The sequence below is a fragment of the Ochotona curzoniae genome, unplaced genomic scaffold, assembly GCF_017591425.1.
Source record: "Ochotona curzoniae isolate NIBS_2020 unplaced genomic scaffold, NIBS_Ocur_1.0 contig_64, whole genome shotgun sequence".
Taxonomy (NCBI): Eukaryota; Metazoa; Chordata; class Mammalia; order Lagomorpha; family Ochotonidae; genus Ochotona; species Ochotona curzoniae.
The window spans coordinates 10,423,934-10,496,022 of record NW_024466502.1 but is presented as its reverse complement, the minus strand read 5'-3'; the positions used below and the strand labels follow the sequence as shown (position 1 = coordinate 10,496,022).

Genomic DNA, 72,089 nt, shown 5'->3' with positions numbered 1-72,089 from the left:
GCATGAAACATAATGATGAATTGCAAGATGTTAAAATACTACCTCCCCAGAACTGGCCCGTGGTCATTGGTCCCACCTCAGGTGAAGGATAGGCTCCGAATATCTTCATTTCTTAGAATACTGCACGTACCTAATTTCCACGTAAGTCAAAAAGAAACACACAACTTCCATGTCCAGCTTCCAAGCACAAGTGGAAAAAAAAGAAAAAGTTGCTGCTGCTATTTCAAAAGCTAACTGCTAATAAAATACTTTCAGATTCACATTTGCTGTGATAAAAAAAAATCTGCTTTTGAAATAAAGATCCCCAGCAGACCTATTCAGCAACACACAAGCTTGTCCTTTAGTACAGAACATACTGTACCCTACTCAGAAAATGATTTAAGAGGGAGACAATTAAAGCACATAACTGTTAAGACACATTCAAAAATATCTATGTCATATCACTAAAAAAGAGAATGAAGGCTTGTGAGTTCTTTAAATATTTATAGTTATATGATGAAGAAATGGGGAAAAAAAGCACGTAAAGTCAAACAGTTTCACGTCCGACATTAAAACAGTCAGTGAGCAGTGTTTGGTCACAAACAACCTGCACTTGGGCTACAATTTCAGTTTCTTTGATAGAATGTTCGTTACAAATATTTTAAATGAGTCAATATTTCAAACTGGAACTTTCGCCATTTGTGCCCTATTGATTCTTCTCAGACAGCTAACGACTAAAAAGGAATACAGAGGAAAGGACATTGGGACATTTTTGTTTCCGGCTGGTTTAATTCAAGGTAATTCAAATTGATGTGGGTCATGCTTCGGACCCTGCACCTGGAACAAGAAGAATAACAATTGCGTTGATGAGTTAAGTATGTTGTTTGTCATAATTCTATAATGTTGAATGTCAGCTTACTCATAAGATTGCACAACCTTTTAAATACCTTCATACCATTTTGGGTTAAGCAATAGAACACATCCTTTTTTTCCACTTCCCTTCCCAGAAAAAAAAAAGTGAAAAAAAAAATCCTCATTGCCACCTCCATTTCCTCATGTCTGGTCTACTCCTCATTTTAGAACATGATTATGTAATGTTTAAGATATGAAGAAAGAATACAGAATTAAAAGTGCCCACGTGCCTTCCTCCCAGGGTGACCCATGATAGATTCATAATACAAGTAAAACTCCTGTGAATGCTCCTTGATTACAAAATGTTCCCTCCTGGATTTTTACAATAAACACTCAAGCATCTCTTCCTCATCATTTTATTATGTATGTGTCTTCAAACCGCATGGAACATGGCTTGGCAGTTTTAAACTTTATATAGAATAGATATTCTTGCTTTCCTTACCCACATTTTGTGTGCCAGAATCATTCAGGCATATAGGTTATGCTTACTCATTTTCACTACTGTATAGCATTGCACTGTTTGATTCCCCTATGACTTACACACTGATTGGTGGCTATCAAGAAATACTCACTCACTATTGTAATTACCATTCGGTGAGCTCCAGTTTTTTTATGCCTGGCTTTCTCCAACACTCAAACTGTTTATTTTCCTCTTTTTTTTTTTTTCCTGGTCTGCTATTTCATTGTGAGTTAATTTGCTTTTTTCTGGTTATAGTAGTTATCCCAATTTTTCAAAACATTTTAAAAAGTATATTAGCCATTGCACATGTTGAAGGGGTACAGTGTGATATTTCCATACATAGGTGTACTGATAAATCAGGGTAATTAATTTTCCCCTCTGTGTGTCATTATTTTATAATTGCAGCCTAGGAGCTCCTCTCTTCTGCTTGCTCAGAAAATATAATAGTTTCTTGTTAACTATAGTCATTGTACAGTCTGTTTAATACTGAGAACGTATTCCTTTTACCTGCTTATGACTTGGTTGGTGCCTGTTACTCACCCCTCTCTATCCATTCCAGATTCTATTAATGAGTAGTTTATGTTCATAACGAGATATCACCTCACCCAAGGTAGAATGGCTGTTAATAAAAAGAAAACAAAGTAAAGTGCTGACAGGGACGTGGAGAAAGGGGAACTCTCAAACACGATTGGTGGGAATGTAAATCAGCGTAGCCACTCTGGAGGATTGCTTGCAGAATTCTTTAAAAACTAGAAACCCAACTTCCATGTGATCCACAACCCTACTACCAGCGACAGAGCCAAGAAAATCTCTTGTTTAATACGTTTTGGTCATTTTTTCTGCAAATAAATAGATTTGGGGGGATTTTTAGAAAACTATTATTATACTCAAACTTACTGAGCCATTTTTATGGCTTAATAAAGTCTTCCACATTCCAAGGCAAAAGTGCGGAACCTTTTCTCTGCCAAGGGCCATTGGATATTTATAATGTCATTCTCAGGTCACGCAAAATTATCAACTTAGAAATTAGCCAGCTATAGTTACCTTGGCAGGGCCAGATCAAACAATTTCATGGATGGTATATAGCCCACGGGCTAGGTGTCCTTTACCCCAGCAATTTTACAAAGACACCTTTATTTATTTCCTTCTACAGAATTTTGCTTTTTCAAAGTAGTACACTGAGAATAATTTTTTGTGCATTTAGTGGGAACTAAAATTCATTTTTGTTTTCCTCTGAAGTTAGCAAAGTGACTCAGAACCATTTATCAAATAGTGTGATTTCCACCCATTGATCTGCAATGTTCTAAGATACGAATCAATTCTCCATAGAAGAACAGAACACTTCCTGCTGCTTCCTTCCGCAAGGAAGCTTCAATCTCCGTTTATTCGAAGTGGATCCTTTAGCATTTCTTGCTGGAAGAGTCAGTGAGCGGTCATCTGCTTTATAACGACAGGAGTGTTTTATCTGTTCTTGAATGACAGAGTGGGTCACTTTGCTAAAGGTCTATCCTGCAAACACTGCTTCGTCTTCCGGTGCCTGTGCTCACAGCATTGGGCATAAGGAAAGTTAATTCACCTTGCTCCTTTGCACATAAATCAGCCTTGCCTTCTGTAACTTTATGACTCTTCATATCGATGTTCTGCAGTTCTAAAGTAATCTTGCCAGATGAGGACTGTTAAAGCTTATCTTGTTTGGAGTGCTATATGTTTTCACACTTAAATTTCTTTTTTAAAAACCTAAAATATTTTCAATAGTCCATATAATATTTTTTCTTCATTGAACCCTTTGCTTCTTCCTGTGTAACTTCTATTAGCTGTATTTTCTAAGCCTCATAATTTCTTTTTTTCATATTCACATCTTCTTGTCTCTCTGTGATTCATTTTATATAATTTCATCTATTACATTTTACATTTCACTAATTTTTTCTTCATTTGTATCTGTTATTGTATATCTCATTAAGTCCCAAGTTGCAAATTCTGTGGCTATTTAAGTGACATTATTTCAAAGTTATCATAGATGGTATATTTATTGCCTAATTTAAATCTTGTATAGGTTCCTGCATACAGGATAATAGGACAGATGAGTAAAACTATCTATTGATTTTCTTAATGACTATATCTTTCTCATTGTTTCAAAATATTTTTTCACAAAAAGTGTTCAGTAGAAGTAGAAACTCTCATTAGTATTTCATCTCCTTCAACATTTTTTTAAAATTTATTTTTATTGGAAAGGCAGATATACAGAGAGGAGAGACAGAGAGGAAGATCTTCCGAGTGATAGTTCACTCACCAAGTAGCTACAACAGCTGGAGCTGAGCCAATCAGAAGCCAGGAGCCAGGAGCTTCTTCCAGGTCTCCCATGTGGGTGCAGTGTCCCAAGGCACATTCAAGGTGAGGACTTTAGCTACTGAGCTATCGTACTGGGCCCTCCTCTCCTTCAACATTTTAAACATTTATTCTAAAGTCTCTGAGAGGTTTCTCTATTTATAGTCTTTGCCATGCAGGTCAGTTTTCTCAATGCTCTGAGTTGTTCCTGCTCACTCTGGGCACCATCGCCTGCCAGGACACCTCTGTGCTCTGCACTCAGGGAAGTCCTTTCCCACCCAGCACACAGGGCACAGGCAACAATTCCAAATTACTTAGCAAGCTGATGGTTCGGATTTTCTAGGTCACTGACACAATAGATCCTGTACAGGTGCTCCAAGAACACAGAACTTGGGCAAGACAAGAGTCCTGGCATGCGGGAAGAGAATCTGAAACAGTTCATTGGCTTGAGTTTGCTTTTCAGATTTCCTTTCTGGGAGATCCTGTTGCACCTTTCTATTAGTAGGAGCCATACCAACAGCATAGGCAACAGTTAAAAGCTGAGAGAGGAGACTGTCCCATATGCTTGAACACACAATGTACCAAGACATACTGTAAGCAGAAGTCCTCCTTCCCCTCCCCCTCCCCCGCCTTTCTATAACCTGGACACTCCACGAATGTGTGCTATAAAACTCTGGCAGACCAATTCTCAGGGGACAGTTTCTTCAGGAAATATTCTCTCCCACTGTCTTCTCTATTTGTTGCGAATCAATCTTTTCCAGCAAACAGAGTGCTGTGCTTGCTCACACAGGATCTGGCCCCGCACTAGGCAGAGGATGCAGAGGATTTAGATGGGCTACTCAGCAGTTAGATCATGTCCCTGTCGGAATAAAAAATGAAGCAGAGTCCTCAGGAGTGGACAAAGAGCTTGTTTCCTCCCACAGGTTGACTTCAGCAACATTTAGTATATTAAGGAGAACATACTGGACAGGATTAAAAACTCCATTCCTCCAATGGGCTTATCGCCTTATTATGACATCGTGCTAGGCAGGATTACTGCTTTCAGCCCTCTGACATTGAAATCTTCCTTATAGAATTTCTTCATTCAAGATCCAATATTCCCCAAAATATTGAGGATGTCTGATAAAATCTCTAAACTGGATCAAATCTTCCTCTCTCTATTCGCATATGACACGGTGTCTATTCTCTTTTTAACATTTACCCCTATCTGTCTTTTATGGAGAGATTATAGCTTTGTTTCTCCCACCAGACTGTAAATGTTTACTATTAACCAATACATACCTTATCAGAGATAGGCAACAAACGTCTCAAGTGAGGGTGCGATGAAAATGAACTACCGAGAGATTTTTAGGCAAATGTCACTTTTTGCTACTCCACTTTGTATTTCTCTTTAAAACCCTTACTAATTTTTGTCACTAAGCCAAATAGGAACTACAGCTTCAACTTCATTTACAATTTTGAAGAGGAAATCTCCAGATGACACCTTCCTTGACAAAGGGAAGAGGAACTGAAGGCCACAAAGGATGGAGGAAGGAAGGGAGGCTTAAGGTCACAGAATGAAAGGAAATCTCACTTTATAATCTCCACAGGATGCTCAAGTGCCGATCTCTCCTGCTGCATGGCAGCCATGAAGTATGTCACGGAAGGTCAGCCAACACCACAACAACAGGAGAGGCAGGTGCGATACAATTACAGTCAAGATGCTCAGTGGGTCTATTTCAATTTTCTCCTATTGCCTTCTTCCAAACAAATAACAGAAAATTGATGGCAATTTTCAAGCAGTTACAGACTCGGTATTTACACAATAGAGTAGCATCCATTTAAATATCTTCCATACTTATTTCCAATTAGCTGACACTCACAAGTTGCTGTTCAGTTATTCAGAGCATGAAATAATACAGAGCACTCACCCCTTCTTACTGGCTCAGGGCTGAGTCCATGACAGTTTTGAAAGACACAAAAGCTATGTTTCACATTTCTTTTGTCACCAAATTCAAAAGCAAAATCGCTCCCTCTTTTGAGTCACTGATTAAACAAATAAAAGAATGCGCAGAGTTCTGCATATTCTCCAAGCACCATTCCTGGCAGTAAGCGCAGAATGATAAGAAGCGGCAGGCATGGGCCTGACCTCATGGAGCATACCCTCCCTTGGCAGAGAGTGTTATCAATTAAGCAATTTCATGGGTAAATATACACTTCACAGATTTCCAAGGAAGTCTGTGGAAAGCAGGTCAGACTCTACCACAAGCAAAAATGAGTCCTTTTCCTGACTTAGAAAGTTTCCCTTGCAAAAGCTTGTGCACTGAGATTTGAATGCTGAGTCCGTGATATATAAGGAAATGGGGAAAGAAGATGTTCTAGGCACAGGAAACAGTACTCACACACAGGCTTTGCTACCTGAGAAAAGATGTTAAGCAACAATGAGGGAAAAAACAGCTTTAGCAGCCAATCACTGTATCACCACTCTGCAAAATTATCTCAAAAATCAAGATCATGTGCTTTGCGCAGTATTCCATCCAATAAAAGTTATTTAGCTGCTTGGGAAACTGAAAAATAAAGACTGTTTGAAGGAGCTGGGTGATAACTATACGTTTTAAATCAACCAGGGCCTCCGAAGGAGAATGTGAGTAGCTGAATGTGGTCTGCAAATGCTAAGCTTAACACAGCCTCCTTCTGGCTCTGCCATCCTAAGTCCGGAGGAGTCGCCATGCCCATTCTTCCTGCATTCTCTTTATCGTCAAGCGAGGGTTGGGTGGGCCGGGGGGATTCAGAAAGGGTTTCATTACCAGTTTTCCTCAGTTAGATCTGCTGTCACTGGACCCACTGACTAAGCTAAGAGCACAATCCGACACATTTTGCTTTTGGATCATAAGATAGAACCAAGAGGATGGGGAAAAAGTTATCAGAAAAGAGAAGTGGTGATTATCACACACCTGACAGCTTGTGTCTTAAAATTTCCAGTTTGTTTCACTGACTCAGAAGCACCTTGAGACTGTTATTCAATGCCCCGTTTCACCTGCCGGGCGGCATGCTCTGGTCCCCGCCTTGGCAGGGTCGACAGCTAATCTCTTCCCGCAATCCCAACACGCAGCATTAACACAGCAGTTATTAATTCACCTTTCATTGAAATCGGTTTTCTTTTTCTTTGCTACACTGCCTCCAACACCTTAGACTACCATATTTGGATTTTTAGCATAATAATGTTAGATAAGCGGTCAAATCCCCACCTCTTCAGCTGGCCTTAGTATGTGAAATAGAGAAAACTACAAAACCAAAGGTGGATTACATAATTTCCAGTTCTATGACATGTATTAAAGTTTCAGACCTAAGGGTTCAGCATGGTAGCCTAGTGGCTAAAGTCCTTGCCTTCCATGCATTAGGATTTCATGTGGGCACTGGTTCTAGCCCCAGTGGCCCCGCTTCCCATCCAGCTCCCTGCTTGTTGTCTGGGAAAGCAGTCAAGGATGGCCCAAAGCCCTGAGACCCTGTGCCCACATGGAAGACCTGGAAGAAGCTCCTGGCTCCTGGCTTCAGATTGGCACAGCTCCAGCCTTTGTGGCCACTTGGAGAGTGAATCATCAGATGGAAGATCTTCCTTCTCTGTCTCTCCTCCTCTCTGTAAATCTGCCTTTCCAATAAAAATAAATAAATCTTAAAAAAAATGTTTCAGACATAAGATAAATAATTCACACAAATAAGAAAGACACTCAAGAACACAGTTTGTGGTTCTCCTTTTACAGCAGATAAAACGACAGGTTTCATTAACTCGTGATATAAGAAGTCCTCTGAAAGCACTTTGGCCACTCACTGCCTAGATGGTAACAGTCTATAGATGAAAAAATTTGTGTTTAGTGTTCCAAACTAGGGACTTTCTTGATCAAATATATTCCTTTCAGAAAGTAATCTCTGCAACTTCAAACTACCACCCAGTGATTCAGGAACTTCATGTCCCTCACATATTTACACAATATCGGATAGAGGCTCCAGAAAAAGGAATGCTAAATTATTTTTCCTTACTACCTGTCAACTAGATCCTAGGGGACAAAGTAAATGTTGAATTATGTTTATACTTCTAGTTTAAGTACACTTCAAAACTATTATGGAAAACAGAATGAAAAGAAACATTTATTTTGGTGCAAAACTTAAGAAATTCATGCATAGAATTTTCACAGAAAACATTTTCTATGACTTCCTAAAAGACTTCTCAAATGTACAGATTTCAGTTTTCTTTTTGCAATAGTTTAAATTTAATTTTCCTGGAATTTTTTGAGGTACCCTAGTGTGCTTACATCTGTATGCTCAATACAGGAATGCAGCCTCTCTCAATTTTTCAATTTGTAAGATGGAAAAAAAATATCCATCCTTCTATAGAATAGCTTTGTGGTTCAATTAGCCTTAAGGAATCATAAATTATCCTGGGAGTTGATGAAGAAGTATAAAACACAAGAGATTGTTTTTCATGCCTTCTAACAAGGAGCTATAGCCACTTGCCGTCCTCTGGGACATCCCAGCCTTGGATTAGGGGGTCTAGGTTTCCAACAACACGAAGAACATGACCTGTGATGGACTGGTGACCGTCACTGGTGCGCAGATGCAAATAACAAAGCCTCCAGATACTCAGAAGTTCAGAGTACCAGTACTGAGTGTTCAGCACCAGACACAGTGTCTTGTCACTAAGACATACTCTAAGGATTTTCTCCCCAGGATTCACAAGCTTGTTTTGCTTTGTTTTTGTTTATGATAACTGTAAGAAACTATTAATCTTCAGCAGAATCTCCACTTCCATCTTCCAGATGACAGAACAAAAGCACTGAGATGGCAGTGATTTATCTGGCGCAACAAGGACGGGGAGGGATAGAAGTGAAACTCAGCCTCACTCTTGACCTAATGTGTATGGAGAAGCAGAGAGATATTTTGAGCTAAATTTTATTCTTCTCACATATCATAAGCTAACTAATCTTTGCCAGAGATGATGGTTTTGTTTTAGTCTTGTTTAAGTGGCTGGTGCTGAGGCATAGCAAGTAAACCACTGCCGGTAGCATCTGCAGCCCTTGTGGGTGCTGGCTTGACCCAGGCTGCTCCACTTCTGATTCAGCTCCCTGTTAATGCTCTTACAAAGCAGAAGAAGCTGGCTCAACTTCTTGCACCCTTGCACCCACATGGGAGACCCAGGGAGAAACTCTTGAGTCCTGGCTTTGACTTGGCATAGCCCCACCTGTTACAGCCAGTTTGTGACTGAACTAGTGCAAAGAAGATAATTCTAGTTTTTTCTCTCTCTCTTTCTCTCTCTCTCTCTCTTTCTCTCTCTATCTCTCTGTAACTTAGTTTTTCAATTACATAAATATTTTTAAAAACAAAACCTTGCTTTAAAATGTTGGAAAATAACAGCCATGTATTTAAATCCTCCTCAGTAGCTATATTCATTTTGAAACAATCACACGAAATTACAAAAGTTTCTACAGACACTGTTTTGACCTGAATAGCCAAGAAGTCTCTCACTATATATAACTATCAAATTAATCTTTGAAAGCTTTCTCTGAAATTTAGAAATGAATTCTTGTTTTATGTTCCTGCAACATTTTATCTTCTTTTAAAAATGTAATGCATTGCTTTCCAACAAGTTTCTTTGTCATTAGATTATACTAGACACTGTAGTACGGCTTCTACCAAATGACTCAGGTCAAATAACAATAATAAGAACACATCTTAAATGAAAAAGGTAATCTTCTGAGTACATTTAAACCATAGCAAAGGCTTTGATTTGCCTGAGTAAGGGTGCATTGCAGGTGAATTTAGATGTGTCTGAGAACTTTCCAGCAGGTTTTCAGCCACAACTGTATTGCTTCTTGGGTCCAAATGTCCCTTACAGTCCTTTTACTCATTTCTTAGAGTCTTATATTTACTGTATGTATTATGTGTATATTATGTGCAGTTTTTGAGTGTGTCCAGTAAAAGAAAGGAGAAAGGTATATGCACTTCATGTTTCCAGAAGTGATACTCTCTTTAGCTTTACTTTTATTTTCCTGTGGTAAAAGATGCAGAGCATAACATTTGCTGATAACCACTTCAAGCATAAAGTTCACTGGCATTAGGTACATTAATAGCCTGTGCAGCCATTGCCGCCATCCATCCATCCATCCATCCATCCATCCATCCATCTGCAGGACTGATCATCACTCCAAATAGAATCACTCTGCACATTGACCATGGCTCACCCCAGCTGCCTCCCCCAATACCCAGCGATTTGCTACTTGGATTATATGACTATTCTAATGTTTAATATGAATGGAATCCTACAGTATGTGTCCATTTACGATGTGTTTACTTAGAACATTTCCAGAACCCATGTGTGGGTCAGCAGCATGGTCAGAATCCCCTTTTCATGGATAAACACTGCCCTTTGGAGATACATACTACAGTCTATTCATTCATGATCTTTTGATAGAAAGTTGAGTTTCCCTACCTGCCTTTTAACAAGATAGTACTGAAAGCTATGGTGAGCTGATAGGGTAGAATTGTGCATCACCCATGCTCCTTCTCTTGGACTACTAAACATAGCAGAACAGAGAGAACTTGGTTCTTAGGATGCAAGTCCCCATAGCCTGAAACAACCTCAGGAAGATTATTTTTAGGAAGTCTAGGAGAGGCTATTTTATAACTTACACAGTCAGAAGGAAGACTGGTGCTTTCCTACGTCAATCACCTTCCAGTATGGATTTACTCACAACGTCAGCTGACACTTTTTAAATGCCCATAAGGAAAACAGAGGCACTAACATTGTGAGTCTGCACATCCCCGCCGCTCTGGGCCTCATCAGTCCCTGTCAGAGCACAGCCCTGCTCTGGCTGCACCAGCACTGGCACCAGTCAACCAAACCTACAGGGAAAAGGAAAAATGAGAAGACTCTTGGCATGCTTGTGTTTGTGAATGGTTTTACACCAATTTAGATATTGTCAAGAGACACGAGTTAGTGTACCAAGTCCAAGAGTTAAGGGTACCAGTGTGACTCACTGATAGAAATCCTGACACTCCAAAGGCAAGCATGGATTTTTCTGCCTGCTGCTGTGAGCTCTTATCCTCCAGAAGGGAGGGACTGGTGTGCACAGAACTTCTTTTAGGTATCCCCATACCCTTGCTCAAAATGAAACTCCACAAATATTATTTGACTTCTGTTATTATTCCTGGAAAGTAAGTAACTCAATTTCCTTCCCAACATTTAAATGTTACCATCTCACTGCCATCCAAGTTTAAGGCTTATGGCTTCCATGTAAGATATTAAATATTTTAGGGTAGGAGACTTCAACCTGTTATATTTCTGTGGGGTTGAGCTTTTTAGACTCTGAAACTGGTTCCCTCTGTGTCAATTCTGTTTCTGATAAACATTAAACATGGAGTTCTGAAAGACTGGGTGATCACGAGAGCAAAACCCTCATTTATACCAAAATCTGAAGACTTAAACTAATGAAGGAAAGCCTTGGCCCAATTCTAAGCACAAATGTTGGATAAAGCACATTAAATATCATTACATCAAAGCCAAGATTAGAGAACAGGACAGAGATCAATGGCTACAGAAATGAAAGAAATTCAAGCTTGCAGTGGAATTGGGAACTGCAGTTGAGGTTGTCCAGAGAACCCCAGAATCCCAGTATAAAGTCAAGGTCTGGGTAACAGAGGAAAAGTTTGGATCTTAACATATGCATGGTTCCCACATATCCAACTCTAGACAGGAAGACACACAGCTGGATGATGGCCAGGGACTTCAAGGAGCTGCCGATCCACAACTAGAAGGTAGCTGAGATCTATTTAATCCAGATCCTTCTCAAAAATAACTGGATGGTAAACTTTAGATTTAGTTGGTGCCTGAAAATTCAGAATCTTAATTAAGAAATGATATTTTTGTTTCAAAAAAGTGATTGATTGATTGATTGATTGATTGATTGACTGATTGATTAAAAAGGCAGAGTTACAGAGATTTTCCATTGGCTGGTTCTTTCCCCAGATGGCCCCAATGACCAAGGTTGGGCCTGATGAAAGCCAAGCTTCAGGGTCTCCCACAAGAGTGGTAGGGAATCAAGGACTCTTCTATTGCTTTCAAAGGCCGTTAACAAGGAGTTGGATAGGAAGTGGAGCAGCTGGCCAGGCATAGGCACCCTTGGGGTTCCTGGAAGCAAAGTCACTTTTACGACTTGTTTGCAGCATTTATATTTTTTACATGAGGATTAACTGATAAAAACAGAGGTTAAAATCAAGTTTTGAATTATTTCTGGTGCATATGAGATAAATCATCATATTCACAGTGGCAATGCATGCTATAACAGTTATAACTTCTAAATATGACCACTGATACTCCAGATTGGATTTCTTATGAACACTTACAGGAATGTCTCTCTCTAAAATGATATTCACAGGGCTAAGCAAGTTGGGCTCAGGCAAAACTGGTTAATAGCCAATCAAACTATTCTTTATCAATAAAATAAGTAAAGGCAACTTTATGTTGTTGGCAGAATTCATTGCCCAAACCTTTTATTCCACTGCCAGTAGCTCTGATTGGGTGATCCTACAGTGAACCTACAGTGAAATGAAGCTGTAAGAATTCTTAGGAAGCATAGCATCAGGCTGGTCCATGACCAATGGCTCAACAATAATCGTGACTGAGGCTCTGTTAGATGGGAATAATGCAATACTGATTAAGTGCCCAAGAGTTTGCTTTGTTAACCACCATTTTTCACATGTAGCCACTTCTATCATCTCCACATACTAAATCAAATGCTTCTTATGGAAGCAGCTCTACTTTCTCTTCCACACGTTAAATGGAAACTTCTTTAATATCTTATAATAATAATATACTTGAGCTATTATGGAACATATAGTAGAACTTGTGCCATATTATTTAGACCTTTATATCATATATATATATATATTTTTTAAAGATTTATTTTATTTTTATTGGAAAGGCGGATACACAGAGAGGAGAGACAGACAGGAAGATCTTCCGTCCGATGATTCACTCCCCAGGCGGCCGCAACGGCTGGAGCTGAGCCAATCCGAAGCCAGGAGCCTCTTCCGGGTCTCCCACGCGGGTGCAGGGTCCCAAAGCTTTGGGCCATCTTCGACTGCTTTCCCGGGCCACAGGCAGGGAGCTGGATGGGAAGCGGGGCTACCGGGATTAGAACCGGCACCCATATGGGATCCCAGCCGTGCAAGGCGAGGACCTTAACCACTGCGCCACCGCGCCAGGCCCATATATCTTATATATTTTTGAGATGAAGAAACAGAGATGCTATGAATCTATGTAAATGTCTTCAGATCACATATTTAGAAGGTGAAAGTGGGCATTTGAACTCAAGTGTGTCTAACTCTATTATTATGGGTGTGTTTTTTATCCAGTGTAACATTCCTTCCAAAGTAAATGCCAAATACTGGAAACAGAGAAGCACACTGATAATACTCTTACTTTAATGCTAAGAAGATACACTTGTACTTCCATGACATATATCCAATGTGATGCTAACCTGTTAAGAGGAGGAGAACTAGCACAGAGAACTCTTGGATTGCACTACCAGTATAATTGGTTTGTAACTAGTGATGTGATTAGGGGCAAGTCTCCCAAACGCAAACTCAAATTTTATTCACTTAAAAAATGTGCCAACCTTTGAGCTCCTCAACATATAAGCTACTGAGTAACTCTGAATGCAGAACTTAGAGCACATTATACTGACAATATCATAGCTTCTCTGGATCAATCTTTGTTATAAGGAGCATCTCTTTTTACTTTCAAAACCGTCCAAATTTTGGTGATTAAGTATATGGCCTAAGTATATGGTTTGCAAAATGAATAAAAATTTAAACCTAAGGATTCAGCACGATGCCCCAGTAGCTAAAATCCTTGCCTTGCATGCACTGGGATCCCATACGGATTCCGGTTTGTGATACAGCTGCACTGCTTCCCATCCAGCTCCCTGCGTGTGGGCTGAGGAAACAGCAGAAGATGGCCTTGGGACCCTGCACCCACATAGGAGACCAGAAGAAGCTCCTGGCTCCTGGCTTCGGATTGTCTCAGCTCCAGCTGTTACGGCCACTTGGGGAGTGAAACAGTGATGGAGGATCATCATCTCTGTATCCCCTTCTCTCTGTAAATCTACTTTTCCAATAAAAATAACTAGATCTTTACTTAAAAATTAAACATGAGCTAGAGATGAAAGCAATCTTACAAAATTTTATGTAAATTCTGACTCAGAAGTCCTGATTTTCTCACAGTAGATAGGACAATAAGGACTCTACTGTATTCACAGAAACTGCACATGTTTTCAGGAACAAGCCAGGTACTATCTTAAAGGGGAACAAGATGAGCTCAGTAATTTTCAGTCTCTCCAGGAGACATCCAGAGAACTGTTGTTGCATAAGAACCACTCGCATGATAAACTGAAGCAAAGCATCTCCTTCTGCATTTGTTGACCAGATACAGCAAATACTCAAATCCTCCTGGACTGTCCTTTCTTCAAGAGAGCTGGAACCAGGATCCCTGCCTGGGTCGGGGAGAGGTGCATCTCAGGCCCCACACTGCATGACCTGGCACTTGTCTTGGGCTTTTGTGCTGCATGCTGTTATTAAAAATGCACGAGGAACCAAATTCCCATTTTTACACACACACAAAAAAAGGACAAATTGTCTCTTCCAGAGAGTCCGGCAGGACCCTCTAACAAACACCGTCATGCATCTCCAGAAGCCATTGTCATCAGCTATATGCAATTAGGTGCTGAGTGCTTGGACATAATTTATAATCAGCGGTAAAATAATGACAGTAGGATACAGTTCACTTCCAATATAAATGTAAAGAAAATGTAGAACTCTTTCCAACAGAATAACTTTGTCTTCTGATTTTTAACTAATAGAAACTCGCTGATGTTAAATTAAAAGAAGACTTCATGTAAGCTTGGGTGGAGGAGGGATCTCATGTGTCAAAAATTAGAAAATGCAACTGTGCTTCCTCACACAGAGGAACTGTCTCAGCCTTGAAGTGAACTACCACCTCTGAAACATCGCTGCTCTCCTCTGCCTAAGAATCTGCTTCATCCTTGGAGATTTTTCTGTAGACTTTCCCAGCATAGCTTTTTCTTACTTTCTAGTTCAAACACTCCTAACTCTGGATTTCTAGGAGAAAATAAATCTGACCAGTTTAAGAGCAAAACATGATATGCCAATCATTAGAACAGTGAGTTGACCAGAGAACGCATGGGCTACAAACCGGTGTCCTCTGGAGCCTGCCAACAACCCGCAAAGGAACCTACACTTGGCTATCAATAGTTGCATGCGTTTTTACTCTTGGTCTTTGCATCAGGAACATGTGTTTTCTATTTTTCTCAAACACATTCGGAAATAAGCTGGGCATATGGGTACCCAGAAGCATCATGTTCTGAGTAGGTTGTAGTGCCATTTTAGCATACTCAACCATGTTTCTAAAACTTCTATATGGAAGCAGATTAGATTGCATAATTCATGAGGGTCATGCCAAGGGCCGCATTGTGGGAACACATGGGGAAGAGGAATTTAAGCTAAATTCTGGATATGAGGTAGATAATCATTGTCATTATACTCAGCAGAAAGATTCAGGATCAGCATTAACATTACAAATTATTTTTACTTGAAAAAATATAGGATTGTTATGTTGATCTTTTTCAACCTAGTAGAAAATCAGAATCATCAAGAGGCTTTTATGTATTAAAATCATACCCAACCGTCCTTTCTCAAATTGTTAATTGATCAGAGTGGTGTGTGTGCGTGGGGGCTGGGGAGGGGTATGCATTATCCACCCCCTACACACACACATACAGGCATACACACAGCGAGACGAAATGTGAAGGTCACAGAAATGAACTCCAATGTGGAACACAGAGCCCATTAAAACCTCTTTGTGGAAAGCTTAACGTTTCTTGTAGTGATCTTGACTCTTAGGTATTTAACAACACAGAGCATTGTAATTTACACTTTTAAACTTTTCTCACTGTTCTTTATGTTAGTTGCATTTATAAAAAGCACTTTAGTCCTTTCTGGAACCCAATGGATAAAAGAAAGGAGTCGTTATCCCGAAGGCTGGCAGTGATCTGCTGACTGCACACCCTCTGCTCTTCTCTCTAGAGGAGTTAGGGTATGAGAAGTGTGACACAGTCATTTCTACCCACAGCTGACTCACTGAGCCAGGGCGCAACCTCAGACCGGGCTTCCGCTCTGCCTGAGACCCAGAAGAAGCATCACTGGGCTGGAGACAGCCTCTTGTCCCAACACAGACTACTGAACACTTCAAAATTCTACAACTTCAATATAAAAATGTTCATCCTGTTCTTACCCTCATCGTACCATAAATTGTCTATTTAGCTCTTTTCTCTCTTGGTATGCAGTTTCAATCTTGGAGTGATGGCTGTTCCTGTAATTATGTTGGCAGATAAATATTTCCTGGACAATCTGCATATCTTGTACAATCTTTTTCATTAGAAACATTAGTTTGTAGGAAAAAATGACAAAAATATTTTAAAACAAATACCAGTCTCCAACAAAATATTGTTAAGGCAGCACGCATTAGGGAATAGTTTTAACCTTGTAGGCATCTAGGCACAAAAACAAAAATAGACTGGCTGCATCTGACATGTCTCCTCAACTTCTCTCATTTAAATGAGGATCGTGATTAGCTTCCCATCAGAGTCACTGCACTTTGACTAAACCAACAAGATCTTTTTTCAACTAGTGCAGCCATTTGAGTGTGATTAATTATTCATTAAGTAGTTAATATTTTGTGAGGCTGCATGAGAAGCATTAACTAGGATAATAATAAAAGATGACATGCTGCTCTGTTAAGGAGGGAAACGGATTTTTGGATAAATATTGTCATCGACAGAGCACCTGGATACGAGCCTGCCGTGGGTGAGCTGTTCTGTCCTTCAGAGGCACCACTAAACCTGGGCTGAACACGGGATGAGAAACGGAGAATCTGAAGGAATCAGGTGAGAGGTGCAGCTTCAAATTTTGGAAAATATGCTGCAATCTTGTCATCATCAGAGAATATTTGAATCAAGTTTAAGAAGCTAGTAACTGGTGTGAAGGCCAAGCGCTGGTAAAAGAGAAATGAACGTTCACGGCCTCTTTGCTCAGCCTCTGGAGAAGACTGGCTGGTAAGACAGAGGTTACTGAGGATCACCCTTGGGGTCACAGTGACCTAGTCAACGCCACTGCCAGGAAAAAAATATGTTCATATGCCTAGTGTAGCTTAACTTTTTAAAGATTTATCTACTTTTTAAAAAGATACTTTTTAATGGAAAGTCAGATATACAGAGAGGAAGAGAGTCAGAAAGGAAGAATTTCTGTCTTATGATTAACTCTCCAAGTGGCCGTAACGGCCGGAGCTGAGCTGATCTGCAGCCAGGAGCATCCTCAAAGTCTCCAACACAGGTGAGGGTCCCAAGGCCCTAGACCGTCCTCGACTGCTTTCCCAGGCCACAAGTAAGGAGTTTGATGGCAGGTGGGGCCGCCATGATACGAACTGGGGCCCCTATGGGATCCTGGCATGTACAAGGTGAGGACATTAGCCACTAGGCTACTGCACCAGGCCCTAAAAGTTATCTATTTTTACTGGACAATCAGATCCACAGAGAGAAGGAGAGACACAAAGACCCTCCTCCATTGGTTCATTCCCCAAGTGGTCACAATGATCAGAGTAGCTAAACTTTCTAAAACTATTTTAATATTATTAGAGGTGCCAGCCCTATGGCTTGAAATAAGTATCATTGTCAGCATGCTGGCATCCCATGTGGATGTTGTTTTGTATCCTGGCTGCTCCACTCGTGGTCCAGCTCCCTGCTAATGCACTTGGAAAGGCAGTGCAGGATGGCTCAAGTGTTGAGATCCTGGCTCCCACACTGAGCTCCTGGCTCCTGGATCCGGAATGACTCAGCTGTGGTCGGCGTGGCCAATTTTGGGAATGAACTAGCATATGGAAGATCTTTCTTTTTCTGCCTTCTCCCTCTTGCTCTGTAAATCTGTTTTTCAAATAAATAAAATCTTAAATATTAAAACAGAGCATTAGAAAAACTATTGCACTCATATTTACTCAGAAAGTACATGTACCTAATAAACTTCTGAATTTTATTAGCAGTACTTGCCATTGCTTCTATACTTTTACATTTGGCACATCTGTGGGGAGTTTTTTTCTTGTCCCAACTCTTCAATAATCTGTACCTTATTATTTCTTAAAGGGTTTTTATTGAAAAGATTTTTATCTGCAGCAAGGTACAAAAAGGTATCTAGAGAAAATACTTTTACTTACCAAAAGACTATCTATATGTTATTGATCTAGTAATAGTTATGCATTGAAATTCCATTTGCTTTTACATAATGATGTCAATAACAGCTATTATAATAAACAAACGAAACAAGTGAGAACCGTTTTCCTACTTGTCTTCCACTTTCCTGCTCCTCGCGTTCTGCTCTTACTTGAGAACGTTCGACTCTGTCCTTCTTTAAGGCCCTCGAGCCGAACCAGCTTCTGAAAGCAAGCCTTTGCGGATGCTCACTTTCCAAATGATTCACGAGTTTTGAACAATGCTTTAATCTTAATTGCAATCTGTACTACTTCTTCATTATTTTCTATGTTTTTATGCCTTTTAAGATCTTGCTTCTGGCTTCTGGTCCACCTCTCTCCCCAGGCGATCACAGAGAACGTGAGGGAATTAGGGAATCAAGTGAGTCTCAGTTTGGAGCACTCCTTCCCAGCTTACCTGTCCTGTCCTTGGTCTGCTTTCTCCAAAACCAGGTTCTCTATGAACTCCCTTCAGCTTACCCTTTTGGGTTTTCTGCTTCTGAACTCCTGGAAGAAATTCCTGTCCAGACCATCTATCATCACGTCCTAGGAAAGTGTTTGTTTTCAATTTTACTTGTTTTTTAGTTACATGTTAATGCTTCCCTTCATAATTTTACATTTTCTTACACTAGTCTCTCTTTCAAGTATGGCTATTATTACATAGATGTACACATATAATTTTGGCTGCTTGATGTCTGTCATTCATAAAACACAAATGATTTTGGCTAATTGCCCATTGTTATATCCCCAAAGCCTAAAGAAATTTACATAGCATGTACTCATGAAGTATTATCTGTAAAATACCACGCTGTACGTGAGTAGAAGCAAAGTAGTTGCAAATACAAATACTGATTTTTTTTAACTATTATTTTTGCCTAGAGTCCCTCACATGTTTTCTAACAGTTGGAACGGATTGCAGAATGCAGAAAACCTAACTCAGACTCTAAGGACAGCAGCTGTTTACTTAGCTCTAAATTCAAAGGCAGGCACAGTCAGCACTGGTTTGGCAACCTCATGCTGCCTCACTCCTGTTACACTTCCCCAGATCCTCTCAGGTGCATGGGTTTTGCCCATTCCAATGACAAGAACCACGTCAGGCATACGGCCTGTTGGTGAAGAAGCCATCTGGGATGCTTGCATCCCACACTGGAGAGCCTGAATCACAGTCCCAGCTTCACTCCTGATTTCAGTGTCTGACAAACATGTGTGGTGAGAGGGAGCAGATGGCAGCTCAAGTTCCCGGGTCCTAGACTTCTTACATGAGAGGCTCAGATCAGATTCCAAACTTACAGCTTCGGCCTGCTACACATACATGGGGAATAAAACAAAGTTGGGAGCGCTCTCTCTCCTCCTCCTTCCTCTTCCTCTTCTTACTCTGCTGGGAATTCTCTCTTTCCTCTCTCTTTCTCTCTCTTTCCTCTCCTCCTCCTTTCTCTCATTCCTTTCCTCCTTCATCTCCTTCTCCTTCCCACCCCGGTTTCTTTGCCTCTCAAATAATTAAGAAACTAAATGAAAAATAAATATCACATGTCTCTTTCTGTACCAGCCATGGGTACAGGGAAAACCATTGCTCTTAATTGCTAATTCTGATTCATCCCAGGTTTTTGGCACAAATAAAGTGAAAATGCTGGGTATGCCAACAACTTCGTGTCTGCACTTCTGCTACTTAGTGAAATGAACCACACTAAAGCTCTGTTTCCCCCGGAACTCATAACTTCTTAAGATTCTTCAGGCCTTTCCCTTTTGTCTCCCTATATTTTAATCATTAAGCCGTTGCTTTCAAAATCTTGTTCTGCTTAAAGTTGCCTATAGAAACATTTATTTTTTCAACTGATGGATTTTTCTTTCATTGACTCATTTCATACATTCTAACATTCTTCCTCTAATTCTTTTCATTTCAGAAGGATTCAGACATACTGTCCCTTCAAATGAAGAACCACTTCAATTGGCTCCTCTTCATATACACATCTCTTTATTGACTCCGTTAGGAGTCGCAGAGGCTAGGACCATGCCTTTTGCTCCTTGATCGCTGCCATCAGCATTGCCTAGGCACAAAAACATACTGAGGTGGCCTTCCCTTCCAACACGAACCAGAGACAAGAAGGTCTGAACAAAGTGCAGTGGGAATCAGGGCGCTACAGCCAAGAAGCAGGGGCAGATCATAAACGTTCTTTCATGCCTCCTTCACATCTGTTTCTTTACATATTTGTTTCTTACTGGCATCAAGAACAAATCCCAGTACAAAGTGTTTTTCCCACCTCATTCCACCTTTTCCAACATCTTTCACACAAGGAAATAAAGGAGCTGGGTTTCCATGGTAACACAATGTGACAATTGAGGGGATCTGGATAAAGGTGAGATAACTCCCTTTCAGATCCAGCAGGAGAGCAGACATGAAGTTTTTTTTTTTTTTTCTCCCAGCAATGTATTTTTTGAAAGTGCAGGGACCCTGCAGTGTGAGTGTACAGTGTTAAGTTTTCAGCACCATAAAGATTAATAGTTCTTGGGGAAAATTCAATTTCAACTGATTTTGTTTCTATTTTGACTTCCCTACAGAGAAATGAACAGACATAGTTTTTACAACTAAAACGACTCTTTGAACAGAGCACAAGAATGAATATGATTAAGGATTCAAAAAATAAGATGTCTATCTCCCACCCAAATCTTCAAATTCTCCTTACAGCCACTAATCTTTCAATCAACTTTTCACATTCCCTCACAAAGCAGAGTTCTCCCATCTAAAGAAGAGGTGGGAAACCCGTTCCTACCTGTTGCTTCTTTCACCTCCTGCTCGTTGCTATGAGACACATCAATGAGCCGCCACTACCTCCTGGGATGTAGTCCCCACAGTTTTGATCAAAACACTGGCATTGATGAAAGGTCAGGGGAAATACCCTAAGAAGGAGCAACATGGTCCCCCCAAGTGGTGTTCGGTGGAGTGATTGGAGTGACCTCTCAGTGTTTTGTGACATTTTCTATCAGACGCCCTCCAATCCAGAGTATTTTCAAGGGCCTAAAAATAGTCACTCTCCAGACCCACCACCCTCCCAAAGCACATTGACAACGGCAACAGCACTGAGACGCTGCACCCTCTGCAGAGGTGAACGTTCAGTTCTACTGTAATGCGAGGGAGGCACTAAATGGGTTGTTACATCTACACAAGAAATGCCGAGATCCCCAGCACATCTGCATGCAGCGGCAGAGAGAGCCTTTTCAGCTTCACCTCTCCACACGACAGAGCCAGATGAAATGGCAAATGCTGTTGGGTTTCAATCCCCTCAAAGCACCGTGCATTTTTTTGTTCTCTCCACTGTCTGCCATCACTGCTGATTATGGTAGTTCACATACGCTGTAGTATTTTTGGTGACATGTAATCATGAAGCAAGAACTGAGTTACGCAGGCGGCCCTCTATATTCACGGTTTCTGCAATGGGGGATTCAACCAATCGCAGAAGGAAAACGTTTGAAATATTCAAAAACAATCACAAACGGGCTGAACACGTAGGGATATCTAGCACATCATATTACATAACGGGCTTGAGCTAAGAGCTTTCGGCATGTCTGGGGGGGTGCCAAATCGAATCACCCAAGGGTATTGACCCACACAGTTTAAGTTTCATAGGATAGCTGCCATCAATTATTTCAAATTAAAACTTTTGTCGTTTATACTACAGACGTGCTAATACAAATTACCCATTCTTGCATAATGGGAGTGATAGCGGCAGCGGGTCACTGCCTTACTATTATTATGATCATTATTTTGGTAGACGTCCATCACGGACAGACAAAATGGTTAAACAGCACCTGTGTTTAGAGGAACTCGGCCGCAATTCTTCCCCAGTCCTCGTGAGGAAGGAGAATGGTGGAGGGTATGCCACAATCCAGCATTAGAACCACAAGGTGTCATCCCTACAAACGCGAAACAGTGATGGACATGTGTACACTAGTCGGGGAAGGATGCAGCAAGGTAAATCCAATCAGTGACAAGTCAACCCAGCAATGTGACACCTCTACTCGAGTATGTGTGGAGGCCCGGCACAGTAGCCTAGTGGCTGAAGTTCTCGCTTTGCATGCCCGGGATCCCATATGGGACAACAGTTTGTGTCCTGGTGACCCCTCCTCTCATCCAGCTCCCTGCTTGTGGCCTGGGAAAGCAGTCGAGGACTGCCCAAAGCCTTGAGACCCTGCACCCGTGTGGGAGACCTGGCTTCGGATGGGTGCAGCTCCGGCCATTGTGGCCACTTGGGGCCACTTGGGGAGTGAGTCAATGGATGGAATATCTTTCCCTCTGTCTCTACTCCTCTCTGCCTTTCCAATAAAAATAAAATAAATCTAAAGTATGAGTGGGCGTGCCAGTAACTAAGATCTAAGGCTGGAGACCTCAGGTGGCTGGAGATGCCGCCTTTGTGAACTGAACCCCACAGGTGGTGCCCACGAGGAGGGGCTCCAGCGGAAGGTTCCACTGCAGTCATCCACCCGGGGCCCTGGACGCTTGTCGCCCTAACACAGACGTGTCTGCCCGCGCCCCGCGCCACCACCCCGCGCCCTTCAGGGTCAGCACGCCGCGGAGAGGCTGCAGGAGGAACGCATCCCTGCTCCAGCCTAGGACCAATGCATCCCTGCGCCACACAAGGACGCAGCGCCCAGCGCCTCCACCTTGGCTCCTCCCACACCCCGCCGGCCCGCCAGGATCTCAAGCTCGGATTGGCTCAGCCAGACCTCCGTCACGCCTCAGCGCACCTATGATTGGCCACGGGTCGTGCGCAGAAGCCCAGGAAGCCTGCATCGAGACACCTGCCTGATTGGTTGAAGGAGAGAGCATCACGTGGCACAAGGGCTACTCTCCGTTGGCTGCAAGTGCTGCCTTGGGGTCCAGGGACGTGATTGGATTTGCTGCAATGAATCCCGGCTTCCTACTCGAGGTCCCCTGCGGGCTGTTGCTAGGAGGTGTCCCTGGCTCTTCCGCAGGCTGTTGCGGCCACTCCGCGCTCCGCGTTTTCCCGCCGCCCGCGGGTGACGGAGCCTGGGAAGAGCAGGGCTGGAGGCGGGCCGCTGGGAGGGCGGGGCCTGGCGCTGCGGGAGGGGCGGGACACGACGCGGTGGGCGTGGCCTGGGCGGTGGGCGGGCCCGGGGCGGGGCTCCCGCGGCGTCCTCGGGCGTGGGCCCGGCTTCGGCCGCGACGCCTCGCCCGTGGCGGGCGCCTGGGGCGCTGGGCCGTCGTGGCCGTGGGACGCCCCCCTCTCAGTGTCCCCTCGTTCCCAAATAAACTCCATTTCGCTGTGGTTTTACAACCTCAGGCCGAGGCCTGCGAGTGCTGATCCCCTCAAAAAACAGCTTCCCTCGTTTAGGTGTCAGTCAGGTCCATCCAGAACTGTTCTAGAACGCTGACACACGGGCGGGGGGCACCGGGCTGAGGCAGCCGGACCGGCGCGGTCGTTTCCTCAGACTCCCGCCTGTGGGCTCCGTCGGCCTCGGAGGCTGCGAGGGCGGCGCCGGCGGCTGTGGGCGCGGGGCCGGGCCTGGCCGAGCCTCCCCTCCGGGGGCCCACGGCAGCCGGGCTCGCGGCAGCCGGGGCGGGGTTACGCGGCGGGCTCCGCCCCGGGCCGCCAGGCCCTCCCCGCGGCCGGGCGGCGGCGGGCACGCGGGCGCGCTCCCGGGCCGGGGGAAGCGGCGGCGGCGGCGGGCGGGGAGCTGGGCGTGGAGGCGCGAGGGGCGGGGCGGGCGGCACTGCGGGCCGCGGCTCGGGCGGCTCGGGCGGCTCCGGCTCCCTGCTCGCCCTCGGCGCCTGCCGTCGGCCGCGGGAGGGCCCACGCGCTGGGCCGCCGCGCCCTCAGCTGGCGCCCGGGGGCCCGGCGCGGCCGGGAGGTGCGGGCGGCCTCGGGAGGCGGCGGGCGGGCTCCGGGGGCAGCAGCGCGGCGGCCGTAGGTCTATGTCGCGGGCGGCGGCCGCGGGGGGACGATGCGCGAGTACAAAGTGGTGGTGCTGGGCTCGGGCGGGGTAGGCAAATCCGCCCTGACGGTGCAGTTCGTGACCGGCACCTTCATCGAGAAATACGACCCCACCATCGAAGACTTCTACCGCAAGGAGATCGAGGTGGACTCGTCGCCGTCGGTGCTGGAGATCCTGGACACGGCGGGCACCGAGCAGTTCGCGTCCATGCGAGACCTGTACATCAAGAACGGCCAGGGCTTCATCCTGGTCTACAGCCTCGTCAACCAGCAGAGCTTCCAGGACATCAAGCCCATGCGGGACCAGATCATCCGAGTGAAGCGGTGAGCGGGCTGGGGCGCTGCACGTCCCGCGCGCGGCCCTGGGCGGGAGCCGAGTGGGACCCGGGCGCTGTCGGGTGCCCTGCCTGCCCCTCGTCCTCTTCCATCTCACGGGGCTGTGCTTTGTTTCCCGGTTTAAAATCGGGCGTCCCGGTAAGCCCCCAGCCCCGCTCTCTTTGTCCCCGCGATGTTGTGGGTAGCGCTGCCCAGCACCCCCTTCCCCTCCCCCCAGCAAACTTAAGTTGAGAACTTGGGGGTTGAGGGACCCCGGCGAGGCGTTTGCTCCCGGAGCTGGGGCGCGCTTCTGCCTTGGTGGTGTTTGACAGCAGGACCCGCCCGGGCTGCGGGCCAGAGGCCGGGGGTCCTGGGTAGGTGCCCCAACGTGAACTCTCCCGTGCAGGGTGCAGCTTTAAAGAGGGAGTGGGATGGAATTTGAAGACAGCTCAGTGGGGTGGCACGTTTTTGGTATGAATGAACCATTCACCGGAAGAGAAGGCTGTTGGAGGTTTAAATTAGTCAACAAAGTCTAGCTACTTTACCCACTTCCCCCCTACCCTAACCCCCCAACCCCGTAAAGGCAAGGGGAGACAAGGCATTGCTGAAAACACCCAGAAGTCTTCCCGAGGTAGGACTCAAGTATTAGCTAATTTAAAGTTCAGGCAAATGAACTCCTGACAGCAGGTCTTTGCTAAGGCGTGGATTTTTGAGATATGGAAGACAGCTTTAAAACAAGCCAAAATGTAGGGGGCGGGGGGTTTCCCTTTAGAAGTCCCTAAATGTATTTTTCCCTATCATTTCGGGTATCAGGAATGTAAGAAGATCTTAGTTCAAAGTTTTGGCAAAGTTTTCTAGTTACTGTTTAATTACAGCTGACGGTTGTGTCTGGTTCGTGTTAGTGCTTGGTGGTCATTTGCGTGTAATTTTCTTTTTTCCTGCCTGACTCTCCCTGTAGGCTGGAACTGAAAGCCACTGGCTGCGCAAGGCGGTCCTGTGTGTAACACGGTGATGTTGCTGGTCAGCCTGAGTCCTGACTTAGGTGGAGTGCGGACTCTGTATCCTCAGCACTGCTCACAGACCCGTGCAGGTGGCGGGTTTCCTATACAACATAGATCACAGGACACTCTCCTGCTTGTCCTTGTACGTGGTCAACTTTAGGAACTGATTTCATGTGTTTCTTGCAGTAAATTCCGCACTAGAGTGCAGTGGGTGTTCGTGTAGTGTTTACAGACCTGCTTGTTCCCAGGTCTGTGACTCCGCTGGCTTTTGACTTCACCCATCTCGTTTTTTAAGGTTAAGTGTTTACAGTTAGGAGATGAACAATTTTGCCATGAACCTGAATAGCGTAGACATTCGAGGAGCTCAAATCCTTAGCCATGTCCTCTTCCCAGTACCACTCAATTAAAAAGAAAACTACAGCAAGCCCATCTCATCCGTCAATGTTAAGCCAAATACATGTCTCAAATACTGACCTAAGTAACCCTTCACATGAAGATGCGTACATACACTGAAGTCCCGTGCCCAGGGCTGGGAGGAAGGAGTGTGTCTGAGTGTCACTGGGTGGTATGACCCACCAGTTGGGTAGTTGGTTACCACTTGGTGTAGATGACTTCTCTCAGTGTTTGAAATGGGGTAACCTCGGCGGGGGTCCAGGAAGGGCTGACCTGTGCCTGCTGTGACCTGGAGGGGCAGAGGACGGGAGACAGGTTCAACCCATAGAGCCAGATGGAGTGAGGTGTCTGGATCAGCAAGAGTTTTTCATAAACTTTTCGCTGGAGTGTAGACATGGCACCCGTGAGAGCCACTGGGATCCACTGTCTGAGTGCTGTGATTTGCCACCTCCTGGCTGGCTTCCCTGACTGCAGCGTGTTCCATGCCAGTGAAAGGCAGAAGGGCGCTATGTGTGCTGTATGTATTAGAAGGAATGTATTACATGGAAACTCCTCCCAGTCAAAATGAAGAAAGCATGAATTTAAATTAAGTGGATTTTCTATTCTTGGCAAGACCAATGTTTAAATGAACTGGTTGTTCTAAGAGTAATTGTTCCCACTTCTTGGCCTGTTGTGTGCCCCTTAGTGGCTTTTGTTTAAAAAAAAAATTAGGTATTTTTTTCAATAGTAAGTTTTGTCTCTTTTCCTTAAATCTTGACCTTGAGATAAGTGAAACTTTGGAGGAAATAATTTAAAGTTGTATTTGCATTCTGAAATTCATTACCTACCACTTACGGGATAAAATTAAAACACAGTTAAGTTTGGAAAATTTCTGTTGTTATTTCTTTAAAATGTTTTCTGTTGCTAGAGTACTTAGGGGAAAAAACATGAAAATGAATATTTAACTTCAGCTACAGAACCAACGCATGGCCAGTGAAATGGACTTCCTGGATCGTTCTTATTTGAAATGTTTCATTTTTGAAAAACATAAAACTGGCTCACACTCCCTTAAGTATTTGTGGGTGCACACACATCCATTCACTGGGAGACTTCAGAAAGTTCATGGAAAAGGGAAACTGAAGATGTTTATTTTTATGCCCAAAACAATTGTAATCTGTTATATTTTTCATGATATACATTTCAGTAAACTTTGAAAAATCCCTTTCTACAAATAAGACTGCTGGTCAAAGCTAAGTGGAAAACAATTAAAAATGTTGCACTTTTACATTAATATTTTACATTAATGTGCTTAAAAAACCTCTTGGATGGTTGAAATCACCAATCAGGGGAGTGATTGAGATACAGGTGTTTCTACGGAGCAAATAGTGTCTGACTTGGTGACTGCATCTCTTCTTCTTACAGGGTCGGCCTCTATCCTTACTTGAAGCATATTGGAATGTGATTTACTGGGTCTGTTGGTTCTTAGGGTAAAGCTCGGAAACTTTCATTCTACAGGGCCTTCCAACACCTGGCAAGTTCTTGTCCCTCGCTGGCTCTGCAGCCTCAGCCCTCAGTGCTCACCACCACCACACTGCAGCCTTCAGGTCACAGTTTAGTCTTTGCAAGTCCTCCGGCAACTCCTCTGCCTCAGGGCAGTCTTCCACCTTTCTTACAGAGTTCAATCCTGGCATTCTTTGCCACACCAGGGAACCTTCTCCTGCTGAATCACTTCTTTCCCTGGCTTCTCATTTACACTGCATGCCTCACCACTTCCCTCAACTGTGCATCCTCCAGGCCTCAAGAAATCCCATCCTTTCCCTCTTCTTTGTAGCACTCAATAGGGTTTACTCATATAATAGCTGATGTGCAACCTTCTCACCAAACTCTAAGTCCATGTACAAGCAACTTCCTGGCATATAGGAAGCAACCAAGAAGTGTTTGTAAAAAGGTGCATTCCAAAAGAGAAGCTCATATTCCTGTGCTCCTTTGGCCTTCATTTCTCCCAAAGATTTTTGTTTTATAACCAGAGAAAATGAGCTCCCTTCAGCCCTAACATTGCGAGAGAGTTTATCAAGTTGAGACACAAGAGAAGAGGTGGGGCTTAATCAAGCTTGATGTCCTTTAGATGAAGGAAATGGCAGGGAAATGCATAGAACATGGTGTCTGGATGTTAAATTGACCAACTTGGCTAAGCTAGGAGTCTGTTTACAAGTGTGAAGGGAGGTATTATTAAAAAAAATTAAAGTAGATTATAGAAGACTTTGGAATTGATCCTGTAGTCAAGAACCATAATCAAAATTATTATAGAAATAGTGACAAGATGTTAATGTGATGGGGGCTTAGTGATAATAGACCACTCTTTTGTAATAGGAGGAATAATTATCTATATTGTGACAATCTAGTATTTATACGAAATATCAAGATTCTGGGTTATTGAGATGTCCACAGGAATGCAAATGAAACAGATGCAACTAATATAAAGAATGAATTGAACCTAATAAGAGAGGGAGAGAAAGATCAGAGGTTACCTTGCCATTTCCAACATGAGTGAATAGGATTCTGTGGGGATGACGAGTGATGTTTCCTTTTGGGAAGTGTTGCCCATCCATCCAGGGGGTGAATAAAGCGCAGAAGTCAGGTTCTATGTGAACATAAAGGCTCTGGCTCGTCTGCACAGTTCAGACTGGGAGAGGGGATGAAACACAGAGAGTATAAACAGTTAGGAATAGCTATTACAGACGCATGCCTGCAGCCAAAGGTAGAAAGGATAGTTGTGCTGTGTACAATGGAGACTTCACAACTTGTGTGGGGCACAACATACGAGAGTTGGAAGCCTGCAGAAAAGAATGAGAAGAAGGTCTTGCTGTGTATTGTCCAAAGTGAATAAATTATTTCTTAGACGTTATTAGTAATATTTCCATATAATGTAAGTAATCGTTTTGAAGTAATCCAACTAATTGCATTTTTCATAAGTAGTAAAAAAAAATCTGTTCTAAATTGGAAGCATATTGCCATTTCCATACATAGGTCTTTGGCCTGTGATATAGATTGGTGCTGATTGGTGCTTGTAGAGCCAAAAGCAGAGAACTCAACATCAGATGATGCTTGTCCAAACTAAGTTGAAACATCCATAACTGCACTGCCTTTCTTCCTCCCCAAACACCTCCTTCCCCAGGCACCAAAATTCAAAGCCAGGTCGTCCAAATGCACGTTTTTGGGGGGGGGGCGTGGCAAGGAGTGGGACTAACAAAACAACTTCTAATGATTAACTTAATAAATGTATACTATGAAGATTAATAACAATCCTGACACATAAAAAGAATCCACACATGGAGAAAACACCAAATGGTGAGAAATGGACAAGAAGTCATTAATAGTCATGTTGGGAGGATGCAATGTGGAAAGTGATGTGAATTGTCAAGTCATCTTTCATTAGGGGACACCAGATAGTCAAAAACTGAATTTTAAAAATTGATACCAAGAACTCGGTACTTTTGTTAACCTTGTTGATCTGTCTTGAAAACCATTTTATTGAGGCATGATTGGCCTATAAGAAGTTCTACCTACTAGTTGCATACAATTTAATGAGTTTAAAGCTAAGTTTACAAATATAGAACCATCAACCACTGTATATGCCAAAAATCTGTTCTTCAACTCCCAAAGCTTCCTCCCACCCTATTTGTTTATTCACTTATTTACTTATTTATCCATCAATTCTTTCCTTGTTTCTGATGAGGATACTGGACGTGAGATCTAACCTCACAGCAGATTTTTAAGAATACAGTACGGAATTGTGGCTTAGTGGCACGGCTGTACAGTAAATCCCCCAGACTCATTCATCTAGCGGCATTAAAAAAACAGCTTTGTTCAGTGAGTCATTTTTTTATGGTCCAGTTTTTGTTTTCTTTTGTTTTTCTGAAAGGAAAACTTTGTTTTTACTCCATGGTAAGCTTGGAAGATGAACAGTGTTTTTCTTTTTGCCATCCCAGGATTGGAATTTTTCAAGTTCACTCTGCCGATTGAGATGAGCTCCCTTGAGCTCAATGGTTCTGTGAAATTGCTTCTGTCTGGTTGGGCTGGGGCGGGGGGAGGTAAAGGTTAAAAGAATCGTGAAGAATCAGCCAGCGACGTGCAAACCTTGGCTTATTAAGGTTTAATGGTAATTGCACCAATGAAACCTCTAATCAAAGGGATCTTTATGATAATGTTTACTTTTTTTTAAAATTGGGAAGGTGCAAAAATCAGGAGCCAAGCAAGCATTCTACTAGGCAGAGAGAAGCTTCAACTCGCCCTCTGGCAAGGAGACAGCGGAGCAGATCTGAATGGGGACACGGCTGGACTCAGCGGGAAGTTCTTAGACTTCCCAGCTGTCCTCCAGGAAAAGCCAGAGAACGTACTAAAGACGAACATTAAGAGCAGGAAGAGCAAGTAATGACAACGTCTGTGGATGACACAGCCAGTGGGGAGGGCCAGCAAAGCTGGCTTCTCTTTATTTACTAAAACTCTCAATGAGCTTGGGATTCAGTTTCTAAAGACAAACTTCTTGGATGTATCTGCGGCATGTTAAAGTGTATATTGAATACAGTTATACATATTTCTAAGCAAAGATTTTTATATAAAACCAGCTACACTGTATTAAAAGGATTTTTAATTCTCTCCGTTTCCCCTAGTCATTTTCTTTGGAAGCAAGGCCTCCAGAGCAGGGGGTGTGTGTCCAGTCTAGCCCTCTGCTTCTGATGACTCCTCTGTGTCATCTCTTTCTCTCCATCAGTTCTTACCTACTTTCTTCTTATATCCTTGTGTTTTTCAGACTTATCTTTTAAAAAGGTATAAATAAAAGTTGAAGGAAAAATAGTTGAGTTTAATGTTTGAGCAAGGCAAAACTTAGGGAGATTGAGTACTTAAGCATAGAATTTCTGTAGGAAATTAAATTAAACATGGAATTTTGAGAGTGTGTAGAAATGTGACATTTAGTATACACTTTTGCCTGTTATTTATTGTTTTGACAGTTGTGGTTCTTCATTAAAAATTACTCATAAGCTGACAGGTTTTAGTTTCTTAAACATAACCTTTGTGCTTGATCAGCTCAAGCCTTGAGCCTGCAAGTAGAGTGGTTATTTCTCTGGTATTTTGAGTAGAGGGGTAATTCTAATCTTGGACATTTCAGTAAAGTGTGCAATCAAACTATAAAATATCGATACCATTTAAGCAATTGGAATATCTGAAAATCAAAGCTCATGGTATCTGGAGTAAAGAACTTTATTTTGGCACAGACATCTTTCAAGTAGGTGGATATAAGGGATCTTCATAAAGTTCATGAAGAAGGCATATCATGACAAAATGTGTCCTTGAATTCCATTTTTCCAAGAACCCTTTGAAATGCCTTATAAACTATCTCAAGTTGCTAAGGTGTTATCATATGACACTCTGAATACTAAATAGATTGAGATTATTTCTCATCAAAGTTTTAAGCCTCTTTGGGAATACTAGAACTAATAGTCCAAGCATTTTACCTTTTTCCCCTTGTAGGAAAACTAATAAAAAGTAAATTCTTCATCATTTAGTTTTTAGTAAGTTTCTATTTAAATTGAGGAACACTGCTATGAAATAAGATTTCTTGGGGCCAAATGTGTGCTAGGTTAAGCCTCCACCTGTGGTGCTGGCATCCCATTTAGTCCTCAGTGCAAATCCCAGATGTTCCACGTCTGATACAGCTCCCTGCTAATGGTCTTTGAAAACCAGTAGAGAATGTCCAGAGCCTTTGGGTCCATGCCCCCGTGCGGGACACCCAGAAAATTGATCCTGGCTTTGAACAGGCCCAGTTCTGGCCGATGTAGCTATTTAGGAAGTGAGCCAGTGGATGAAAGATTTTTGTTTTTTCTTCTAATTCTGCCTCTTAATGCCTCCGAAAGTGGCCGCAACAGTCAGAGCTGAGCCACTGTGAAGCCAGGAGTAAGGTGCGTTATCCGGGTCTGCCCGACTGGTATAGGATCCCTAGGACCTGGGCCTTTTATCCACTGCTTTCACAGGCTGCAGCAGGTAGTTGGATGAGAAGTGGAGCATCTGGAACTAGAACAGGCAACTGTGTGGAATGCCAGTGCACGCAGGTAGATTAGCCTATTGAACCCCGTGCTGGCCCGTGGGTTTGAGATTTTGTAACATGCCAAAGGTATCTTAGGGAGAAATGGAGTGATGGATAATTTTGTTTTTTTTTTGAGTGGTTTCATCTGCCAACAAAAGTATTGAAAAATATTAACAGGTCTTTATCAGTCTACTCAGCAGTAAGTTTCAGGAATTTCCTAAGCAGAACTCTTTATAAAAATACATTCTATGTTATGACACTGTACTCTAGGGTAAAAATGTGTCGAGCTGAAACCAGGGTTTCATAAAACAGTAAACTTGTTACATTGCTTTTGCTACATTTTCTGTTTATCCTTTTCATTTTTGTTCATTGTTTTACATATCCTCTGACCGCCAAATTGGTATTGTCACACATAATTAGGAACTGCTATTCTGGAACATTTTACTTTAAGAAAACTAAATGGAATTATCTTTGATATTTTGAAATGTTATCTTCTCTTTCCTGCCTTTCCAGTTTACAACAATTCTACTTAAAATTACAAAATGAAATACTTCCCAACATAGGTTAGTAAATGTTACCTCTGCTGTAGAAAAAGCATTTAGTCATTGAACAAAAACTTAAATCTTCTGAGGAATTGTTTATAACCATTTGTTGTGTGTATTAAAAATATAAGAATGTGTTTCTTAACATAAGCATGTTCATTCTGGCAATGTAAGCTAACACTGGGCTTGTGAAAAATCTAGAACAGAGTAAGGGAGGTTGTTTGAGTTGAACATGCCTAAATGGAAAATCCAAAATCCGAAACTCTCTGAGTGCTGACATGACACTGCAAATGGAAAATTTCCACCTGATCTCAGGTGACTGGCCACAAGAAAGACAACAGTATGCCCAGACTGTTGAATAAAGTCACCTTTAGGCAAGTTGTGTGTAAGGGAACGTAAATGAATTTCATATTTGGACTTGAGTCATGTCCCACAAGGTCTCATTATTATTATGCAGATGCCCCAGTTTTTTTTAAAATCTGAACCCTGAAGTCCCCTTATCTTGGCCATTTCAGATAGGGGTACTTGTAGTGGTGTCCAGACCTGAGTGCCTCATGGCAGGGTTCTCATTATAGCAGGTTGCTGAGGAGGTCTGGGGTCGGCCACATCTGTACAGGGTGATGCTGATGTGGCCAGTTCTGCTCCTCCTTTAAGGCACTCAGATGTATGATGACCACATTTAAACAGATATCTGAGAGTCACTTGGTTAAGTTACCCAAGAGAAGCACTGCAAACTTTTTCTTTTTTTTTTTTTTTTTTTTTTTTTTTTTTTTAAAGATCTATTTTTTTTTTTTTTTTTTTTTTTTTTTTTTTTTTTTTTTTTTTATTATTGTTGCTTACATTGTATTGTGTAGTACAGTTTCATAGGCGCTAGGGATTCCCCCCACCCCTCCCATACCCCTCCCCCCATGGTGGATTCCTCCAACACTGCAAACTTTTTCAATGGTTGACAGGTAAACATGTGATTTTCCTGCTTCTTGGCATCACCTTGAAAATTAATAATCCAAGTATGAAAATGCTGTATCATATCATTAATGGATTTTAATATTTTCTCCCTACCAAATATCTTTACAGCTCTCTGTTAATGAAATCTCAGTGTGTTTTTCTCTATAATTGGATGGAGAACTTTGTTTTGTTCTAACTATGTCCATAGGTTTCCAATGAATACAACCAACATCATATAACTTACCATGATTCTCTAAAACAGTAGTTCATGGTGCACACTGATCTTAATTTTTTCATCTACGAAGACAGTAAGTATTGATAGATTTAAAACTGAGTTCTGGCACTCACTGGTTCAATAATTAGGAACAAGTTAATGTTCTCTGCAAAGCAATTTTCTCATCCATAATATAGCTATGATATCATAACTAATGAGCCAAAAAAGAATAAAGTGCTTCTTGATACAGCCAGTCCAAAAGCATATCAATACTAAGATTTCACCACAAGTCACACAGAGGAATGGGAGCCATGTGTTGGCCTGCGGCAGACGGTGTGTTGCTGTGTGATTTCTAGGACTTTGACTCAGTTGCGGAACTCGATGGACCCTGTGCTGAATCTGTTTTCCATTGCTTTCTCCTCAGTGCTTCAAGCACTTGCACAGTATGTTGTGGAACTTTTACAGCATAAGGTCTGAATGCATTGTACTTTTGCCTTCTCTAAACACTTATACATGTTGACGTGCAAATGATGGCTGTTTTTATGATTCACAGAGAGTCGTGGTAATGTTTAGCACATGTACCTTAAGCATAAAAATACTGTGTAGGAAGTGACTTAATAGAACAGTTCTTAACAAAAAATCTTGATGATAGACCCCCCCCCCGTGTGTATCAAAAACTTGCCCTAGAGTGAAGATTAATTTTTAAGTCTTTATGGCTAGTTATTTATAGTAATTGTGTGGACTGCTTTTTTAGTAAATCAACTCCAGAAAAAGTTATATTTTTATAAAAATCATCATCACTGTCATCAGATGATTTGTACCACTTCTTTTGCATGGCATTACCTTAGACATTATGCAGAATAACGTCTAAGAATTTACCCTTCTGATTTGTCAAGATGTAGTCCTATTCATGAAAGTGTGTTAGATGATATTATTATACAGAAATAAGTGTTTGGATTTCTAGTTTCTGGGTGTTTTTTTTTTTTTTTGGAAGTCAGACATTTGTAGGACTGAAGACTGTTATATTTTACTTAATCTTAGTATATTCAGATGCAATGGCAGAATACCTTAGAATTGATGACTTCTAAATGAGGGAAAGTTACTGCTCTCAGCGTGGAGGTCAGGAGGTCCAAGATGAAGGCCATAGCCGGTTCCGTGTCTGTGCAAGCACATTTCTTGGGCGGCAGCTCTTACTGTGCTCTTATGATGGAAGGGACAAAGTGATTCCCTTTGACCTCGTTTGAAAGGGTCCTTATTCCTTCCACAAGAGGGGAGTGCTCTCTGGAACTAATCAGCCTTTTTTTTTTTTTAACTTATTATCATTTTATGATACAATTCCATAGATTATGGATATTCCTTATCCCCTTCCCAATTTCCTCCCCACCCACTGAGTTCCCCTATATCATTATCATAGTACAGTTACCCATACACAGTGGTATGTCCATAAGCGGGCATGGACAATGGCAGAGTCCAGCATCCTATTGTCAAGATATAGTAAACAGTTTCATTGGGAGTCCATCGTTGGTCTGGAAGTAGAGATGCATACTACATTGTATCCTCACATCTGGATATGATAGTCTCCATCACACAGTTACTATACATCCCCTTTAATGAAAAGCCACAATACAAGATCAACAGGAAGAAAAATAGAAATTTACAATGCCATAAGTTAAATAACATGCTACTAGATATAATAGTCTCCATTACAGTTACAATACATCCCCTTAAATGAAAATCCACATAACAAAATCAACAACAGGAAGAAAATTAACAACACCATGAAGTTAAATAACATGCTACTGAATGACTAATATGTAGCTGAAGAAATGGAAAAGAAAATCAAGAACGTTCTTGAAGAAAATAATGCTTCTGTATGATCTATGAGTCATTGAAACATTTAATCAGAGGAAAGTGTTTTGAAGAGATGGAACTAAAAATAAAATCAAAATCCATGCGATACAGTTTCCGCTAATCTTTGTTGGTGAACTATGTCTCCTGTAGACAACAAATAAATGAGTTTTGTTTTTTAATCGAGTCTACTAATCTGTGATGTTTGATTGAAGAGTTTACGCTGTATACATTCAGGGTTCATATGAATGGGTGGTAATTTGGTTTTGTCATTTTAGCAATGGGTTGTTCATTGATTTTTGTCTTCTGTTGTTATTTTACTGGGATGTTCTTTCCATTTGCCTTTGGTTTTCGTAGGTGCTATTCCTTTTCTCTGTCAAGAGAACATCTTTAAGTATCCTTTGTAGGGCAGGTTTGGAAGAGGCATATTCTTTTAACTTTTCTTTACTGTAGAAGAATTCTATTTCATGTTCAAAAACAAAGGAAAGTTTTGCTGGGTACTTTATCTTGGGCTGCCAATTTTTTTCTTTTAGAATCTGGAATATGTTGCTCCATTCTCTTCTGGCCTGTAGAATTTCCTGTGAGAGGTCTCCTGTGAGTTTAATGGCATTCCTTTATATGTCAGTTGATTTGTTTTCAAATGCACATTTAAGGATCTTTTCCTTATGTTCGATTGAAGAGAGCCTGTTGGGAGTTCTGTGCCCCTCCTGGATGTTGTTTCCCAATTCTTTCTCCAGATTAGGGAAATTTTCTTTTATTATTTCATTAAATACATTTGCAAACTCAGCTTCTCTTTCTGCACCTTCTGGGACTCCCATAACTCTTATATTTGGCCTTTTAATAGTGTCTTTCAATTCTTGAATAGTTTTTTTGGCATGATCCAGCTCTGCTTCCAGCTTTTTGGTTGTTTTCCCCTGGTGACAGGAAATATCTTCTAATTCTGAGATTCTTTCTTCTGCTTGCTTCAGTCTATTTTGGAGACTCTCCACTGTACTTTTAATTTGCTCCACTGTAGTCTCTATTTCTGATATATCAGCTTTCATTTGATTGGTTTCCAGTGCAACATATTCCTTGAATACCTGCTTTGCATGCTTCTTGTTGTTGATAAGCAGTTTTTTTTAAAGATTTTATTATTTTTATTGAAAGGCGAATATACAGAGAAAAGAGACAGAGAGGAAGATCTTCCGTCCGATGATTCACTCCCCAAGTGAGCACAACAGCCGATGCTATGCCGATCCAAAGCCAGGAGCCTCTTCCGGGTCTCCCACGCGGGTGCAGGGTCCCAAAGCTTTGGGCCGTCCTCGACTGCTTTCCTGGGCCACAGGCAGGGAGCTGGATGAGAAGGGGGGCTACCGGGATTAGAACCAGCGCCCATATGGGATCCTGGGCGTCCAAGGCGAGGACCTTAACCACTGCACCATCGCGCTGGGCCCAGATAAGCAATTTTTAACAAATGTTCTGAATTCTGTATCTTCCATTTTCTCAGTGTCTTCCTCAGTTAACTCTGAATTTGGCAAAGGGTTTTACTCCTTTGCAGGGGAGTCTTCAGTAATATTCATTGTGCCTCTGTCTCTTCTTTTGCTCTTGATCATTGTACTTCTGGTTATCAGATTCTTCTCCTTGGGGCAGGTTTCTAAGCTCTGTCATCCACAGGTCTACAGTATGATTTTACTTATTGCAGTTGGTACACGGCTCTTTGCTTGCAGCCACTGGTCCCACTCCCTCCAGCAAGTTTCAGGTCTGGGTTCTTATGTTAGATTTCCACCATGGTCTCTGTAGCCCCAGCTCCTGGATCATCGGTCTCCACCTCCTGTGATACCGTGCTGAGGCTGCACTATTGTCTGTACAACCTTCCTCCCACTTCCAGTTGGAGTAGGTCCCAGGATTAGGGAGACACTAGGTGTTCTATATAGCCAGGTTGTTGGTGGTGCTGATCTTGCCAGAAGCTGTTGACTGTTAGGTCTGAGGGCCACACAGACCTATTTTGACCCGTACATTGTCATAATTGGTATTATTTTCCTGCGGGACCAGTTGGTATTATTTTCTTGCGGGACCAGCGCAATGCACTGAGTTCAGTGAGTTTTCGCTGAGCTCTGCACATATGCAGCTCACTGTTGTCCCCTGCAGTCTTAAGTTCTTTGCCACACTGTAAGAAATGATTCCTGATGTGCCACTACTAGAGTTCTTGATCTGCTGGCCGTCAGGTCCGAGGGCTACCCAGACCTGTTGTGTGGAACCCATAGGATGCCACGTTGTTGTAGTTCACTGAGGCAGAAATGAGTTCACTCCCAGCTCTGTGCATGCTCAGTCCTGCCCCATAGCCCTTGCCTGCATCTGCATAAGCAAAATGGCGCCCAATTCGGCTCTAGGAGGCAAACTGGGATATGAAATCCACCCTGTTCCTACACTGCACTGCCCATCTGGGAACTGCTGCTCTGTCTCTACTCCTGGTCAAATCAAACAGACCAGCAGGACTGGCAGTTCTTTGTCAGGGTTCACCTCCTAAGCTCCTAGTGAATGTTCCTTTCCACCTTATTGCTGGCATAGTTCCACTGCTGGTGGAGTTCATGGCACCATTTGCTGAAGGGTGCTGGGGTATCAGTCACTGCAACACCACACCATTGTGTCCGCTCCTTTCCTGTGTCTGTCAATCTCCAGGTACCCCTCTGCTGTTCTGTCCTTTCCTATTTCCTGAAATATGTCCTCTCTGCTTCATCCTGATTAAATGTTTTTCCGTCCATTTAAACGTTTCCTTACCCTGTTCTGCCATCTTGATTCTCTAATCAGGCTATTCATCTTTTAAAGATCCCACTCATAAAGATAGTGGCTTATTGGGGATTACATTTCTTTTGAAATTTGGGGTCAAACAAACTTTCAGACCCTGGCAGTATATTCAGTGTATTATGCAATGTGTAGCTTCCCACCCCACACCTAAGTAGCAAACTTGGTTTTCTCAGTGCAGTCAGTGTCCGTCAGCAGTGTTGGTTGGTAATGTGAAGGACTCTGTGCCTGTTGGTAAGACAGCAGTAAAGCACTATCAAAATGCACCAAAAGATCAGCTGGACTATTTTTTCCCCTAGGCTGTTTTAAGAAGATAAGGCTTTGTCAATGGGTGGTTGAGTCTTTGCATAATACTAATGACACAAAACACTTCATTCACCATGATGTGGCATTGAGGGGCACCAATGCATGCATGAATCTTATGTCATATCTTCCCTGATGGCTGTCAACTAGGTTTGGAGTGCTTGTCAATCACCTTTGTTGAGAAAGGATATAAATAGTGTTGCATCAGAGGATGGCCATGTCAGTAGATGTGGTTGCTGCAAGGAAAAGTTCCTTCAGCTCCTTTTGGACTCATCCGGGCAAACGTTGTAATCCCCTGGAAGCATTTACCTTGAGAGAGGCAGTGGGATGTTGGTGTTTACAATCCCTGAATTAGCATGGGATGCCTCCCAGGGGTATATACATTTTGTTTATTAATTTGGAAGGCAGAGAGAGAGATGGACAGAACTCCCATCCACTGATTCACTCTTGAAATGCAAACAGTGAGCAGGGCTCAAGCAGAGCTCGAGCCAGAAGTACAGTACAAGTGTCTAGTGAGGGTGGTAGAGACTTAGTAACTTGAGGCATCAGCTTTGCCTCCTGAGCTTTGTATCGGTGGGAAGCTTGAGTCAGCAGCTTGAAGCCAGGACCTGAATGCAGGCACTCACGTCCAAGAATACAGACATCTGAACTACTTGGCTAAATGTCCACTGCTAAAAGGCTAGACTTTAAAAAAACAGATTTATCTGTTTGCTTGTTTGTTAGGCATATCTACATGGAAAAGGAGAGATACAAAAAAAAACTCTTCCACCTACTGTTTCACTCCCTAATTAGCTGCAATGGCCAGAGCTGAGCCGATTTGAAGGCAGAAGCCAGGGTCCTGTTTAGATCTCCCACATGGGTGCAGGATCCCAAGGACTTGGGCCATCCTCCACTGCTTTCCCAAGCCAAAAGCAGGGAATTGGACCAGAAGTGGAGCAGCCAGGACCTGAACTGGCACCCATATGGGATGGATGGAGGATTATCCAGTGAACTACCTCACCAACACCGAAACTACTCCTCTTCCCTCTGTTACTCCATTTCATAGTCCTTTACTATTATTATTATTATTATTTTCCATGATACAGTTTTATAGTTATAGGGTTTCCTCTCTTTCTTCCTTTTTCTCCCTCCCCATTTCCCTCACCATCATTTTCCTGCAAATTATTACAATGTTATAGTCCTGCAGCTGCAATCCAAATTCCAATATTCTGCTGTTTATGTGTATCATGGCATTTAGGTACAGGCAGTTGAGGCTACTCTTAATGACAGAAAATGTTAATTACTAAGGCCTCCCAAGCATATTGTGGGGTGTATATGTATGTGTTTGAGTGACAGAGAAAGACAATCTTCCAGCTGGCGCTTCACTCTTAAAATGGCCACAGTGGCTAAGGCTGAACCAAACCAAAGTCAGAATCCTGCCTGCGCTCTGGTGTGGCAGGGACTGGCATGGGCTCAGGCACTCAGACCTTCTCCCACCATTTTGCTAGTAGCACGGAGCTAGATTGCAATAGGCCAACTGGAATTCAAACTGGTGCTCCTATAAGGGGTGCAGGCATCACCAGTGGAGGCTTAACTAGCCACACCACAACACTGGCCCCTTGTCATCTGGTTCTAGTGAAAGAAATGCTCATACGTTTATGGTGCCAGGGACAATTTGGGGGAAGGATATCAGAATGGGTCTGGTAACATGCCCTTTGCAACCACTTAAAGTAATTGGTACTGGCTCCTGATCACACTCTCAGCAGCTTCTGTTGTTTATAAAAGCAGCTGAAATGGACCATCTAATTTATTAGAACAAAAGGAGTTGCTTCCATGTATTTCATGCTACTTTGCTTAGGTTTTGATATCTACCATCTGGCACTTAGAAAGTACTGAGTAAATGTTTGTTGGGTTTATGAATAAAGATCCTTTAGGTCATTACATTCTGTATTTTGATCATTTTCTCCCTCAAGTCTCCTAAGACCCCTTTTATATGAAATAGACATTTTAGCATCCATTGCAAGGCATGATAAAGAGAGGAAAGCTTTGAAAATAGCGAACCTTCCAAAAGATCATGTCAACCCTGTGGCCTTGTATGTGGCCTTGTATGTGGTTGCCTGTTGTCAGGGATGGGATTTTGATTTTGTCTCAATTGGGAACAATATGCCATGGGTACTTATTTTTAAAAAGGGTCAAGTTTGAGGACCATTGCTTCTGTAACTCAGTTCTTTGATGCCTGTAAGTGTTGAGAACAAATTCTAGCATTTGGGTACAGCTGCATATTAAATATTCATGGCCCTTCATTTCTTCCGCTCCCAGGTGTAACTTCAAGGGTAGCACAGCTGGCAAAAGGCAGAAACAAGACTCGAATTCAGAACTCCTAACACGATTGAGCTGGGTGTTTTTCCTTTTCTCCCCCCTTTTTTTTTGACCCCTCACCATTATCTTACTAGAACTTGATGGCCATGTTTCCTGTGTAGCAACTAGACTAACCAATATTTGCAGTAGGAACATAAATACACTTCTGTTTGCAGAAGGTAGTGCACTGGCAGCATATGATAGCAGAATAGCGTGTCTCTTGTTTCTCTCCAACCTTTCCCACAGATTGCTGATCTTGGATGTGACTGTCCTTGCACAAGGGAAAGAAAGTCAGAGGAGACTGGCATTTTTTTTCATAGCTGTATCAACACAATTGAGATTCTAGAGCTCACTTACTAACAGATGGTTTGAGTGAACTTAGAAAAAAATAATTAGCATTTTATATAGTATTTTACAGTACTCACAATACTTTAATGGTTAATTCATGTAAACCAGCATAATGGCTGGCACAAACTAAGGTTTTTAAGGATGCTAGCCATTATTGGTGAAGTCATCACTGGCTTCTTTTATTCTTGTATATTAATAAATGTATTGGTAATACATGAGTGTTATTAATGTTTCTCTTTCAGATTTAAGGGACCTGACGTTTGGAAGGGTCAGGTGGCATAGCCAAGGGAGCAGGTATTGTAGGTACTCTAAATTCAAATCTGATACCTGCTTGATTACTCGCTTTGACCCTCACCCTCACTGTCACTTTCTGACTTACAGTCACTCCATCTTGATCTTAGCAAGTGATTAAATTGTGATTGGCTTCACTGGTAATCTACAGGAGGACTTTAATCATTGTAGAGTCACTATGTATTTTTACAAAGGTGGTGATCCGTGAGGCTGGGGGAAGAGTGCTGTAAAAGCAGTGTGTTTTCAGATGATTGTTGCCATGATGGCATAGGATAGGGTGGTGGAGGGAGAAATCGTAGGTGAGACCAGAAGCTGTTCCAGCTCAGGTATGAGCTGTTCTGAAAATCAAAAGATTTTTATAGCGGAGATGAAAGTGATTCAGGACCTGATTTCTTCATTCAGTAATTCCTGAATGACTGCCCATCCCTTGTAGTTGGTGCCAGGGTAGACCTGTTGTTTCAGCATTTCTTGCACCTTATTACAGTTATTAAGACTATAAAAGTCCCGTTGTTTGTGCCCCACAGAGATGTCTTCTATTTCTCACTTTGCTTTAGGCTTGAACCAACTCAAAGTCTCTACTCCATCATTCTGTGTTGGTTTCTGCATTACCTGTCCGTAATGAGTTTGCAGCTCCTTTCTTCTCTGAGCTTTTGTTTTGTTCTTGCTTTTGCCATCTGCTACCTGTGTTCCAGGTCAGATATCACCAGCCAGTCTCATGCCAGTTGAGCCACCCAATTACAACATGTGTGTAACTGCTGTGTTCTTCCTCTCCTGAATTGCTAACTTCTAGCCCCAATCTTCTGGATTGTAAAGCTTCAGCATTGCAAGATTTCTTTTCTTTTTGTTTCACTTGTTACTATTCGTGTACATAGTAATTTGAAAATGAGAATTTTTTTTGTACTTCAACAGTAAACAAAATCTCCCAGAATAAATACTCTGATTTAAGTTTCCAAGAGCCTTAGCTGCTTTTTTCTTTAAAGCATCTTTAAATCTTCATTCAGATGTAGCTTTAGAAAGTAGCTGTAACTGAACTTTAATTATGTAGCAGATACGAATTAAATATGTACCAGATAAGAATTTTCATTCATGGAGTCCAAGCTATAGTGTAGTGGTTCTTATGGCACTGAACCACCATCCCATATGGTTACTGGTCGATTCCTGGCTGCTCCACTTCCAGTCCAGCTCCCGGATAATGGCCTGGGAAAGCAGTGGAGGGTGGCCCAGGAGCTGGACCCTGGGACCTTCATGGGAGAGCAGGAGAAGCTCCTGGCTTCTGGCTTTGGCCCAGCCTACCACTGGCAGTTGCGGTTGTTTGGGTAGAGAACCATCAGATAGAAAATTTCATTCTCTCTCTGTGTATCTCTCTTTCCCTTTCTCACTCTTTTATTTTCTTTAACTCTGCTTTTCAATAAAAAGAAATGTCTTTAAAAAAATAATTTTAATTCATCAAAAAACTTTAGCCAATTATTTAGATATGAACTGGTGCTAAGAATGTATGAGGGTCTTCAAAAAGCATACAGAAAATAAATATTTTAAAAATACACAGATTTCAAAAATTCTTTGTATTAAAATTAACTTTCAGCTCCATCTTCCCATGGACATTTTGTACAACTTAGAACTTAATCCAATTATAACTTTAGGTAACAACTCAACCGCGTACTGACGAACACTTGACTCAGTTTCATCTTCATAAGTTAGGCCTGTGCTTTTCATGTTTTAATGCACAGGTTTCAGATTTCAGCTCACCAAAAGGTGAGATGCATGTGTTAGGTCTAAACGTCTCTGTTCCTGTTAGAAAGGAGAGCTGTGTGTTACTCCTCTTTGTGCCCATTCCTGATGTTTTTAAATTATGTAAAGAAGTGTGCTTTGAGGGGAGATTTTTAAAAATTATTTATTTATTTTTTTACAATCTTTACATAATTAGGATAAAAAGGTTCAAGCACTACAGGAAGATGGGTAAGACAATTAGTTCCGTATTGTTTCCTTAATATATCTGATGTAAAAGGGGGATTTTAAGGGAGAAGCCCCACCCAGTCTCCCACCCATTCCAGGTCCCAGATGTGGGGCATGTTCCAAGGATCGTGATAGTTCAACAGTTCTGAATTGCTGCCAGTCTCACCACTCCTAGCATGATGAGGTCATTGAAGAATCCACTGATTGGCATAGTCCATCATAGAGTCTCCATTTGCCCAGTTTTTCACTGCCAACATATAGCAGAGTCTGTTGATTGATTTGTTCTGTCTTCTCTCTTTTCATGGCTAGGGTTCTGAGTCTAGCAGTTCAATTGGGGAGATCCCCAAAGAAACTTTGTCTGAGGTGTTCACAGACCAGACTCTTGTATTTATTAGCAAGCAAAGAGCCTGGCACCATCCATTGCTGGGTCGGCTCTGCCTCCATCCCTGCCTTCCACTGGAACCAATAGGTGCTGCAGTCCAGCCTGGTTCTGCCCAGCACACACTCTGTCCCCACACAAACCAGTGTGGCCTGCAACCCAGTCAGAGCAACCCACAGTAACCCCCATCAGCCCCGCCCCCTGCCCTGATTTGCCAGTATGTATAGCAAACTAGTCCAGTCTGTCCCACATTAAGGGGAGATTTTAACATGATAGAATTTTAAGATAATTTTTATGGTGACACCTAAGAATTATACCTAGCTGTAGAATGCTAAGCCATATCTCTGTGCATGTGTGCGTTCTATGTTGTCAAATCTGAGTAAATGTGTCAGTCTTATAGAATTCAATACGGTGATTTTTAACTGGAAGACAATTTATCTATACATCTAATGCATATGTCAAATATAGACTGACAGCTGCTTTCCTTACCTTATCACAAATATCTTGTGTATGGTGCTGTTTGCTTTTAGTTTCTAAATGACAGTTCCGTGGGTTTCTAGTTGTAAAACCTTCTCTCAACTAATGCAATTCTGGCCTAAATAATCTCCATTTTTGGTCAATAAAAAGCAAAGTTAAACATAGTCATCGTTTTCTCCTTTTGGCATGGATTTTTGAAGTACATGGCGTCTTGATCTGTCTGAAAAGATTCATGGTCAGATGGATGCAGATTTTAGACCTGATAGTGAAAGAAACCTACAGAATTATTTTCATTTTTATTTCTAATAACACATTGTACATTGTCCTTATGCTTTTGGTCTGCAGCCAATTTTGAATATAAAAAACAGCTTACAGCATGAGATGAAATTTTAAACTGATTAGCAGTTTTTAGCTGAATAACATGCACTTTACATGAATTTAAATGTGATAACCAACATGCATGTGCACTCCATTTTTCTTGAAGATTATTTTGCTGTTCCTGTTTTAATTAAGAACTTACTTATTTCTTTGTGTGCTTACTGATTCTTTCTCATAACTGAGGTGTTCTTTTTATGAAGTAAAATGCACAGATCTCAGGCATGTAACTAGATGAATTTGTTATGTAGCCAACTCACAGATGAAGATGTAGGCCAAACATTTCAGACAATGTTATAAGCGCTTCATGTTTTATTCCTATCCCTTCTGTGCCCAAAGATTACCACAGAGTACTTTTTTCTACTCTTCAGTCTGGCTTTTGCTGTTCCTGTTTGTGAAGGACATCCGTGCTATTGATATGTGGCAGTCGGTGGTTCTCTTAGAAGCAGAGTGTGTCCCTGTGTGAATAGGCCAGGATTCCTAGTGTTTTCTCTTGGTGGGCTGTGGGGCCAGGCTGCTATTAATAATGCTATTATGAGCATATAAGACCTGCATATCCTACTATGCATCTTTTGTTTGCTTTCTCTTGATGTGTACTTTGGAATGGAACACAAATGCATATGTTCGGCATTAGTAAATCCTGCTAAAATGAGTGTTTCCAAATAGGAACCAGTTTGCTCTCCCATCAGCAAGAGTTCCAGTTATGTCACATACTCACGTGTAATATTGCCAATGTTAATATCACCAGTAGCTAATCTGTTAAGATTCTGAGTATCATTGTGATTTCCGATTTCTCAGTTTTTATTTCCATGGTCTGTTCAGCACCTTTTTTTTTAAGATTTTTTTTTTTTAAATGCAAAGTCAGTAATACAGAGAGGAGGAGAGACAGAGAGGAAGATCTTCTGTCCGATGATTCACTCCTCAAGTGACTGCAACAACCAGAGCTGTGCCAATCCAAAGCCAGGAGCCAGGAACTTCTTCTGGGTCTCCCTCATGAGTGCAGCATCCCAAGGCTTTGGGCCGTCCTCAATTGCTTTCCCAGGCCACAAGCAGGGAGCTGGATGGGAAGGCGGGGCTGCCGGGATTAGAACTGGTGCCCATATGGGATCCTGGCATGTTCAAAGTGAGGACTCTAGCCACTAGGCTTTTCGCACCATGCCCAAGCACCTTTTTCTTATGCTTAATGGTCATTTGTTGTCTTTTGGAACTATCTCCTCAAGTCTTTTGTTTATTAAAAAAAAAAAGTTGAAGGCCCGACACGGTGGCCTAGCGGCTAAAGTCCTCGCCTTGAACATGCCGGGATCCTTTATGGATACCAGTTCTAATCCCGGCAGCCCCGCTTCCCATCCAGCTCTGTGCTTGTGACCTGGGAAAGCAGTCAAGAATGGCCCAAAACCTTGGGACTCATGTGGGAGACCTGGAAGAGCTCCTGGCTCCTGGCTTCAGATTGGTACAGCTCTGACCATTGCGATCACTTGGGGAATGAATCATTGGATGGAAGATCTTCTTCTCTGTCTCTCTTCCTCTCTGTATATCTGTCTTTGCAATAAAAATCTTTTTTAAAAAGTTGAACTTTGCTTTTTATGATCTGTAGAAATTCTTTTATACATTCTAGATATAAGTCTTATCAGATATGTGTATCACAAATGCCTTTTCTCAACTTTTGGCTTACCTTTTTCCTGGTTTAATAGTTTCTTTCAATAAGTATAGATTCGTAATTTCATTGCAATCCAGCCTACTAATCTTTTATATTTTTGCATGATCTGTTTAGCTTTCTCTGTTCTTAAGGTTATGAAGATCTCTCCCTTGTATTTTCTTCTACATGGTTTATAGTATTACTTCAATTTTATGTTGCATCTCTAATTAATGTGTACATATGTTACAAGATGGGTCCATGGAATATTTTTTTAACGTGCTATCCGTTTTACATCTTTTACATAAAAGACCATTTCCCCTAGTGGACTGCAGGTATACCTTTGTAATCAGACAAATCTATGTGAGTCTGTTTCTGAGTTCGCTACTCCAACATGTATGTGTCTGAATTCTTACCCTGAAATGCAATCTTGTATTTTTAAAGAATTATTTATTTATTGAAAAGAATAAGAGCGGGAGGAAGAGAGAGAGAGAGAGAGAGGGAGAGAGACCTTTGATCCATTTAGTTCATTCCCCAGACGTCTACAACAGCCTAAGCTGGGCCAGACTGAAACCAGGACCCAAGGTCCTCATCTCCTTCTCCCCCATCAGTGCAGGAGCCTAAGCAGTTGTCCTGTCTTCTCCTACTTTCCCAGGCACTTCAGCAGGGAGCTGGCCTGGAAGTGGAGCAGCCAGGAATCAAACCAGCACACATATGAGATGCTGGCACTACAGAGGACAACTTAACCTACTGTGCCACAATGCTGGTCTCCCCCCCAAACGACAATCTTCATTCTAATAGCTGTATTATAAATGTTGTTATATGCTGTCTAGTCCTCCCACTTTGTTCTTCAGATTTGCTTTTGTATTTGAGCACATTTTACTTTTGTATGGAATCTCATATTTCTAAGGATCAGACTGTCCATTTCTATGTGGAAGTCGGGGATACCCCTTGGCATTTTGATTCGGATTGTTTGAAATCTGTAAGTCAGTTTGTGGAGAGTCAGCATAAAAAGAATGGTTCATCTTGCAGTCAGTATATGTATCTTTCTGTTTGTCAAGATCTTTCTGAAATTCCCCAAGCAATTGTTTTGTATTTATTTATGGTATTTTGAATTATATGTAATTTATTTGGTAGTATTATACTTTATTTTAAATGAATTTTCTAATTTCAATGCAATTCAATCCTGTGTCTAGATCGACTTTGTATCTATAATTTTGCTTTCTACAATTTGGTAGCAAATGTTTGCATTTTTGTATTGCAGGTTTTTGCCTTTTTGCACCAGTAAGGAATTCAGTTGTGCTTTAAATCTCCCCTTTTTATACTTAAAGGTTTTTTTATCCTTTCTGTTAACTCCCTATATGCTTCTTACCCACGTTCCTCCAGTTATCACACCTTGTAAACAGAACATTCCTGTCACAAGAAGTCATTTCATCCCCCTTGTAGCCACACGCCCCTCCACACCCACATGCTTCACTGTAGTCTTTCCTGTAATTTGACCATTTAAGTAAAGTCGTAGAGGATGTAACCTTTTGAATTGGCCTTTTCCTCGCAACTGAACTTCTTGGAGACTTATCCAAGGTTTTATGGATCCCAGGAGTTCATTTCTTTTTATTGGTAAGTGTCCTCCTCTCGATTGTCACAATTTGTTCATTTATTGAAGGACATCTCAGTTTTTTCTCTGATTTTTTTTTTTTTTTTGTGCATAGAATGGTCATAACTGTGTACGTCTAAGTGAATGTGAGTCTCCATTTTCTGCGTTAAGTGCCTGGGCGCGTCGGTCCTCCATGGGTAATGGCAGCCCTCACTTCATCCTGTCCAGCTGTTGTCCACAGCGAATGTGCACTCCACGTTCATGGCAGTGTCTAAGGGATCCACTTCCCTTACGTTCTTGCCAGCATTTTAACATTAGCATTTCTATTGTAGATATTCAGATAACAGGTTGTGACATTTCACTGTGGTTTTGATTTACATTTTCCCGATAACTAACGGTGTTGAACATCGCCATACCCTCTTCAATTAAATGTCTGTTCATGCCTTTTGTCCATGTTCTAATTGGGAGGCTTGTTTTTACAGAAGAGTTTTGAGACCTGTTTATGTATTCTACATATTAACCCTTTGTGATTTTAGCCATTTGTTAGGTAATAGAAACGTTTCTTGGTGTGTGGCTTGCCCTTGCATCCTCTTAGCAAGGTCTTCCACAGAGAAAAAGTTGTGATTTTGATGAAATCCAATTGATCAGTTTTTCATCTTACAGATTCTTTTTAGTATCAGGTATAGACTTTTTGCCTGGCACTAAACCATGAAGATTTTCTCCTATATATGTTTCTCTAAAAGCTTTACAGTTTGGCATTTTAGGTTTAAAACATAATTCCTTTGTGATTAATTCTTGAGTAACATGTGAGGTATGGTTTATTCTCCTTATTGCTCAAGCCTGGGCTCAGTCGGGCCTATTTGCTTGGCTGTTTCTCAGTCTCCTGTTCGGCCTCCTTGGTCTCTGTAGGTCAGCAGGTGCTTTGCAGTCTTGATGACTATCTGTGCTTAGAAAGCTTTCCAGCATGTCTGCTGCACATGAGTTGTCAAATAGCTGTGTGCTTTGGGCCAATTGCTAATGGTAGTTTTTTAAATCTTTTTTAAATTTAGTATTATTATTATTATCATTTTATAATAGAGTTCCAAAGGACCCTGGGATTTCCCTTATCCTCTCCCCAATTGCCCCCTTCACCGAGTTCCCCCATATCAATACTGAAGTATAGTTCTTCATGCACAATCATATGTCCATCCTTGTGGGCATGGACAATGGCAGAGAGTCCATCATCCTTTTGTCATATAGTAAACGGTTTCATTGGGAATCCATCTTTAGTCTGGAGGTAGAGATGCATATTGCATTGTGTCCTCACCTCTGGATATGTTAGTCTCCATTACACAATTACTGTACATCCCCTTAAGTGAAAATCCACAAAACAAAATCAACAACAGGAAGAAAAATAGAAATTTACAATGCCATGAAGTTAATAACATGTTACTAGATATGAGAGTCTCCATTACACAGTTACTATACATCCCCTTAAATGAAAAGGCATAAAATAAAATCAGCAACAGGAAAAGAAATTAACAACACCAATGGCGCAGTTTTTAAGGAAAAATGTCTTTCTACCTAATGTTCATTGCAAGTAAATATAATGTCACTGTTTCTGTGTGTTTGTCCTGTGTCTTGCCATCTTACTGAATTAACTTAGTAGTTCTAGGAAGATTTATGTTTTGACCTTTTTTTTTTATTTCTTGGGATTTGCTAAACAGATAATCTTGTCACAGTTTTGTGTTATGTTTTATTTTGCATGTGTGTGTTATTGTTTATTGCAATGACAAAAACTAATACTGTGTTGAGTAATAGCAGTTCCTTTCACCATTAAGTTTGGCCATTGTAAAGTTTTATAGATATCCTTTATCAGATTGTGGGAGCTTTTTATCATTATGAACAGTCATTGAATATTATAATGCCTTCTCTGTATCAGTTGATGAAATCAGCTTTTGTTACTGGGTTAATATGGTATGTGATATCATTGAATTTTTTTAAGCTTTATTTAGTTACAGATATGGAGACAGAGATAGAGATTCTGTCTGCTGGTTCATTCCCCAGATGGCCACCAGGAGCCCGGGGCTTCGTCTGGGTCTGCTGTGTGGGACCAGGGCACAAGCTGCCAGACTTCTGCTTTTCCTAGTCCATCATCTAGGAGCAGGATCAGACAAGTAGCAGCTATGATAATAACCTCCATCCCATGTAGGAGGCTGGCATTGCAGGCAGTGGCTTGACCCAATATGTCAGAGTGCTGGCTCTGGATTTTCTTTTAATATCCATCCAGCTGTGCATAATACTTTCATACGTTAATTGTCATCCATATGTATGAGAAATATTGGCTTGAAGTTTCCTAGTTTTGGTCTTTTTTTTTTTAAGATTTATATATTTTCATTGGAAAGTCAGATATACAGAAAGGAGAAGAGACAGAGAGGAAGATCTTCCATCTGATGATTCACTCCCCAAGTGACTGCAACGACCAAAGCTGCACCTGGATCTTCTTGTGGGTCTCCCATGCGGGTGCAGGGTCCCAAGGCTTTGGGCAATCCTCAACTGCTTTCCCAGGCCACAAGCATGGAGCTGGTTGGGAAGCGGGTTAGAGGATTAGAACCAGCGCCCTTATGGGATCCCCGCACATTCAAGGCGAGGACTTTAGCCGTTAGGCCACCACGCCAGGCCTCGACTGCTTTCCCAGGCCACAAGCAGGGAGCTGGATGGGAAGTGGAGCTGCTGGGATTAGAACCGGTGCCTATATAGGATCCAGGCGCCTTCAAGGCTAGGACTTCAGTTGCTAGGCCACTGCACAGGGCCCTAGATTTTATTTTTATTGCAAATCAGATACAAAGCGCAGGAGAGACAGATTAGAATGTCTCCCATCCGTTGATTCTCTCCCCAAGTGGCTGCAGCAGCATGAGCAACACTGATCCATAACCAGGAGCCAGGAGCTTCTTCTGGGTCTCCCATACAGGTCCAAGGTCATAAGGCTTTGGGCCATCCTGGACTGTTTTCCCAGGCCACAAGAAAGGAGCCAGATGAGAAGCGGGGCTGTCGGGATTAGAACCAGCGCCCTTATGGGATCCCAGCACGTTCAAGGCGAGGACCTTAGCTACTAGGCCACCACGCCAGGCCCCCAATTTTTGGTCTTTGTGTCAGACTAATTTCAGAGTAAAACTTTCTGTTTAAAGTGATTTGCCTAATCCTGTTTTTCTGAAAAATTAGCCAGAATTGTTGTTAATTCTTTATTTGGTAAAATTCTTTGTAAAATTATCTGAGCCTAGAGATTGTCTCTTTGGGAATTTTAAAAGTACAAATCCAGATACATGAATAATTTAGGGAGCCATTCCAGTGATTTGTTTCATAGCCAATGAGCTCTGATAGTTTGAGGTTCCCAAGTAATTGCCTGAGTCCCCATTTTAGGTGCCATCTGTGCCATGCAACATCTGCTGCATGCCTGTTCTTTCCCTGGATGAAACCAAGGCAGTGATAGGTGTGGGCAGAGGTTTGTGGGTCCCTTTCATTATTCAAGGCCAGTTACCTGAAATGCCCTTTTAAGGCGAAATACTGAGTCATGTCGAAACACAGTGCAGAGGAAGAGGGGCAAGCTTGTGCAGCTCCTGTTTTCCATCTTACAAGAACTGTCGCTGCTTCGTGCCAGCAGCCTGTGGTAAGAGCCCTTGTGCCTAACCAGGTGGGCATCCTTCTTGAGAATCCCCACCAGGCTCTGTTGAAAGATTCAAGAATACCAATATCACGAGCAGAGAAACAATTATTTTTAACTTTAATACTGTTGACTTTAAATTTGCAGATGTGCACTGAGACTCTTGTATGTGTGTGTGTTTGTAAACAGTTAGATGGACTAATGTACACATGTGTTTTTCTGGCTTAAAAGGTGTGCAAAAAGTAGACTGATAGGTGGATCCAACCTGATATATACTATACTTCCCTTTTAAAGGAAAGCACACTTCTAAGTGTAGTTCACCAACCAGATTGCTATTTTAGTGCAGACATGACAGGAAGATTACACCTAGGGAAGGAGTAATTAGAATTCAATTAGAGTATACTTAACAGTACAGACTGTAAGCCGGAATACTATTTAGACATTAGTGCAATCATTTATTAAAACAAAAATATTAAGTAAAAATGGAGACTACTAAATGCAGGAGTGCATATTATGGAAAAAGTTTGTGTATGGATTTAAAAATGTGTTTAATTTCACTTCCACAAACTTTTTGCAGCCCCCTAATGAAATGACTCAGCAGTGTCACCGGTCATGTTTTTTAGGAATTATGGAGAACAATATGCTGAGGTTGGTGACATTTAAGAAGTTGACAAGGTGGTTTCCTACAGACTAACAGGGATACATAATTTGAAGAGCTTTGGAATTTTGCATTTTTCTGCATATCCCCTAATATATTTGGTATAATCTTCTATAAAAATATACATCAATGTTTATAAAGATAGTCATCTACATGAAAAATCACCTGGAAGGCTACACATAACCAAAACATTATACTGTGCATTCTCATGAAGTGAGATTAGGATATATTCCATTTTCCTATTTTAGATTAGTAGGGGCTAGCACAGTGGCTCAACGGCTAATTGTATGCCTTGCAGTGCCAGCATTCCATGTGACGTCAGTTCTATTTCCAGCTGCTCTACTTCCGTTCCAGCTCCCTGCTTGTGGCCTGGGAAAGCAACAGAAGAGAGCTGAAAATCTTTGAGCCCCTGCACCCAGGTGGGAGACCTGGAAGAAGCTTGTGGCTCCTGCTGGTTCTGTATTTCAGATCAACTCAGCTCTGGCCATTGCAGCAATCTGGGGAGTGAACCTTTGAGTGGAAGCTTTCTCTGTCTTGTCTTCTCTGTGTAAATATGCCTTTCAAATTAAAAATAAATAACTCAAAAAATTGTTCTGTATTTTTTTCTAAGATATGATGCATTTATTTGAAAGACAGACTTGCAGAGAGAGGGAGGCAGAGAGAGAGCTTCCACCTGCTTGTGCACTGAAGTGAGGAGCTAAGAACTCCATCCAGACCTTCCACGGGGTGGCAGGGCCCAAGCACTGGGACACCCTCCATCACTTTTCTAGAGAATTAGCAGGGAACTGGGTTGGAAGTGGAGCAATCAGGACTTGAACTGGTGTTCATATGGGATGCTGGCATTGCAGGCAGCAGCATAATATGCACCATAGAACCTATCCCAGGGAGATTTTTTCCACAGCAACGCTTTACATATTTAATTTGATCGAAGAGAAAAGAAAGCTTATTTCTAATTTTGAAGAAAGATTTCTATATTTAAACAAGATGAGAGAATATGTAGATCACAGCTACTTATGTTGAGATAAATTTTTTAATTCTTGACTAAAAAAACCTAACTGGTAATGGAACTGACAAAAGACAAAACAAGTTGCCTGTAGGTATGACTTTCTTGTCACTGATGATGTTCACATATAAATTAAAAAGGCATTTAGTAAGGATGCCATGGAAGTGATTGAAGTTGCAAGTATTTTGACATTTTCACCTTGAGCCTCTCAAGTGGGATTTTAACACCAGTGAAAAGTTGAACCCGGGATTTGAACAAGCCTGTTTGGTGCTTGTTTCTGAATTCAAAGAGAATTGTATCCCAGCATACTTATGACTAAGAAAATAAGACTATGATAAAATTCACATGAAGTGTAGCCTTGTTTAATATTCATGCTCCAGAGCAGTTCCCTCACAAGATCAGTTAAACCAACAGCAGTGGTGTCTGTCTGCAGTTTTTCACTGGTGACTAACTGGAAAGAAGAAGGAATTGACTCTCAACTTGCCACACTATAAAACCATAAAGAGTACATTGTCATCTGGGGTGGCTAAGGAGTGGATGACGCCAGTGACCCCTGACCCTGCTGCACCTTGGAGCAGGCCACAGGGCTTACAGACACGCATCTGTTACGTGATTACTATAGACACGTGGGTCCTTATCCCACAAATTTCAATTTGTATCTCTAAAGCCCCGTAGTCAGGGTTTGTTGTTAATTTTCAAGTTAAAACGATGAGCCCAGTTTAGACACCACCACAACAAAATATACAGGCGCATATACATACATGTGTACACATATCCGTTACAAGGCAGGAGAAAGTAACACACTTGATAAACACATCAGATGCTTTGGAGCTGACGATATTTACAAGGCTACCCTAAGTGGTGCCAGAACCAGAAATACTGATGTTGTTAACTTCATTCAGCAGAGCTACTTAAAAGAACCAGTTTTACTTATTTATAGCATATCTAATCAGACTAATGAAATTTATGACAATAAAGTGAATCTACCACCTATAAACAAAATGAAATGATGTAGCAGTGGCCTTCATTCAGCCTCTGGCCATTCTCTTCAGGAAGTCTGAGGACAACACGCTGAGGCCGCTGAGAGATTAAAGAGATTGACAAGATGGCTTCCTGCAGACCAACAGTCATACATAAATTGGATAGCATTGGAATTTTGCATTTTCAGCATATTGCCTAAATGATGTGTTTTGAAAGGAAGGAAATGAGGACAGTCCAGAAAACTATCAAAGAAACTAGAATGTGAAAGTAACTGCCATTAGCTGCTAAATAAGTGCCTTGCCTTTTGGCAGTTAGAGCCCCAGCTTTGTTCCTAAACACCATCCAGCAGGCTGGTCTGTAGCAGAGCTAGGGAAAGTGCACAGCAGGGCTGAAGCCCAAATAGTCAGGAGCTGCCTGAGGTTCCTGGGACTGAGCAGCGAAGGCTCTCGCCCACCCTGCACACCGCATTCCTGGACACAACAGCTACCACCAGTGTGCTCAGCACAGGCCAAGGTGCCAGTGGGAGACGCTTGTCTTGTGGCTACATTGGATGCCCAGTTCTTCCGCTCTGTTTAACTTCACATACTTATATCCACTACACTTCAGGGGTATTGCAGGAAGCTCTGCAGGTGCCCCCACAGCCTCACACCCTGGCCCATTGGCCATTCTTGAACCACTAGGACGCTCCTAGCAAACTGCTCCGCTGTTGAGTCTGTGTGCTTAGTGTGGCCTTCTCCAGACACCTGCTTATACCCTGATTCTTGTCTTTGCCCACAGACTGCCTCCCGTGTGAGCATCTTATTGAGCATGGCACCTGGGCCCACAGCCTATTCCCTAAACCCTTTTTCTCTGGCATTCACTAACTACCTTCTACTATGTCTTGTAATTTGCTTGATGTTTGTTGTTGTTTTCTGTGTCCTCTGCTAGACTATAGTTACTGGAGGCAGAGGTCTTGGTTTCATTCACTGGAATATCTTCAGGGTCTGGAATACTGTCTGACACATGGAGGCTCTTAGCAGATGAATACAAGGATGTAACGACTAGTAGAAAATAGAATTAAGACAGAAGTTTGTATGGTGTGGAAAAAAATTGAAACCATGTGTACAAGGGATCTTTAAACAATTAAAATATTTCTCTAAAAAAGTGCATGGTTTCTAGTTTTTGTACCGAAATAAATTTTTAATTGCATTTTCTACACTCTTTGAGGTATGTTGAATAGATGGAAAAGTGCATGATGCTTGATCAATAACTAGCTCCATATGCCACCTCAGGCATCACTGAGCATTTCCCAGATAATGGGAGCTTGAAGGACACTGTCAAGGACACAAAGCTCCCTGGGTCCGAGTGCTGCTGTAATCCTGCCTGTGGTCTGAGCACACTGGTGCCAGCTGTGCCGCGTGGCCATCGGGGAACTCTGCTGCTCCATACTACCCATCTCAGCCTCTGGAGCTCTCCCCCAGGTTTCACCTTGTCTTTTGCTGTGTGCTTCTGTCCCTGTCTCAGCCTGCTGGATGTTATTCTCGAAGGCTCGTCAGGGCTCAGCCTTTAACATGGCGCCCGTGGTAGGCGTGTTATCTTCTGCCCCAAGTTTTAACTTGAGACCTTCAGAGCTCTTTAGAAATGAGTTAGACCTGCTCATTTTCTGCTTCCAAAGACCAAGACACCCAGCAAGTCAGGCGGTGTTCTAAATTCCCAGAAGTTGCTAGGAAAAGTTCTGGAACTATTTTTGTTTGTTGGTTTTGGTAAACACACCACATTGTAGCAAGAATGAGACCCTTGCGTCCTTGGCCCTCTGCTCTGTGCAAGGCACTGCTTCCTTCCCATGTCCTACTGCCACATGTGCGGTAGGGAAGACCTGCACTCCCGCACATCTTCCTTCCACAGGTAGAGCCCTTCTCTGGCTTCCCACCCTAACTTCTCACCCACCAGTGCCAGTAGGATCTCTGAAGCCCCCCGTGGTGTGACAGTGCCTTCATCCTTATCCCCAGCTCGGGACTAGAAAAGGGACCGTGAGTGTCAGGCACTGCCTAGCTACTCACAAGGATGCAGCCTCTGTGGTCCCAGTCAGAGCAGCAACTATGAGCAGTTCTTCCTGCTTCTTGGTTCCTTTCTGTGGCCTCTCCAGTCCAGGTCTCATATGAGTAGAGGGGGAGGAGGAGGGAAGAAACACTATTCTACATCTACCTAGTATTTGGATTTTTAATTGAATCATCTCCTTTGACCTTAATGGCAACCATCTGTGTTCAGGGGAACAAGCAAGCATTCTTATTTTCCCCCTGACCAAGAAGTGAAATATAGCTACATGGAAGAAATGATGTACTAGGTGTTACAGCTTCCCGCTGGCAAGACTGCATGCCCAGGATCCCATATGGGCGCCGGTTCTATCCCTGGCAGCCCCGCTTCCCTTCCAGCTCCCTGCCTGTGGCCCGGGAAAGCAGTTGAAGACGGCCCAAAGCTTTGGGACCCTGCACCCGCGTGGGAGACCCGGAAGAGGCTCCTGGCTTTGGATTGGCATAGCATCGGCCGTTGCGCTCACTTGGGGAGTGAATCATTGGACGGAAGATCTTCCTCTCTGTCTCTCCTCTCTGTATATCTGCCTTTCCAATAAAAAAAAATAATAAAAACAAATCTTTAAAAAAAAAAAGAAACTTACAAAATGAAGTACCTTTATAAAGGTACTGGGAAAGCCATGGAGGATGTTCAGAACCCATGTGGGAGAGTTTAAAAAGGCTTCTGGTTTCACATAGACTAGATTGAGCAGTTGTAGCCGTTTGGGGAGAGAACCAGCAGTTGGAAGATCTCTCTCTCTTTCTTCCTTGTAAATATGCCTTTCAAGAAAAATCATGAAAATGCGAAAGCTTATAAATCGATCAGTATCATGGCTGGTTTCATAAGCTATCACCTATGATGCCAACATCATTAATGAGTGCCAGTTTGTGTCCTGGGTGCTGTATTTCCTATCCAGCGCTTTGCCAATTGCCTGGAAAAGGCAACAGAAGATTGTCCTAGTATTTGGGCCCTGGCCAACCACGTGAGAGATCCAGAAGAACCTCCTGTCTCCTGGCTTTGGCCTAGCCCACTACCAGCCATTGCAGCCATCTGGAAAATGACCCAATCATGACAAACTCTCACTCTCACTCTCTCGTTCTCTCTCTCCCTCTCTCTTCCTCCCTCCCTCTCTCTGTGTAACTCTAGCTTTCAAAATAAATGAATAAACCTTAAAAAAAAACTATGTAGACAATGCAATCAAAAGATGTTTATCTTCATGCAAAAAATCTTGCAATCTACCCTTTTTTTCATATATGCATTTTCCATGATCTTTTTGAAAACTTATTGCTTGATACTGTATTTTAAAGATTTTTTATTATTATTTATTTATTTTTTTATTGGAAAGGCGAATATACAGAGAGGAGAGACAGAGAGGAAGATCTTCCGTCCAATGATTCACTCCCCAAGTGAGCGCAACGGCCGATGCTATGCCGATCCGAAGCCAGGAGCCTCTTCTGGGTCTCCCACGCGGGTGCAGGGTCCCAAAGCCTTGGGCCGTCCTCGACTGCTTTCCCGGGCCACAGGCAGGGAGCTGGAAGGGAAGCGGGGCTGCCGGGGATAGAACCGGCGCCCATATGGGATCCTGGGCATGCAAGGCGAGGACCTTAACCACTTGCGCCACCGCGCCAGGCCCTGATACTGTGTTTTAAACGAAAAGATTTTTCCTTGAAACATAACTGATAGTAATAGAAAGTGATTTGGTATTTCCAATCCCATATCTGTTTTGATCTCTGCATAGCAAAGATTGAAATGAAATGCAATCAGTAAATTTTACTTAATTGTATTCATATTTATATGTTACTTCACTTCCAAGCAGAGGATTTTAAAGGACACTTTGATGCATATACTCATGAGGAAACTGCACTGCAGTTGTAGTTTCGCAAGTAAAATAGGTAAGAGACACTGCCCTGACAGCTGGCGTCAGAGCTTGCTGGGAGCGCTCTACAGCAGGACAAGGGAGCCTGTATACCAAGTAGCTGATATGTGGTATTCTGTAGTAATACAACTTCATTCTCATGGCCGTTTATCCTGTCATAGGCACAGGACTACACATGATTGTGTGTAACATTCCTAGAAGATGTGAAAAATGTGTCAAATGTTGCGAGCTGTCAGCATGATGTAAGACTGAACTCAAGAGGTAAAGTCGGTAGTCGATCAATAGATGCAGAAGCCCTGTGATGCACATTACGTTTATCCAAGTTGATTTGTTTGCAAAGTGATAATATCCAAAATCTAGATTTACTCTGGATGATGTCTCTCCCATTCATTGTAGGTCAGCTTAGGGTTCACGTTGCTAAGTGACACACTGCCTGGAGCATGCCCTCTCGCCGAAACAACTCTTAGTTTGATCTAGTACCAAAGAAAAACGTGAGACTCCCCATGGACTAGGGTCTGCTGTTCGAGTTAAGTACAGGATGAGAGAATTGTGGGCGCATCACAGGGTGTAGTTTCTACTTAGCTTGAACAATAGCATTGCCATCAGAATCTCGCCTCACCAGTTAATCCCTATCTTTAATGTACAAATGAAAATCTTATGAGAATATGTTCAATACATTCTTAGGATATGTAAAGGATGCTAAATAGGAAGCCGACAGCAGTTATTTTTACCTGTTGTGTGCAATGCTGTGTGCAGTATCTACCGTGAAGCCACTCATGTCTGTACCAACGGTGACTGGGGAAGTCGTATTGTTCTTTTCTTCTCCATTAAGAGCCTTGTCAGAGGAGTTTTTTCTAAATATGTTAACGCAGAGATTTTTTTCTGGTTAGGAAGAAAAGAGAGAGCATCAAGTGAAGATGAGGATAAAAGTGTGCAATCTTTGTCAATATAAAAAGAAGCATGAGTGTCTCATCTAGATTGGTACATCTGATGGCTTGCATCTTTTTATTATTAATAGTAGTATTTATTTCTGTTGGAAAGGCAGACTTACAGAGAGAAGGAGAGACAGAGAGATCTTCCATCTGTTGATTCACTCCCCAGGTAGCCTCAACATCTGGAGCTGAACTGATGTGGAACCAGGAGCTTCTCTGGGTCTCTTACACTGGTGCAGGGTCCCAAGGCTGTATGGACCATCCTCTACTGCTTTCCCAAGCCACAAGTAGGGAAATGGAGAAGCTGGGACGTGAACAGGCACCCATATGGGATCCTAGCACATGCGAATCAAGGATCTAGCCACTGAGCTATTGCACCAGGCCGGTTTGCATTCTTTATCATTTTTCCTATTTATTGAGAAATTTACAAGAACATGACCAGCTTTATATGCTTATAGGAGATACCAAAATTGCTACAATTGTGTTTGTTTACTTTGTAGAACTATTTATTATATGATCAACTGGGAAATTTGGAGTAAGTGCATTAAAATGGGGGAAAAAAGCTAAAGGAACCTAAGGATTTAGCCTTGCAATTCTGAAAATCATTTTCCGAGTATCTGATAAAGCAAATTGATCTTAAAGGACATATTCATCAATAGCCTCAGAATGCTCTCAGGTGTCTGATGGAGGGTACAAATAGCTTTTCATGCAACTAAGGAGTCCTTTTTCAGAAGATAGCAAAAAATTAGGAATCCCTTTGTCTGATTAACTCTTTGTGTTAGCTTCTACATTTCTGTTTCTGTCTCTTTTCTCATAGGTATGAGAAAGTACCCGTCATCTTGGTTGGGAACAAAGTAGACCTGGAAAGTGAGAGAGAAGTATCATCCAATGAAGGCAGAGCCCTGGCCGAAGAATGGGGCTGCCCCTTTATGGAGACTTCCGCTAAGAGTAAAACAATGGTGGATGAACTGTTTGCAGAAATCGTGAGACAGATGAACTACGCTGCTCAGCCCGACAAAGACGATCCGTGCTGTTCTGCTTGTAACATACAGTAGCACCCGAGGCCGGCTGTGTCCCAGCGATAGCAAGCTCATCTACTCCACTGCAGTCTGCAGGATGGGTGTTGTGAATCCACAGCGCACAGCCGCCGGATTCACAAGTGAGCAGTGGTTTTCAGTTGAAACCTCTGCGTAACATTTGGGTCCAGAAACCAGTTGTCACCATTGTCTTCAGTCTCCTTCTGCGTCTGCAACTTGAAGGCATGGCCTGGTCCATCTACCGGGTGACCTCATTGGAAAGCCATGGTGGGATTGTCGCTGAGTTGACAGAAGCAGCTAATGGATCGATTAGAAGCAATCTTGAGGGAGAAACCAGAAGAATCCCTATGATCACATACAATTAAAATATTTTGTCTTCTTTAAAAAAGAATAAAGATAAGTAAAGGAGAAATATTTTCCTATGAGAGTACTGGTTTTCAGGACTTGGTATAGAGCTTCTAACCAATGTATTGCATCTAGTAAGAGAGCAACAGCTGACCTGCCTGCCGCCTTGCAGGGGGCGCATCTGCTCTGCTGATGAGGGTCTGGTTTCGATGTTCCAAATCAATGCTTAGTTGTAAATGCTATCCTGATCCGTGACTCAGAACTAATCCACACACCAAGCCTCAATCAAACAACAGTGCAGGTTGCATAAAAATACAACCTCTTAAGTCACCTGCTTTGCCACAGAAAATGGAGGCTTTTTACAAGGGTTGGATCAGAATTAAAACTCAAACCACCCTCTGTTAATCCAAGCAGGGATGGTGATTCTTCCTTTATTCAGCAAGAGGAAGCAACTGTAACAGAAGATTGCCTAGCCTTACTAATCCGAAGCATCTAGTCGATAACTAGCACCATCATGTAAGGGGAATGAAGCCATGTTGCATCCACATGTTCCCGTGTGCAGACACCTCATAGGACAGCACAGACACCTGGCATTTTGACATTCATTGAAGCAGCAAATTCCTCCTTGCCTTTAAGGGCTGTGGTTGTAGCGTGACCCTGGGCTAACAGGCTGTGAAAATCCAATTTGCTGTAGCAGAGCTTTCTAACAGGCATTAAAACAAAATGGAATAGCCAAGTGAACTAATTTGGGCTTAAAAGTAGAATTAAAATTACAGAGTGAAAAGTAAGGGACAAAAAGCCTTTATCCTGAATTTTCTTGGAGATTTACATAAAAGTTTTCTTATGCCAGTTTTGCTCTGATTACTGAAGTGGCAAAACTGGAGTGAATATTTTGTTTTGAAAAGGTGCTCAAGCTCTGATACTTTCGGTTTTCATAGCCTCCAAGTATTTATCATTTGCATGACTAATGGCACAGGAACAACCTGTTGGTAAGTTTTACAATCAAGCATAGAAGGGTTTGCAGCAAACTTGAGAACCATAAGCACTGACACAATTACCTTGAGCTGGGCCGCTGGAGGTGAACTTGACCTCCAGAGCTGAATGTCACTGAGCTGCCATCTGCAGACCACCCCAAACTTTCTTGGTTCCCAGTCTTGTGCAAGTAACCTCTTACCTTACATGTGCAACTGAGAGAAGAGTGTGTGTTCGTGTGTGCATGTGTTTATTGTTCCTAAGAATTTGGCACAAGTTGGAAATGATTGCCTATACTGAGAATCTGTACTCCAGAATGTAGTGCATCAAAAACATTTTTTCCTTTTAAATTATTTGGGTGTCTTTTATACATGATTGAAATCATTAATATCCCCCCAAAGTGTTAATAGCTGGCATTAAGGTTAGAGGATAGTATTTTTCATAGTTGAGAAATCTGAAGTATTGAAAGCCAGACCATGCTGATTGAGGATGTTTGCATTGTGAATATTTACATGCTATCGTATAATTTTTCATAATTCTCATTCATGAAGCTCCTTGTTTAGAGGACAGAATGTTTTTACCAGCTTTATTAAAAATAAATTTGACTATATGAAAATTGACTCAAAAAGGTAGGAAAGTCAGATTCAAGAAATACAGTTTATTGAAATAGAAATATCTTTTAGTGATTAGATAGGGCTTTGAAGCTTCTGACTTCCCAAAATGATTTTGAGTTTTTGGTTGTTTGTTTTTTTTTTTTTTATATAATTCTGTAGTAGCAACATATGACAACTAAGATCGCATAATAAAGCAGATACGAAAAATCTGCAGTTTTACTTTTACATTTTAATTTCTATGCAGATGTGAAAAATAGCTTAAATAATGTGAAGGATATGGCAAAGTGTAAGCTGGAAAAGATGATCTCAGACGTCGGTGTTTAGTTAGCAGGTTTATCAAACCAAGGTGGCTTTTACTGTCCAGATGTCAATAGTAACTGATCCGGCTGCCTGATCAGTGTTTCCACATAGCCCCACACATTGAGTGACAAGACGACAAAGATTCCCAAACACTGGACATGCTCCTGTGCCCTTATTATTGATACTCATTGGGGACGAACATAACTCAGTTTGAATGAATGTGTTTGTTGAGGTGGTAATAAAAAGCTTAACAATAGGAAGATTGCATTTTTGGCACAAGAAATACTAGTGGCTATAGAGGAAAGTTGGTGACCTTTGGTCACAGTTGATTCTGTGCCCTGATCAGACTAGCAACTAGATAAGTGAGTTTGAATTTCTAACATGCCTTAAAAATTATGGTTTGATCCAAAGACCCACTTTTTCTTTAGCCATTGTAGTAAGGTTTTCTTTTGTTTATTTTTATACAAGAGCAGCATTTTTCTAAGTTTTTTTTTTTTTATGTTGCAACTTTAGTTTTTTTTTTCAGCTGTGATAGTGGTGGTAACCTACCTTTCTTTTTGAACTTAAAGAAAACCAGCCTGCCTGTGATCAAAAGTATTACATAAGATCTTTTCTTAAACTGTCAGAAGGTGCTTTGATGATTTTTCCCCTTTGGTTTGTAGAGTTAGAACTGAACTTTTGACTCTGATCTCTACAATTGCCATCACATTTCTGTGTTTGAAACTACTGATACTGCTTGTCTAGATGCAGAAACGTTGCCTGAGGACGTCTGGGCTTTGCTTTCAAGGGTTTTACAGTTTGAATGTTCTCAGTGTCCGCAAGGCTCTAAGTGTTTTGTGTTTTACTGTTGAATTTTTTATTTGTCTTGTATTTCAGTTTTTTGTCCTCAGTGGTCTTGTGTTGGCACTGGTTAAGCTTACTTGTCTTCTTAGCCAAACAAATGTCAAAGACTATGGGGGTCTCCTTTTGGTTTGTTTGTTTCTTAACATGTCTTTGTGCATCTGTTAAATCTTGATCAGGGTTTCGAGAATGATTGCAGTGGGTTTTGGAAACAAACTTACCATTATTAATTTGGGGTTTCCCAGAGATAGAGTTCACAGTTAACTGTTGAGCTCTAATACAACTGACCATTTCAAATTGAACAACAGCTTATTGTTTTGTAACAATGTCAGTTGCTAAATCTTGACATTTCAATTAAAATATGAATTGTAGTTATAACTCAAGGCAAATTCAACAGTTGTGTTTGGAGTTAAATTATTTTAACAAATAAATTTATTTAATGAAACTCTGGATTTTGGTCTTGTTTTCATTTATGTATACTCAGAAGAGAAATGTGTTAAATGCTTTTGTAATTACTGGGGCTGCCGTCCCAGAATGCCCAAGTTTAAATCCCATCCTCAACTCCTTATTTCAGCTTCCTGCTACTGGATGCTTTTGGAGACAGCAAATACTTGGGCTCCTACCACTCATGGGCGAGGCCTCAGTTGAGTTCATGGCTCCTGACTTGGGCCTGGCCCAACCCAACCTCAGCTATTGTGGGCCTCTGGGGAGTGAACCAGCTAATGGGAGAGCTATGTGTGTGTGTATCTCTTTAAATGGAATAAATAATTCATTTATCTAAACAGAGGAGATAGTAATAGATAATTTTCATGCTCTCTAAAGATAAAAAATGTGAAAAAAAATTTGTTGCCATAAATATGAATAAGTAATATTTTATTTGTTATGATAGGCAGAGTTATTTTGAAGCCTGATATTAAGGTGAATGGAATCATTCTAAATAATTTACATTAACTATCAGTTGCTTTATGGTCCGGCTACTATGACTGAAATGAAATGTTTCAGTGTCCTAGTGATGGCTTGTGGCTATCTTTTTGTTTTCAGGTCATGTGGATCCGAAGGTGCCAGAAGCTTAAGTGTGCTTCTCTGTAGGGCTGTAGGCCTGTTGTTCTATAGGGGCCCTGTGAATGTTGACTGATGCTGGTCATTGTATGCAGCCTTCAGCTGCTCACATAAGGGGCCCATTCATTCCCTAAGCCAAGTTAGACTATGCCTTTTGGTCATGTTGCCTTCCAACTTTTGAAATCCCTGGCACATCTCACCAGTTGAGAAGCTTCATTGTTTGAGAATATAAGAATAATGTGAACGAATATAACAGAGGCACTGTGGACAGAATCTCAAAATATTTAAAGGAAAATGCACATATTTTTCAGTAATAAATATCTTCAAGTTAACTTGACAATCTCATGTGAGATGCTTGTAAAGACTTTAAATCTGTCCAATTCTGATTTCAGTTGGGAAAATTTCCTAGAGGCTGAAAGACAATATATTTAAATCCTCTCAAGTTGTACTGTATATTGTTTGTTAGAGATCCATGATTGAAAATATAAATATTTGCAGGAATAAGGTGTCATCCAGTTTAGAGTCAGGGGACCCAGAGAACCTGTGAAAAAGAAAATATTGTCCATTCAAAAACTGTTGACCCTCTTTGTTGCTGTATAAATTCTGCTAAGATACAGGGGCTTTTCATTCATTAAATAAATCAGATGCTAGTTTTATATTTGCAGAACTAGCTACTTTTCTAGCCCTCCCCTTCTTTGAAGTGTTACACTTTAAATGATTTGCTGTTCTTTCAAGCAAGGTGATATCTTTGAGTTTTCTAATAGAAAGAGTCTTCCTGGTGCCTTCCAGGGATTCCTCCAAGACTCACCAGCAGAGGAACACACGCTTCAAAGATGAAATATGAGAAGATCATTCAGTATGTGTGAATTAGGAAAAAGTGCGCTGAAGCAATGATAATTGCTTTAGTTTGTTGTTTTGTTTTTTAAAGATTATTTTTTATTGGAAAGTCAGATATACGGAGAGGAAGATCTGACTGATGAGTCACTCACCAAGCGATCACAACGGCCAGAGCTGAGCTGATCCAAAGCCAAGAGCCTGGAGCCTACTCTGGGTCTCCCATGCAGGTGCAGGGTCCCAGGAATTTGGGCCATCCTCAACTGCTTTCCCAGGCCACAGGCAGGGAGCTGAATGGGAAGTGGGGCCTCTGGGATTAGAACCGGTGCCTATATGGGATCCTGGCGGTTGTAAGGTCAGGATTTAGCTGCTAGGCTACCATGCTGGGCCCAATAATTGCTTTAGTTTGGGAATGTTTTTATAAGGGTGAACAGGTTTTACTGTGTCCTACATTTATAGTGTTACACTGGTGGCATTTGGGGTATGATTTACTTTCTTTAACTCTTTTTTTTTTCATCTCCATCAAAGAGTAACAGAGAAAGAGATCTTCCTTCTGCTGGTTCATTCCCCAGACAGCCACAAAGCAGGCTGGACCAGGCTGAAGTCAGCGATGTGCAATCCAGCTGGGGCACTGTGATATGGTACACACGTTTCCCAAATGCGTCTTGGCCTGTGGCATCCTGGTGTCCAGTCCAGCTTATTTTTTTGTATCCTAAAATCATTCATGGTCCGGCACAGCAGCTCAACTGGCTAATCCTCCAAGTACTGGCATCCCATATGAGTGCTGGTTCCTGTCCAAGCTGCTCCATTTCCCATACAGCTCCCTGCTTGTGGCCTGGGAAAGCAGTGGATCATGCCCCAGGTCCTTGGGACCCTGCGCCCGTCGGAAGGCCTGGGGGAAGCTCCTGGCTCCCAGCTTTGAAATAGCTCAGTTCCGGCTGTTGCGGCCATGTGAGGACTGCACCAGCAGATGAAAGGGCTTTCACTTTGTCTCTTGTCTCTGTGGCTCTGCCTTTCCAGTGAAAATGAGTCTTTTTTAAAGATCATTCATTCATTAAAAATACAAAGAAGGAAGGGAGAAGTTCCGCTAACTTCCAGTCTACCGAGTGGTTATGTTAACTTGTGATGTAAGTCACTGTGAATGTTTTTCTGCGCATATGTACCTATGGAAGCATAGGGAAAAGGCAATACCTTGATGTTAACTTTTGAGAAACTGTGGGGCTAAATACTAAAAAGGAATCATCAAATATCAAAGTAATAGAGTGGCAGAGTTGGGGTGCATCTCCAGCCTTCCAACTCTAGGTCACTTTTTTCTTGCTGTTAATCCTTTGTGAAATTGAATTCCTTGTTTCCCAGTTCATTCAGCCATAATTTATTAAGGGCCACGCCTGCAGCAGGCACAGTGCATTAGCACCAAACTAGTCACACACACATCATCATCTCTGATGTCAGCGATACTTGTCTTTCCCTGTTCTCCCAAGGTAGACACAAACAAACCTAATCATGAGACACTGTGTGTATTTTTTCTACCATGACATCAGATGGATCACTGCAGAAGCAGTCTGTGGCACAGAGCTTCATGGGAGCAGTGTATGTCAGGGAGCAGCAGAAAGTAAAACTGGACAGTGGTGGGGAGTGTTGATAATGCAGAGCCCATAACAGCGTGATGGGAGGGTGGCTGCACAAGTAGAATGACCCTCACCCTACCATGCAGCCATCTGTGCTCCCCATGAGTCACCAAGAGGTAACCACGACAGACAAAGATTGGGAGACCTCAGCACTCTGAGAAACTGGGAAACAGTCATGAGACTGAGCAAGGAGATCCAGGTGGTGCCACGCAGTGTCTCCCAACTCCACACAGCACACATAGGACTGGTACCGGCAGTCCTTTTCGTCTTGTCCTTCTGCTGATGCATAGTGGCTTCTTTTGCTTTGTATTTCTCTGTAACCAGTAGCCATGCTTGCTGTTCCCTGGTTGTACTACTTCTTGTTTTATATGTACAGTGCAGTTCCCACTGGCAAACTTTTATTGCATGGAGACTTCCCAAAGAAGGAAAGCTGGGCCCTGCCCTCTAACTAAATAATATATCAGAGTCTGTGTGGAGCTCTAAAGAAATTATACTTTCCCCTGCCCAAAAAAGTAGGAATCCATCCATTGCTGATGGTTCTCTCCCCTCTATGGGAAACCACTGAATTAAGAAGGTAGGGCTTTGCTGGAACAGAAGTGATACTGTCAAAAGAACCGGAGCGGGTGTTTTGCTACCTTTCTGGATAACCAGAACGAACCCAGGTACCACTGTTCTGGTAAAAGCAAGAACATTTATATTTACCCCGTGACACCTGAATGAAAGGATAGCCATTGGTAACCCCTTTAATCCAATTCCACGTCATTTTACTCTTCCTGTCTCTGATTGGTTACTGGGATCCTCCACTGCCCAGTGTTGCTACATTTTATCCACATCTTAAGTACAATCAATTGCTACTCAAGTCATGAGCAGTAAGTATATCCTTTGGGGAATAGTTTTGGTCTGGTGATTGCTCTAGCTGTTTTTCTGGCAGTAAAAATCTTTTGGGGAAGCAAATCAGTCCAATTGAACAGCTGGCATCAGTAGCCCCACTGGGTTTTCTTTCACCATCCGAGGATTTGTAACTAAAAAGTGAAATAAAACAAAAAACTTTTTTCACATACTCATACTAGCAGTATTCATTGCATATTTTTTTAATGACCTACTTCTTGGAGAACACACACCGGATCAACTGCTTGCCGTTAACCTCAATTTGGTGCAATAGAGATTGCTATTGTTTGCAGCCATGTCTGCCATTATTCCTCTGTTGGAAACTCTCAAAGCTGCTCATGGCGATGGCCTTGGACTTCGGGGCTGAGACAGAGCAGAGTGGACAGGAATGGCCGCAACAGCAGGGCCCATCTAGTGTGCCAAAGTGGATACTTCTTAGGAGGAAACAACAGAGTCCTTCAAGGGCAAGTCTTGGCAGAGCCCTCAGGAGTAACACATGAGTAGAGAACTACAAAATAAGTAATGGCTCATTTCCCTCATACTTGTAGGAATTCTCTCTTATAGAGTTCCTAATATGCTGTTAATGTGATTGTGTTCATTTTTCCTTCCTACAATGGCTGGTCAACTTTGGTCCTGAACAAATATTGTCTGGCATATTAGCACATCCATGACTTGGAAAAACATTACTTTAAAGGCAGAATGTACTAGAACTAAGAAAACATACCTATATGCCAGTCATTTCTTTTTAATTACTTTTAGATGGATTCCACCATTGCCATGGAAACTGTCCTTGGAAAATTTGGAAATTGGGGACCTCTCCCAAGTTCCACAGTCCTAAAGAACTTTCTTGTTTGGAGTTCAAAAGCCATTTTGCAGCTTTCCATTGGAACAATGTGCACATTTAGCTATTAAAAATTTCCCAAAACAGTTGATGTAAGAAACATTGCAAGTTTTACATGATGGCAGACTTTTTTTCTATAAAGAATTATTTATTGTCTGTAATTTGATTGGCTCATTAAACAAATTTGATATGGCAACTATGGGCTACATCACCAAGCAGCTACTTAAATTAATATTAATTAAAATGAAATAAACTAAAGTATAGTTGTTCAGTAGTACTAGCCAAGATTCAAATCACAGTAGACACATTCTGAATACTCAATAGCCATATGAAGTTACATGTTTGACCATTCAAGTATCTACTGTACTCTATTAACACTACACTTGAATAATTTATTCTAGTCAGACCATTGTATTTTATTTATTCAGAAACAATAAGGAGCTAATAGCTTCAGGAGTCTGCATCTTGGGTGGTCATAAATGACCCCGCACTTGGAGGAACACACGCTGAATTTAATTGCCTGTTGTCACAGTCTATAAATTCTTAATAGTTTTATACTTGCAACCTTGGTGTTTCTCCCTGTGTTACCTAAGATTAGGGAGTCAGTCTTGTATATGTGAGAGGGATCTTTACTCTTCAATTTTCGTTTCCTTTTTCCAGTATTTGGTTCTTTAGAGGATGTGGGAACATATCAGAACATGGGATAAAATCAGGTACCTGGAATCCTTAGATATGACAGATTCACCAGGAATTCACTTTAAGGAACATAAAGAACATCTGTTCCCAGAAAGGATAAACACCTAACAGAAGATCCTGGCAACTCCAGTATTCGAGAAGCATTCAGATTCTCTTATTAACAGATACGTTCATGGACTGAGTTGCCCACAGTAGACTTCCTTTCCTTTAAGTAGCCCTTCCAGAGCTCATCTTAAAGATTTAACTGATCTCTTTTGTTCTATATCCACCCATTCCTTATCTCTTACAATCATTAATGAAATAAATATGAAATACCTACTGGATGCAAGGTACTGTTGTAGGTTTGACTAAAAGATCATGCAACCCACACCTATTGTTGCCAACAGATTCAGCAGGACCAGTAAAAGCAAAGGCAGCAGAGATTCATCTGTGATTTATCAGCTGCACTCCATGTTCCCATGGTCACATGAAAACACAAACCACAAAAACAGAATGAATGTGCAATCCTGACTGATTCACACACTCCCTCACAAAGGAGAGTATTTTCTTCTAAAGCAAATTTTGGTTCATTTTTTTTCCCTCAAAAATGTATGACAGTGGCCAACATTGTGGTGCCTTGGGTAAAGTTGCTACCTGCAATGCTGGGATTCTATATGGGTTCAAGTTTGTATCCTGGCTGCTCCACTTCTGATCTAGCTTCCTACTAATAGCCTGGGAACAGCCCAAGTGTTTGGGCCCTGGCACCCATGTAGGAAACCAGTCAAAGCTCCTGGTTCCTGGGTCCTGGCTTCAGCTGACCCAGCCCTGACTGTCATGGCCATCAAAGGAATGAACTAGCAAATAAAAGATCTCTGTGACTTTTAAATAAGCAAATACATGTTTTTTTTTTTAAAAAAAGTATGCCAACCAGAAAGAAAGATAATAGGACTATTAGTGATGATAATACAATTAATCCCAAAGGCATTTTCAATTATCTTAGATATTGATGTACTTTACTAATAAATTTGATTCCTAATAATGTTTCAGTTAAAGTGACATTTGTGCTGCTTTGTGTTCTCTGAACTTGTATGATCCAAAAATGAACCAAACACATGAGGAAGAGTGTATGTGATTTAATTGACTAACAAAAATTAGCAATGCCAACTAATTGAATTGCCATACTAAGTTCGCTTCTCTCGTTTCAACATATTGGAGGTTGGGGAGTAATTACAACAAAATCACACCACATAAACTGACTAGGGAATAAGGGCAAAGGGCATATTATAGAAAAAGCAATAGAACACATACCCCCAAGGAGGGTAAAGTTACTCACAATGCAAGCCAAATGATCCTATATATTTGAAAGATGGCCTATTCATACTTGATTCTGAGTTTCTTGGCAGCCAAAGCCAAGAGAAAAACAAAACTATTTACAGTGGCCTTGAGACAAAAATAACTAATTCTGGAGATTTCCGCAGATGTCCCCATGATCTCCATAGGGGACACTGTGTCATGTAGCCAGTGATGCCACCAGCTACAAAATGGGGACTGTTCTGCTGGCTAATCTTGTAGTCCCTATCACTCGTTCTTAGCTTAGTTTTCACAGAATGGTTTTCTGGCTTTCCCATAAAAGGTAGTTTTTGAAATATTAAATTTACTGTATCACAGGAAGATGAAGATTTTTGTTTCAGAGCTCAGGCACAGTGACAACAGGAATTTCTGCTAGTGAATTTTGAGCAATGTGAAGAGTGACGAAAGGACTCGTGGTAAGTGTACCAAGTTCAGAGCCAACCTTGTGTGACAGCTGCAGCCCCATCACATCTCGCATTGCATGTGATGAAAGCAATAGAAAAGGAAATCAAAAAAGAGAGGGGCAGAAAGGTTGGAGAAGAGAGGGCAGTCCTGGAAAAATCAGCTCCCTTGGACTTAGGTCTTACACATTAACACAAAGCTATCCTCTGGGAGTATGCCAGACACCCAGTAGGATACTCTGCACGCATGACATCAGGGAGTGTCTGGGGCTACTTTACATTTCAGAGAAGGTTTCAGTTCATGGAAGAAGAAACATGAGCAGAAGTACAGCGAGTTCCCCCACACCTCTGCCTGCAGCTACGGTCTCCCCGGCTGTCAACATCTTGCATTGGAATAGACATTTGTTATCCTAAATTAACCTGCACTGACGTGGGCATTGGGCCTACTGGTTAAACATACGTATCACCTTGGTTGCACTCTTAGACCAACTGCAGGCTCCACCTTCCTTCAAATGCAGCCCCTGAAAGGCAGCTGTGATGGCTCAGGGATGGATTTAGGTTCCTTCCATCCACAAACGGAACCTGAAGTGAATTCCAGACTCCCAGACATTAGGGGAAGTGAACCAGCAATTCATGTTATTGTGTATTCTGTGGATTTTGACTAATACATAAATTGACAGATCCACCATTTTAAGCTCACATACTTTTATCCTTAAAAACTGAAGTCCTGTGCATAGAATTAAGTGTGATATTACTTAAGGCTGAGGAGCAAGAGTTCAGGATATGATATCAGCTGGAATCAAGGCCTCCTGCTCCACAGTGGGTATCAATGGGTCCTATCGGAGGGTTGTGGACTTTCAGCTGCGGGGGAGGGGGGTGTTGTTCCTTATTAACTCCAAGCTTGACTTCCTCTAGTTTGGGGATGGAAAACTGAATTCTACTGGGAGTGGAAATAGCATGCATAATGGAAAATAATGGCAGATCTGATAAATCTAATTAGGAAAAGCCAATTATAATCTTACCTCAGAAGACTGAGATGCTTAGGGAAATGGGTTGGATTTTAAAGTTAATTAGGCAATAACATATTGCACCGTTTGTTGAAAATCTTCCTAAAACGTGTATATTTGATTTCACAGTTACAATAGCACCAAGTTTGGGAAACGGTATATCTGTTCTAATTCTCTATGAAATTGCCCATTTTTAATACTGAAAATTAAAAATGACCAAGTGCCAAATGAAGGTGGAATTTTCTCTGAGTGTCTGATATTTCTTTGTCAGTATGGAGTATAGACACGCACACACACACACGTTAATTTAAAGGCCAAAAACACTGGCATGGTGAAGGACAAAATGTGATGTCTTGCACCTACTGCCTGACAAATATTTAGTGATGTGCTGAAATTTT

The 72,089-nt window shown here is 41.9% G+C and overlaps 1 protein-coding gene across 3 annotated transcripts; it reads left to right on the top strand.

Annotated features, from left to right (window-relative positions):
• Positions 1-23,921: 23,921 nt before the first annotated feature.
• RAP2A (RAP2A, member of RAS oncogene family) lies at positions 23,922-62,440 on the top strand. 3 transcript variants are annotated; one of them, XM_040991201.1, is made up of 3 exons: positions 23,922-24,116; positions 24,168-24,295; positions 59,718-62,440. In XM_040991201.1, the coding sequence occupies exons 1-3, from the start codon at positions 23,982-23,984 to the stop codon at positions 59,953-59,955; spliced, it is 501 nt and encodes a 166-aa protein (XP_040847135.1). In that variant the 5' UTR covers positions 23,922-23,981; the 3' UTR covers positions 59,956-62,440. The 3 variants fall into 3 exon arrangements, with proteins under 3 accessions (XP_040847135.1, XP_040847134.1, XP_040847136.1); XM_040991202.1 differs by having other exon boundaries at positions 23,927-24,041; XM_040991200.1 differs by having other exon boundaries at positions 23,923-24,295.
• Positions 62,441-72,089: the final 9,649 nt, after the last annotated feature.

What these genes read in the sequence shown, in the direction of transcription:
- RAP2A (XM_040991200.1), top strand. Translation starts at nt 23,982, where the DNA reads ATGCGCGAGTACAAAGTGGTGGTGCTGGGCTCGGGCGGGGTAGGCAAA. An exon ending in CAGATCATCCGAGTGAAGCG is followed by an intron (nt 24,296 to 59,717) that starts GTGAGCGGGCTG and finishes CTTTTCTCATAG; the next exon opens with GTATGAGAAAGTACCCGTCA.